Genomic DNA, 72089 nt, shown 5'->3' on the forward strand with positions numbered 1-72089 from the left:
TTTTTCTTTGTTTCTCCTCTTCCTCCTCTCCCCTCTCCTTAATTTTCTTTCTTTTTTTCCTTCTTGTCTGAAAGAGCCTTTGTTGCACCAAATTATTACTACATAACTGCTTCAAAAAAGGGTTTCTAAATTTCCAAAATCATATGTGTCATCTAGGGATGCTGAATAACAAGAAAAATTAGGATGTACCTGAGTATTAGAAAATAAAGAGTCAAGGCAGGTAACGGGGCTCACTGCCAAGATGGATATTTTACCCTCTTCTGTAATCACTGGGAAAAGTTGGGCATAATATTCTTTAAACATTTAAAATGTAGAGCTGAGCTTGAAAACTAGAAAGAAAAGTGTCCCAGAGTCATGTATCAAGAGGGAGCCCATACTTTTGATAGTGAATGATAGGTTTCATCACCCACATATCCTACATATCTGGAGGCTGGATTGTCAACACCAGATCAGGAGCAAACATCAAGGCCCCAGGCCTCATGCATTGTAACAACCTGGCATGAATCTTCCTGTATATCTAAGGCTCACAAAAGAATTATCTGTGAAAAGGGCACCATTAATCCCTACCTGTTGTTCAGGCAGAGTATGCCAGGAAGTTACTTGCTTGCATCAGGCCATGGTTGGAAACTAAGTCTTCAGCAATGGTAGAACCCTCAAGGTAAGCTGAGTTCAGGTATAGAACCCACATTTGAACACCTCATGTAGGGAAGAAGCTGTGCATGCAGAAACTATTATAAAAATTGGCCTACAAAATCTATGTAGTAATGGGATTATTGCACAACAAAGGTTATGAGAAACTCTAACAAATGATAACCAATGAGCTCACAGACTAAAGTCAAAATACATTTGAGGAAACCTACTGATGTGATAGACAGTGGCCACAACAAATGGGACAACACACGTAAGAAGAGCAATTCAAAAGGAATTTTCAAACAAGTGTGTTTCAAATATTCAAAGATACTAATGAAAGAACAGAATCCATAAAGCAGCAATAACATTTATCAGAAGCAGCTGTATTTGACTAAGAACAAAATGGACATAGCAAATGTAGAAAATACAGTCATTAAATTATAATGTTGTTTAGATGGGTAAACAAAGAAAACAGACTCGGCTGAAGAATTAGTGAATGATAAATCTGAGGGAAGTCATCCAGGACCCAGTAGAGAGAAATAAGGAGACAATATAGTCTGTCCTCTCTCCTCCCCTCTGTGGTCACTTCCTAATCCCTGGAACCTGTGAATATGTTAGGTTACATGGTTCAGGGGAATTAAGGATGCAAATGGAGTTAATGTTGCTAATCAGTTGACCCTGAAATAGGGAGATTGTTTTAGATGATCTGTGTGGGCCCAATGTAATCTTAAGAGTCCTAAAAAGAGGAAGTGGGAAGTTGAAAGGAGTCTTGTGAATCATATGGAACTAGAGAAATTGATTCTAAACATTCTAGCGTAAGAGTAAAAGTACAAGAATAGTCAAAGCATTTTTGAAAAAAAAGAACAGAGAGAATGTGCCATTCCTCATGGTAAATATTATCATAAAGCTTTAGTAATGGAAGCAGTTTAGTGTCTGTCAGCAAGACAGAAGATCATTGAAACAGAGGAGAAAATCCAAGGAAAAACTAATCATATCATGAAGGAAGTATTACAAATCAGTAGGGAAAGAATGCATGATTCAATAAGTTCAGTTGGAGCAATTGATTTTTCAGAGTTAGACTCTATAATGTTTATGAACAAACGAAAAACAACCCCCAAAGTATAAACAAATCAGTTTGGATTAAAGTTCTATATATGGAAAGAGAAACTGTATTATGAGAAAGTGTAGGATAACATCTTTGTAATAAGAAAGGCCAAAAAAAAAAAAAAAATCGAAAAACAAACCCCCCCCACAAACTCTAAAAGAAAACAAAGATTTACAAATATTTCAATAAATTATATGTAAGGACAGTGAGGGAGAATGGTGACTTTCTAAGTGTCCAGAAACATGATAAAAATTTAAAACTAAGAGACAGAATTGGAGGAGATATTTGCAAATATTGAACACAAAACATAAATAATTAGCCTTCATAATCATAAAAAGTTCCTACATATCAATAACCTAATAGATATATAAGTAAAGTAAATAATTTGTGTAAGGTGAAGCCTAACTAGTCAACAGACATATGAGAAGATACTCAATTTCAGAAGTGAGTAGGAAAATGCAAATTAAAAAATTTTACACTTATTCAAGTGGCAGTAATGTGAAAGTATGACAAAATCTAAGGTTGTTATTGATGCAGGGAAATGGGAAACTTTTACACATGTTGGTGGGCCTCCTATGTAACTACCATGCAACTTAAAAAATTTTTTAGAAAATTAAAATGTGCCTAGAGGGGAAGGTATAGCTCAAGTGGTAGAGTGCATGCTTAGAATGCACGAGGTTGTGGGTTCAATCCTCAGTCCCTCCTCTAAAATAAGCCTAAATAAATAAACCTAATTACCTTCCTCACTCCAAAAAAGAAAAAAAGAAATAAAATGTGCCTAACTTACATAAATGTAATTCATTAATTCCACTTCAGGGTCAGTACCTTGGATAAACTATTTTCCACTTCCTTAAGAACATTTTCCAGCATTACTTGTGATAGCAGAAATTGGAAACATTAAGAATTCATCAGTAGGAAAAAGAATAAATAATGTGTATTTGTAAACTTGACATTCAGCAATTAAAATGCATAAGCAGAGCTTCTATATATCTCAATATTACCATGATTTGGGGATAAAAGCAAGTTGCAATGATACTTTTAGAATGATGCTATTTAGTAAAATTAAAAAAAATACATACAAAACAATACTATTTATTTTTCAGTGTTACATAGAGATTATATAAATACATGAAAATAAACTTAAAAGATTTATAATACATTTATAACTCTTTGGGAAGAAAGGAGAGTAGAATGGATCTAGGAATGGAGACAAAAAATTTCTATATTATCTGTCAGTTGAGAATTATGACAAAATATCAGTTATCAAATCTGGGGTGTAGATTTACAAGTGTTAACTATTTTTGAATTTTATTTTAAAAACTTCTTTAGGAGAAAGAAAAAACAAATACAAGAACTACTGGACTTGCAAATCAGATGATAGTAGAAAGAAAACCACAAAGAACTTACCGAGGGAGTTGGCTGATGGTGCTAAAACACACACACACAGACACATGAGGCAAATCATCAGAATTTGAATTCTTAACCTTTGCATATTAGCTTCAATCATTGTGACTTTCTCTCAGGAGATGAAGCCCAGGCCCAGGGAGATCCACTGACCTGGTGGTGGGTACTGGAGACCATGCCTACAAGATCTCTCACCCTTTCAATCTCTACAGAGTTTCATCTTTTAGTAGATGGTTGTTATTCCTATGAAACTTTGTCACTTACATTTTTTCCTGTCCTTATCCCTCTCTCCCTCATTTCTGTCTCTTTTTTTCTTCTTGCCTTTTATCTCTAGCACTTCCCTTTTCTCACACTCACCATTTTCTCTATTTTTTTTCTTCCATCTCAGTCAATTACTGATAGACCATCCTAAATCAGCACTAGGAGACTTTATTTACTGCTTAGTATTTATATAAACTGATAGAATTTTTCTTTCCTCAAAGCATTTACAATCTAGGGAAATGTTACTAACAGGAAACAAACTTTTTTGAGAAACAAGAGGATACTTACTGTAATTTCCTTTGTATCCCTCTAAACATACAAAATGAAGAAAAGTTAGTTTGGATTTTCTGTTCTGTAGTTTTGACATTATTATAGAGGATTATCCAATCAACACCCTCAAACATCCAAGTAGGCAAGAAACTGGAGGCAAAATCTCCTTATGCCCTTAGTTTATGAGTCAAATGACATAAAAAAGCAGTCAACAGGCACATGAAAAAATGCTCAATATCACTAATTATCAGAGAAATGCAAATCAAAACTACAATGAAGTATCACCTCACACCAGTCAGAATCGCCATCATTCAGAAGTCCACAAATGACAAATGCTGAAGAGGCTGTGGAGAAAGGGGAACCCTCCTACACTGCTTGTGGGAATGCAGTTTGGTGCAGCCACTGTGGAAAACAGTATGGAGATTTCCTCAAAAGACTAGGAATAGACTTACCCTATGACCCAGGAATCCCGCTCCTGGGCATATATCCAGAAGGGACCCTATTTCAGAGTGACACCTGCACCCCAGTGTTCGTGGCAGCACTATTTCCAATAGCCAAGACATGGAAACAGCCTAAATGTCCATCAACAGAAGACTGGATAAAGAAGCGGTGGTATATTTATACAATGGAATACTATTCAGCCATAAAAACTGACAACATAATGCCATTTGCAGCAACATGGATGTTCCTGGAGAATGTCATTGTAAGTGAAGTAAGCCAGAAAGAGAAAGAAAAATACCATATGAGATTGCTCATATGTGAAATCTTAAAAATTAAACAAAACATAAATATAAAACAGAAACAGACTCATAGACATAGAATACAAACTTATGGTTGCCAAGGGGGAGGAAGGTAGGAAGGGGCAGACTGGGAGTTCGAAATTTGTAGATACTGACAGGCATATGTAGAATAGATAAAGAAGATTATACTGTATAGCACAGGGAAATATATACAAGATCTTGTGGTAGCTCCAGTGGAAAAAAATGTGACAACGAATATATGTATGTTCATGTATAACTGAAAAAATTGTGCTCTACACTGGAATTGACACAACATTGTAAAATGACTATAACTCAATGGAAAAATGTTAAAAAAAAAAAAAAGCAGTCAAAGGTTAACTCAGGTAAATGTGCAGTGAGAAGAAATAATAAACTATACATGGAAACACTAAAACAAAGCAATATATTAGTTATAAGATAAGATGAGGCCAGATAAGAAATGAAAAATTATGTTGAAATTGAAAATTTCAATTGATTGAAAATTCAAGTTCAATGAAGATATGGCAAATTATAATGAATACATATGCATATACTTATTGTGATTGGATGTATATCCTATGACCTAAAACTTGTTTCTTAGTGATGTCATGGAAATAGACTTTCTAAAAGCTCTGGAGACAAAGCAAGTTACACAAAAAGTTGTCATGTTATCACTATTATTTTCATGAAAGTGTAAAAATAAATAATACTGACTCTCTGGAAATGACTTAAATTATGTTGCACAGTACTATCATTTGATATTTTACTAAAGTATAGGTAGTGAAAGATCTACCCAGAACTGTAAAGATAACATGTATATTTTTTCTCAGTTCCTTTTCTGAAAATGAATGCTTTCCTTCTGTACTTGATTGTCATTATGATGGGAATTAAGCCCCAAACACACAAAATCTTCCCTGTTTTACACTAATGTTACTTGCTTCTCATGGTTCTGTGGCTATTTTAAAGATAGAAAATATTAAGAGATGCTGAACACATTCATGTGCTACACTTACATTTGCTATAAACAATAACATTAAAGATAAATTCAGTGAATTCAAAATTTTTGAATTATCACTGCAACTTTAATATATAGTATGAATGTATTTAAATCCAACTAAGATTTAAGTACTAAATTTCATGTACCTAGACTAATATAATAACCTTACTTAATATTTTCCTGTCAGAAGATTTCCATAGTCTCAAATTGACCAGCAAATTTAAATTTCTATGTCCAGTAATGACAGAGGGAAGACTAGTAGAACTTGGGAATTTAGAAACTTAGGATGATTGAGATTTATAGGGCTACCTTAGAGGAGATTTGAAAGTCAGAGAAATTGTCATTTGCCTTTATGAACTTTAAATTATGGCTTATTCAGACAATAGTAAAATGTTTACTGATGCAAGTTTCCCCTAAGAATGCACGGGTAGCCTGGAAACTAAGATTGCAGACTGTGCACTAAAGATCCATAACCAGAAAATTTATTATTAAGATAGAACTAAATATGAAATTTGGAGTCAGTCAACTCTAAGTTCATATCCAAGTTCAGTCGCTTGCAAGCCCTGTGGCCTTGGGCAAATCATTTAATATTTTTTATATAAATGTTTCTCTTCTATAAATTAGGGATATTCATGTATAGTAAATTAATTGATTTATTTTAGAACTACTTTTTTTTTTTTAATGGTGTGGGACCCAACAGAAAACACATACTTCCTTGGTGTCTTTTTTTTTTTTTTTTTTTTTTTTCCCAGAAAGAGCGTGTCTATGTGTTGGATTAATAATTTCATTTAAGGGTGTGTTTTATGGAACCTTTTGAGTAGGCTGTAGAGTTGAAAGTAAAATCATTTTGGTGGCCCGAGTTGCCACTCAAACCTCTTTACTTTAGAACTACTTATTAAAGATCACCCTGATTGGTGAGGGGGACAGACTTTAAGTGGGCAAAGGTAGAAGCAAGGAAACCAGTTAGAGGACAGCTGAAGTTGTTCAGGCAAGAGATGTTGGTTGCTTGGGTTAAGACTGTCATCATGGTGAAAAGTGGTCTGATTTGGAATATAATTTGAAAGTATCATATATGTGATTTTCTGGTGGATTAGTTGAGGATAGTGAGAGAAAGGAGTTAAAGATGACTTCAAGATATTTGGCCTGAGCATTGGGTGAATACAAGTGCCAGTACCTGTCTGTAGAAGGAATCAGGACTTGGGTTTTGGATATGTTAAGAGTGAGATGCCTCTTGTATATCTTCAGGACCACTGCATTATAGTTATATAGGTTGTTCACTGCACAAAGGGATATGGGGACTAAAATCCCTAACACTGTCCCTGCTGTGGGGCTGCCTCTTCCTGGAGGAAGGAGCACTCTCTAATTCTCAGCAAAGCAACCTAAAGGCTAGTAGAGGCCTTGGACAGCCAGGGGGTTGGGGGTGCTTTATGGGTGGTTTGTCCTTGTGCGGTTGACAAGGTCGTTTGTAGATATTAAATAAATCAAAATGAAAAATGCTCACCAGAGTGACTAGCATGTAGTAGGTGCTGAGTACGTGTTAATTCTCTTCCTTTCCTATTGTGTATGGTTTTGTTTTGCTTATCTATGTACCCTTAAATTCTTCAAATTATGTAGCTTCTTGCACTGGTTAAATGTGTTTCGCTGATTAACTGTTGCTGAGGAGGTTTGTTTCCTAAGAAACATGAGATGTAAATGACAACTGTAGACAAAACCTGTACAACATCAAGAGTGAACCCTAATGTAAAGTATGGACTTTGATTGATAATAATGTGTTCGTGTTGGTTCATAGATTTTACCAAATATGCCATACCGATGAAAGATGTTGAGGGTAGGGGAGTATATATATGTGAATGGGGAAGGTTATGTGTGTACCTCTGTATTTTCTGCTCAATTTTGCTGTGAACCTGAAACTGCTCTAAAAAATAAAGTCTATTAATTAAAAAAAAAAAAAGAAAAAGAAAAAACCCTCCAGAAAGCAGTAGACAATAGCAGCACTTTTTTGTGACCTTGGAATTTCAGTACACACAGGTCCTACCCTAATGTGATGAGTTGTCAGGGACTTTTTCTTCCATTTATATTAAGAAAGGCTCACTGAGTGGTTAGCATTTCTGAGCTCTGGGGTACCAAATTTCTCTTGAGTACTCAGATTACTTTTTTTAAATGATTAGGAGGCGAATAAGAAAGGAATTGAATAGCACTGGGAAAAATGTCCCTCACAGTGTGAAGGTGAGCATTTCTGAACATATCTCAGAATCTTCTATGTGCTACTTTGGTTACTTGACTTTTTAGCTGGTAGGTTTTATAGCCCCTTATGTTATAACAGGAAACAAACATGGATTTTCCTTTAATTTTACCATAATCTCTAAATACACTTACCTCGATCATCATATGAAGTACCTAGAGGATTAAGGAAAAAAGTATGAGAGTCTAAATTTCTCATAAACAATTTCTGCATTAATTTCTTAACAATTCAGGATCTAATTTATTTACCACTTTCTGTTGAATATGAATGCCGGAATCCTAAAAGATAAGATAAAAGCATGAGACTCTACCTTGACAACTATGTCTATATTATTTTTTTATTAGGTGAAAATCTATTTACCTCTTCCTCTTTTAGATCTTTGAGAGGAAAAATCTTTTGGGGAAAAAGCCAAGACATCTTAACTAACAGCTCATCAAGAAATGTTTTATTATTAGTCTAAATCCAACTACTAAGACATTTTTCTACTTTCACAGTGGTGTTCCCATTTTCTTTGGATTTCATTTCAGGAAAGAAAGAGGGATGCCATGGCCCTGCTAAGTAAAAATTTACACTTGCCACCTGTCGCTACACATGATTAAATCACGAGCTGCTGCAGCCACTGACCTTTTAACACACCCTGAGAGAATTTGAGGGTGGAGATCAGGAATGAGGCACTCTGTGCTCTGGGAAAAACTGGCAGAACAGGCCTTCAGATAGTTAGATATTTTCAGGAGATTTTATGAGCCCAAATTCTTGCATCTCCTCATATCTAGAAAAGCACTAAAATCATTAACAGTGGCATCTGCTCTTCGTGACTAGCAGCAAGCTTCTGCTAAAATGTGTGCTTGATTGCACATCTGCCCCCTACCCTCACTAAAATCGTATATGATGCTGACTGACATTCCCCCTACCTCTTTGGAGCAGTTCTTTAGAGCTATCTGAAATGCTATGTCCTGGGCTATAGTCCTCATTTTGCCCCAGATAAAACTTAACTCACAGCTCTCATGTTGTGCATTTTTTTCAGTTGACAGTGCTTTGCCTGTCAGTCATGACAGATAAATCACAAAGGTAAGAAGAGAGGAAACGGGCCAAGAGTTCAAGTGTGGGGCATGGACACCTAGCAGAGTGATCAAGCTACATCCTCTTTTCTTTCCTCTTGGAGATATGAATCTATGTGCTTGCAGTGTGCGTGTGTGTGTGTGTGTGTGTGTGTGTGTGTGCGTGTGTGTGGTGTGTCTCTATAAAAAAGCAGACAGTGTCTTGCAATCACCTTAAGACCATCAGATTTCTAGATGTTTTATTTTAAATGATCTTTATTATTATTCCTCACTCATGTCAGACCACATGTTCTGATTTGAGGGACAGAGTGTAACTCTATAATAATAACTACTGAAACTCAGTATAAAATGAGCCTTTGTCTTAAACTAAGTGGGGATAGTATGACATAAGAATATGAGTACTGAATTCAGGGCCACAAACCTGGGCTCACTAGCCAACTCCTCCCTTTGCTAGGTGAATTTGGGTAAGTCTCTTAACTTTTGAGCATCAATTTCATCTTCTAAAATGGAGATAATAATATAAGTTGTGCTCACCTATTATACTTTACAGCTTACAAAGTGTCTTTTCACATATAGCATTCAATCTTCATGACAGCCCATAAATTATGTATTTTATCCCCATTTTATGCATCAGAAAATTGTTTCATGGAGGTTCCTTAATCTTTCCAAGATCTTGGGATAAACAGGAGCTGGAAAGAATTCTTTTAGTGGTCTTAGGAAGGGAACATATTTGCCTTCTCTCAGAAAAAAAAATACTCAGTCTTTCTTGTGTTTATCTATGTAGAGAGATGATTGGCAGTTGGATATTATAACAACAAAAGATGTGCTGACCTGACAGATCATGCTTAAAGGAAGATAAGTCCATTTTGTTCTCTAAAGAGCACTTTTTCTCCATTAATTCTATAGTAGTTCCTAATCTATTTACCTCTACCATCCTCATAGTCCAGAAGACTGGCACCTGGAGAAAAAAGAAGAGAGAGCTCCATGATTTTGCTTCTTGAAAATTAGCGAGACTTTAAGACTCTGAGAGCTAATGTAGACATGATGTCCTGATAGTGAGTAATGATGGGAATTAATTTACTTTGTTAGGAACTAGGGACTGTGCATGAGTAGCAGGATGCTAAGTGACCATGCTATTCACCATTTCCTTAATATTATCCAGGCTAGATAATAATCAGAAGGGACCTCAAAGATGCTTTTCCCTCTTGGTACTCCAGCATCTAGCTCCTGTTTTTCTTTTCTTAGTAATCCTGGGCCATCATTCAGTAACTTTGGCATCTCACTGGATATTGCTGTGGAAAATCTGCTTCACCTCTTCACATCTTTAATGTGGTGCTCTCCTTCTCAATCATAATTATCTTATGTTCACTGTCATTATTCCTAGCTATGCTAGATTCTTCTCCATGGCTCCCTTGCTGAGGTCTTCTTCCCTACCAGGTTTAGACTTTCTGCTTCATTGACTGAGGAGCCTGCTATTTCCATGGTTTGGTATCTCTGTTGCTGTTCTTGGACCACGGGAGACATCAGAAGAGAGCTTCACAATCATGCAGATCTACCCATTACTATTTCATTCTGCCCAATTCCAGTTTGGCACTCATTGTTGCATAGAAATCTTTGGTAGATTTCTCCCAGGAACTTAGTAGTTCAGTTCAGGAAGTGATGCACTATGCAAGGTGCTGGAAATTGTAACAAGACTGATTTGGTCCCTGATTTATTCCATAAATGCTTATTTACTATCTTTCTGTTTCTCATGGGTATAAGTACTTACTTTGTTCAGAACTGTAACTTGAGACATCAATTTCTGTGGAAGAATTAAGCAAAAATATTTCTGTTAGCTACTTATGAGAGATGTTTTTCCTCCTGTTCAACTCTCCTCTCTCTAAACTTTTCTTCTTTACTCCCCAAATAGTCTTCTTGACATGATGCATTACTGGTTCCCACCTCTTCTCAGTGCTTCCAGCCAGCCCTGTTTTATCTATCCTGCCATACCACTTACTATTTTCTGAGAGCTCACAGGCACAGAGGATGAGAAATAAAGAGGGGATGCAGCTGATGCGAAAGGAGTGGGAAAGATGCTAAGAAAAATCCTGGAGACGTCTCTTGACATAGAAATAGGTCATTGTTTTTGTAAGCCCCATTTCTGTTTCTTACAAGTACTACTCTATGTTTGTTTCTTCTTATCACCTCCCCAAAATTAAGTAATTAAAATTATTGAATTCTTCCCATATTAAATTAGCTAGTGATATCTACCATAATGTCTTCACTCTTCTGTTTTCTTTTCCTCACTAATTTCCCTTGGAATTCAGATAGCTTTCTTTTAGAATATTCTTATTATTACTATTGTTAAACTCAGCATGGGTTTTTTTTGTTGTTGTTGTTGGCATTATAGGTAACATGAGCTTTGGGAGTTTAAAAGTGCAGGGGAATCACTAATAGGTCAGAGATTCTTTGATTCATGTGCTGAAATGGATTCCAGAATATTGGCAAGGTCTCTAGATATCTGATAAATAGAAATGAACTCAGACTGAATGTTGGCATCCCTTCCTCTGTGACTTTCATAGGGAATCTCCCTTTTGACTCATTGTTACTCACCCTTTTGCTTGCGTCGTGTCCATCTTGTTAACAAAATAGCCCGAATGGCAAATCCCAGTAGAGTCAAGATGACAGCCAAAGTTATTTCTGAAACAAAAACTCACCTGTAGGCCTATTTATTTAAAACTTGTTATTATCAGAGACAACTTCTGGTCACTTCTTACATACAGATACCCATTTTCCCTTCATCCACTTTTCTGCCACCTCAACCACTTTCTTTCTTTCTCTTCATCATCTTATTGTCCTCACATTTCTTTCCCTGTCCATTTCTTGGCTTTTCTGCTCCTCCTTTTGGTCAGATACTAAGACCCTCAGATGCTATGCCCCCATGGTTTAGAGTGGGGAATCTGATAGATTTCCTCCTCATTGAACCCTTATTCTGTGGGCAGGATAAGATTAGAGGGAATCAGTGGTATGCCAAGCAATCCATTGGGATATGAGAAAAATATTGTTCTATTTTTATGTTATATTTTTGTCTATTTATATATGTCTTTCTATCTTATAGCTTTAAAATTAATAGGTTTTCTGTTTTAAAACATATATATCAGTAGAATAGTATGTTCCGAAAAATTTAAAATAGACATATATAAGGAATGCATACTCAAAATTTTTGCATGGATAAGTGATAAAAAAATTTTGGAGGCCCCTGACTGAAGGTCATTTATTTCATATTAATGAAAGCCACAGTAGAGGACAGAAATTTCTTATCACTGGTAAAGACTTTTCAGTTATCACCTACTAAGCTCCTCATATAAGATAGATATTTATGAGGGTTGCTACTATGGTGAATAGGAGAAAGTACGGTGGGACTTCTTAACCTGTGTTTGTTTCTGTGTCATAGGAGAGAAAATCTTAGATATCTTGCTATGGTTATGAAAAACAGAGACTATGGAAGCTTCAGAAGAAAAAGAAAGAAAGAAAGGAAGAAAAAAAAGCAGAAAGGAAGGAAGCAAGAAGTAAGGAGGGAAGAAAAAAAGAAAGAAAGGAGGTAGGAAGAGAGGAAGGATGGGAGAAAGAATGAGAGGAAGGAGTGAATGAAAGAACCAACCATAAATCTGCCTATGACAATTTCAAAATGTAGAATAGATGAAAAAAAATAAGATTGTACTGTGTAGCACAGGGAAATATATACAGGATCTTGTGGTGGCTCAAAGCAAAAGAGAATGTGGCAATGAATATATGTATGTTCATGTATAACTGAAAAATTGTGCTCTACACTGGAATTTGACACAACATTGTAAAATGACTATAACTCAATAAAAAAAAGTTTAAAATAAAAAAAATAAAAATTTGGAAGAAAAATTAACTCTGAAGGGCTAAGAAAATTAACTACAACAACATTAAGGCTACTGCAAAAATCAGTACATGAATTCACCTCAAGATGTAATGATACACCTCCAACTGGAGCAAATTAGGCAAATGTCTACTGAGTCTTTTAGGTGTTAGATCATGTGAGAAAATTCTCTTATCAAATTAACCTTCAGAGAATTTGCTCCTAATGGACTCCTAAAATGAATAGTAAGTAGTTTGACCCCTATCATGAAAGTAAAAATTTCATATCTGATGTGAAATAATCCTTAGGGGAGGAAGGGATAAGCAGGTGGTGTACTTGGATCAAGCCTCAGGAAAATAGTACTCCCCTTGAATGGTGTCTGAAATATTCTTGCTTTAGGCCATTTAGAAAATGATCCTCTCCATTTATGAGGAAAATAAGAGGAAGAGTTGAGAAAGATTATAAAGTGAGCAATATTATAGGAAGTGAGATAACAGGCTAAGGAATTTTCCTATTGCTCTGGAAGGTACCTGGTTTCTTCGACCAGTTCAAAACTTATCAGACTGAAGGAGAAATAGGCACTCTCACTCTAGAGCTGAGTTGAATGTGTTGTTTTCCCCAGGTTTCTAGATAAGTCGATGAGAGTGAAAGAAAGGGTATTGAATTTGAAAGAAAGCAGGCAAGGAAGATAAAGTTCCCAAAGAGAAGACTCCTGAGCGAACAAAGTCAAGGAGGCCTTAGAGAAGGAGTCACCATACCCAGGACTGCCATTTTCCAGATACTATCTTCAGTGGGTTCTGCGTCATCTGGATTTCTTTGTCAGAGGGAGATCAAGATAAAATGAACACCCCAAGCTCTCTGTTTCTGAGCAGTATGAACTTGGATGTGGGGAATGCCCTTGTAGGTAAGGGTGCAGAAGGTCGCAGAGGAATTGTGTGGCTCAGGTTGATCAGACCTAAGCAGACTACAGGAGTATGGCCTATGAAAGTTCTGGAATCTGTGTCATAACAAAGAACTAGAACTTAGAAAGGCAAGAGGAGGATCAAGAAGCTGGGAAGATTTCAGAATACTTTGGAGGACATTAAATTTAAGATACTGAAAGGGAGCTTATTCTATCTGGGCTCTGGAATAATTTCTAACTTTCCAGAGATTTTGAGGCCAGAGATTGTATTTCATTCATCTTTGTAACTCTTGAGGCAAAGAACCTCCTATAGATTAGACACTAAATAAATGTTTGATGATTAAAAATGAAAAACATTTTGTTTAAATTTAGGGACCTTTAATTTATATTTATAAAATATATTTTTATAAATATTTAAAAAGAGGAACCTTGAAACAAATGAAGGGTGAACCATGAAGCTGAGGTGATGGAGTTAGATAGTAAGGGAAAGTTAAGAGGTCTGTGGTGCTAGGAAGAATGAGCCAGTGAATGGGATTCCATAAGCCATTGTGGAGAACAAGGAGAGCAGTAAGACTCCCTTTTATTTATCTAGGAACTATAAGGCTCTGTAGTAGATACTTTCCAAGGACAAAGTCATTTAATCCTCAATAACCTTCACCATGAAACCCCTTAAGATGGAAACATCTGAAGTTGCCCAGCCAACGAATGGCAGTTTCTGACTCCAAAGACCATACTCTATTTACAAAGCCATGTTTCATTTCAATCTTGGAGGCCTACTGTCCATGAAGATTTTTTTTTAGGCTAAGCAGCGAGCTGCAGGAGGAGGAGAGTAATGCTCTCCAGTTTTAGGGTTCTCTACCTGCCAACTTTTAAAATTAACTTTGATGGTGGAAATCCTTATTTGGCCTATTTTTATGGTCTAGGTTGATGAGGAAGGGATCATTAAAAATTTCTACATATATAAGTTTAAATTGCTAATATTTAAATAATCACTCCATATTTTAATTGACTATTGACACAGATTAATTCTAATTACACTGCAGTTATTAGAACCATTACAAATCCAATAGTCAGTCACAATGATAAACTACATAATTTTGACTATGTTAATAGCATACCATCAAAGAATTATATGTAATTTGATTGTATAACATTTTACAAAATAAATTAATATCTCGGCCTGTTTTCTGAATTGCAGCTATCTTACTGTAGACTAACTGTAAACTTGCAGAAAAATTCTAATGGAGGAAACATAATAATTCTATGGTATTACCATCATAACTACTACTACCATCATAAACCTGAACCCAAATTCAAACTAAACCAAAAAAACAAAACACCCCCTGTGATAGTTCATGTGTCAACTTCCCTAGGCTATTGTGCCCAGTTATTTGATCAAATACCAGTCTAGATGTTGCTATGAAGGTATCTTTTAGATGTAATAAGCATTTACAATCACAAGTCTAAGTAAAGCAAGTTACTGTCCGTAATATGGGTAGGACTCATCCAATCAGTAAAAGGCCTTCAGAGCAAAGGCTGAGATTTCCTAAGGAAGAAAAGAATCATGTCTCAAGACTGCATCAGGGAATTTTGCCTGGGTTTCCAACATGCTTGGCTTACCCTGAGGATTTCAAACTCACAACAGCAATATCAACTCTTACATAAATTTATAGCCTGCTCACCCACCCTACATATTTCAGACTTGCCAGCCCCTACATTTGTGTAAGCCAATTCCTTGCAATAAATCTCCTTTTCTATATACCCTGTTACTTCTCTTTCTCTGGAGAACCCTGATGAATACACCCCCTGGCTTAATGTCTCATTATTGCCAATGTGATATAGTGTACATGTTAAAAGAAAACAAAACAGAACAACTAACTTTGGGCTCTCTGTGCACTTCCAGTATGGGTGGGGGACATTTGATGTATTTTAGAAAACTGACCACACACAATAGGAATTCTAAAATACTAACAGGGAGAAAGAAATAATGTGGAAAGAGTTCAGATATGTAGCTTTCAGTGGATTTGATTTGATGGAGGTTACAGTTTAAGAAATGTACAGTAGTGAATAGGAAGTATCACCTTTGATCCATACGCTTTGTTTGCCTCAGACTGATAAGCAAAGCAGATATCTTAAAAGTATACTTATCCTTTAATTTAGGTATTTGGATGAGATGAGAAAAATTATGCATATATATATAATATAAGCATAATGCTTCAGTCATACATGAACATACATATATTCATTTTCATATTCTTTTTCACCATAGGTTACTACAAGATATTGAATATAGTTATATAGATATTGAATATAGACAGTATAGTATGAACTTTTTGTTTATCTGTTTTATATATATTAGTTAGTATCTGCAAATCTCAAACTCCCAATTTATCCCTTCCCACCTACTTCCCCAACTGGTAACCATAAGTTTGTTTTCTATGTCTCTGAGTCTGTTTCTGTTTTGTAAATAAATTCATTTATCTTTTTTTTTTAGATTCCACATATAAATGATATTATATGATATTTTTCTTTCTCTTTCTGGCTTATTTCATTTAGAATAACAATCTCCAGATCCATCCATATTGCTGCAAGTGGCATTATTTTATTATTTTTTATGGTTGAATAGTATTCCATTTTATAAATATACCACAACTTCTTTATCTAGTCATCTGTTGATGGACATTTAGGCTGTTTCCATGGCTACTGTAAATAGTGCTGCTGTGAATATTGGGGTGCATATATCTTTTTGAATTAAGGTTCACTCTGGATATATGCCCAGGAGTGGGATTGCTGGATCATATAGTAAGTCTGTTTGTAGTCTTTTGAGGAATCTCCATATTGTTCTCCCTAACGGCTGCACCAAACTACATTTCCACCAACAGTGTAGGAGGGTTCCCTTTTCTCCACAGCCTCTCCAGCATTTATGGTTTGTGGACTTTTGAATAATGGCCACTGTGACTGGTATGAGGTGATACCTCATTGTAGTTTTGATTTGCATTTCTCTGATAATTAGCAATACTGAGCATTTTTTCATGTGCCTATTGGCCATTTGTATGCCTTCACTGGAGAATTGCTTGTTTAAGTCTTCTGCCCATTTTTAGATTAGGTTTTTTTTTTTTTTCTTATTAAGTTGTATGAGCTGTTTATATATTCTGGAAATTAAGCCCTTGTCAGCCTCATCTTTTGTAAATATTTTCTCCCATTCCGTAGGTTGTCTTTTGTTTTGCTTATGGTTTCCTTTGCTGTGCAAAAGCGTGTAAGTTTAATTAGGTCCCATTTATTTATTTTTGCCTTTATTTCTTTTGCCTGGGTAGATTACTCTAGGAGAACATTGCTAAGATGTTTAAGTCAGATGATGTTTTGCCTAAGTTTTCTTCTAAGAGGTTTATTGTGTCTTATCTTATGTTTAAGTCTTTAAGCCATTTTGAGTTTATTTTTTGTATATGGTGTGAGGTAGTATTCTAACTTCATTGATTTACATGCAGCTAGCTGTCCAGTTATCCCAACATCATTTGCTGGAGAGACTGTCTTTACTCCATTACATGTTCTTGCCTCCTTTGTCAAAGATTAATTGACCAGAAGTCTGTGGTTTTATTTCTGGGATTTCTATTCTGTTCCATTGATCCGTATGTCTATTCTTGTACCAGTACCATGCTGTTTTTATTACCGTAGTTCGGTAGTATTGTCTAAAGTCTGAGAAGGTTATTCCTCCAGCTTCATTCTTTTTCTTCAGTATTGCTTTGGCAATTCTGGATCTTTTGCCATTCCATATACATTTTAGGATTATTTGTTCTAGTTCTGTGAAAAATGTCCTGGATAATTTGATAGAGATCACATTAAATCTGTAGATTGCTTTGGGTAGTATGGTCATTTTAACAATATTAATTCTTCCAATCCAAGAACATGAGATTTCTTTCCATTTCTTTAAATCATCTTTAATTTCCTTAGTCAATGTTTTGTAGTTCTTCAAGTATAAATCTTTCACTTCCTTGGTCAGATTTATTCCTAAGTACTTTATTTATTTATTTATTTGGATGCAATTTTAAAAGGGATTGTTTCTTTACTTTCCTTTTTGACTATCTCTTAGGCTGTATAAAATATATAGGAGATGAACCATAAAACAGGCAGATAAAGTTTGACTAGTATGTTGGGTTCAAATACTGCTTTTGAAAAGAAAAGTTGTGACTGAATTTCAGGAAACTATTTTAGAGGAATTGATGGTTCTTTGTGAGTGTGTAGCTTGTCTTCTTAATGTCTAGCGCTTATTACCTGAAGACTATACTCAGTTGGCCCCCCCAAATACTGGAGCGCTAAGGCTGTCCCTCCAGAGAAATGTGGGTATATACTGAAGACACATGTGTTTCACATAACTGCTGTTGTATCCACTGAGACCCACTGAGAGAATGGTGACTTCAGTGGGAAAAGTTCAGTAAAATTCTTGGGATAAAAATAGAATGTATTATTTTGTTAGGGCTGCTGTAACAAAGTACCACAAATGAGTGGCTTAAACTAGAGAAGTTTGTTGTCTCACAGTTGTGAAAAGTACAGGTCTGAGATCAAGGTATCAGCAGGACTATACTTCCTCCCAAAGTACAGGAAAAGGATCTGTTCCATGCCTCTCTTCTAACTTTTCATGCTTTGCCAGCAATCTTGAACATTTCTTGGCTTGTGGGACCAAACTCCATTCTTGATATGATGTGTGCATGTTTGTGTCCAGATTTAACCTTTTTATGAGGACACCAGTAATGCTGGATTAGGGACTCACCCTACTCCAGTATGACCTCATCTTAGCCAATTACATTCATAAGGACCCTAATTCCAGATAAAGTCACATTCTGAATACTGGGGATTATGACTTCAACATGTGACTTCTGAGGGTATGGGTTGGTGGTGGGGGACACAATTCTACCCATAATATAGAGTATGCATAGGAGGAAATGGGAAACAGGGAAATATAAATAGACTATTTAGATAACCATTCTGAGAAGTTTGATTATGAAAAGAGAATGAGTTAGGAGAGTATATTGGAGGACACAGAGTTGATGGAAAATTGTATTGTTTTAATTTTAACCAGGGAAAGATTTAAAAATTTTTTAGGTTTATGGGGAGAAGCTTGTACAAAAGCTAAGAGGAATAATTGGTGGATCCAAGTACCAGAGAGGCAATACAGGATGGATGTGGGGAAGAAGAATTGGTGCTTCCTGTAAAGGAAGAGGAATATTTCTTTTAATATAACAAGGAGGAAGGAATAATGGCGAGGTGCACAGTTAAATAGGTTTGTTATTTGCATACAGTACCCTTCTGATAGATCCTTCTTCTTCTTCCTCTTACAATTATATTTTTATTCAAAGAGGGAATATAGTCATAAACTGAGAATAAGGGCATAGTAGAGTTGGAAGTTTAAAGAAAGTGGAATTTTTTTTACTGAAATTGCCTGCAAAATAAGGGAATGCAAATGGCTGGAGATGCATAGGAGGATTATCAGATAGTGCTGGTGTCCAAGAATTGATATATAGGTACACATGTATGAAGGAAACAATCTACTCATTTGTGTGGAATGTTATGGCAGACTAAGCTGCCAGTATAAGAAATGGATAATTAGATTAATTTGGAATTTTGCCAAGTTGATGTGACAGAAGGGCAATGACACCAGTATTTTCATTTATTAGTAAGAGAATACTTCAAATTATTAGCCATGGCACCTAAATAAGAAAGGGCAGGAAGTTAAGTCAGGAGTGACTCATGATCAGGAGAAATTGAGGGGCCTAATGAAAGTGACACCCTGGAAGAGAAGCAGTAGCTAAGTAATCAAGGACTGGAGTTTACAACTCCAGTTTCACCTGTATATTCAGTTGTGGATGTCATTTGCAGCCAAACGTAAGGGGAGAGTGCAGCAGGAAGGGTGAGAATCAATCACAAGTGACAAATATCGAACATTTAAATTTAATTGAGATATAAAAGTTTATTTCTCACAGAAAAGAATTTGAGAATTGGGCATTGCAGTAGATCCATGGAGTTGTCAATAATGCAAGTTCATTTTAATTTCTCTGACATCCATGTCATATTACAGGGTCATATATGTTCTTTGAGTTCCATCCATCATGACATATTACAGCCAGAAGAAAAAGTAAAGAAGAAAAGACACAATTTCCTTTTAAGAACACATCTTTATAATTCAGCATTTAATACACCACCATCATTTAGTCATATACAACAGGGGAGGCTAGGAAATCTAATATTTATACGAGGCTATCATAGGAAAAGGTAATAATAAGAAGAAATCTATAACTAAAGAAGAAGGAGAAGTGATATGAAGGACAATTTTAAGTCTGTGTCCCAGAGCTTCATCTTGAGAATGATCCAGTAAGGAGTAGAAAAAATCAATTTATATCTCATTGTGGGAGAATTGTGATCTTCATGGGGCCCCAAAATAATCATTTTTCATGGAGAGGTAGGCATATGAATTACAACATCAGTAGCTTTCTCCTTCCCCTGGACAGATGGTTAGGGGGCCTGACTCAGAGGACCAAAGTCTGAAAAGTGGCCTTAGGACACCATAGAATGTATTCTGGGGAAAGGTGAAAATGTGGGATCCAGCTGTCATGTTATAGAAAGATACATCTCCAGCCTCATAATCTAGGAATACCCCTACTCTAAGGAGAGTTTCTTTTAGAATAAGAGACGTTACTGGGGAGGTGAGGGCCCAGTATTCTCCCTTGTAGAGCCTAATGGCCCAGAAACCATTCTGTGGGGACATTGTGACTCTCCCCTTCCTTGTTACAGTATCCCTACAAATTCCCAAGTCCCAGGATAGCATGTCCTCAACCTGTACTTCCCAGTAGCATCTCCCTGAACTGATGTGTGGCTGACCCAGCACACAGGGAAGGGAGTCAAATCTCTGTGGGGAGCTGGGTAGATCTTGACATGTTTCTTGCCAGGTAACTTGTCTCCCTTTTTCAGACAGGAGGAGGGCAGGATGGGCAGTGGCTGCATCCAGGGTCACGTTTACTGCAAAGACAAGTGGACCATCACGTTTCTGGGAAGGGTCTTAGTAGGCCTGGGCCAGAAGATTCCCATTCTGTGAGGACTCCTCTGGCCCTGGGTAGACCCAGCTCACTTCCACCCAACATTCTTCCAGACTATCCCACAAAGGTCAAGGTCCCTTGAAGATCATCATAGGCTCACCAGCTTCGAATTCTTCTTTCCTCCAATCTGCAAGGAAAAAATAAACATGAGAACCCATCATATGAAAGATGAAGCTGCCTGTCTGTCCAAAATACTATGAGTATAAATTCCCTAGGATTAACTCAAAGGTAATAGCAACCAAAGAATATACATTTTCAAACCTTGAACTTCTTTTTACAGTCTACTGAATTATGTCTGACTTGAGATACCAATGTTACTCCAGTATAAATATCTATAATTTATTTAGGATGTTTGAGAGGAAGTAGGGAACACAGTGTGTCTGACCAAATAACTTAATTTTCACTTAGTTTCCTTAGATTTTAGCAAGTGAACTGCTCTACACATGCTCAAAACACAATGTAAGATGCAATTAAAAAAACAAAAAAACTGCTAAAATGTAATGTTTTAAAGACATGATTATCTGTTAAAATATTGAGTAATCTATGACATTCATGTTGTATATGCTTTGGAGTTCCTTTGATTTTCAGTATATTGTTTCACACACTGTAAGTGTTCATTTAAGGTATCTTCAATAATAGGACATTCTTCATCAGATTCCACATCACTCACCAGCATATAATGGTGCGTTCCTCCAGACTGCAAAAGAACAAAATAGGAAACCCTTTACCTTCTTTTCTTCCCTATTTTCTCTCATTGTCTTTCCCATTTCTTCCTGTCTTTGTCCTATTTCTTCTTTTGAATCCCTTGGACTTCCTCTATCCATTCTGTATTGCTTTCATATTCCATTTTTTTCAAACATGATAATAAAAACGGTTAGGTGTAAGACAGGTAGAGATATAGAGGCAAGAAAAGGTGGGAGGGACAGAGGAAGAGCATGAAGGAGGAGCAGCAAATAAAGAAAAGAAAGAAGGAAGGAGGAGAGGAGGAAAAACATGCTGAATCACTTCTCATTTACACTTCAGAGAGAATACATTGAAATTACAGAAATTCAAGTAAAGAAAAACAAATGCTTCTTTGCTGAATATAGACATTTTTATTTTACTTTTGCATCCTATCCTCCTGTTATAGGGGAAATACCCAAGAGAGATGGAAGAATGGAGATTTCTGAGAGATAAGCATTACTCACCAGACTTAAATTGAGCCTTCCTCCTATCTGAGAGAAAATACATGAATACACATATATATGACAAGATTTCTTAATATTATAAAAAAGATGCAATTAAAGCCATTCATCTGCTAATGTCTGTGTCTGCATATTGGTCAAGTAATGCACATTTAAAAAATGATGAGAGAAATCTCTAAAGTCCATTCCAAATGAAAAATTTGCTTCAATTTGAAGAATACTATCTAATATGAAGGGTCATCAGAATTTAAACAATTCTTGTAGTGAGGTACTAAAAAATGTTGTAGGAATACCTTACAAAATAGCCTTAGCCTAAAGAGATACATTAGCACTGAAGTTTCTTTGAGTGAAAAATGCAATGCAATATAAAATATCCTGAAAACAATTTGTTGAATATTGTTTGAGTGAATTAAAATAAAAATGAAAGAAGAAGAATAACTAAGTTTGGGAAGAGAAAATAAGCATGGAAAATAAGGAAAAATGTTTATAGACATTGGACCACATGAAGGTATGGTCAAAAAAAGGGAACTACCAAATCTCAGATTTACATGTGACATCAGTAATAGACAAATATATAAAAGGCCAACAACAAGAGATACTTATAGTAGATGAAGTGTGTAAATCAAAAAGAAAACCTTCTGTCTCTCACCAGGGTTGGAGTCTACACCACTTACTTTAAACTGGGCCAATGTTATATACATAACAACGGACACACCATCTCAGAAGACATGCTTGAGGACCCAAGTTAAAGAAAGCTTTCCACTAAACAGGTAAAAATACATTCTTCTTAGTCTAATCCCCTTCATTTAACCAACCTTATAATGAAATTATCTGGAAGATAGTAACTTAAGGCTATATTAAAGGAAGGGAAGAAAACACAGGGAAAATATTTCTACAAAATACATCTTAAAAAAAAGTCAGAAAAAAAGTTACCAATTTCATACCAATTTCAGCCTGACGTTTTTCTGAAAAATAAATTAGAAAATACTCATATAAATGTCAAGGAAAACCAACACAGAAAATAAAAATAAGAATAAAATATCCAAGCATGGAATTCCTAATTCAAAATATTGACCAAAATACATAACTAGTAAAATGATGAAATAATTTTATGACAAATGTTATCGTGGTAGAAGTATATTGAAATTGATTTTTAGTTTTGCAAATGTTTCTAAGTCACATTAAGAGAGGTATTTTAGTGAAACATTATTTGTATAATTAGTGGTAAACACATGTGTAAGTCCTGAAAAAGTTCTTTTTAGAAGATGCCACAGCCATTGAGAAACTGAATGACTGTCTGGGTACAATGTTTTTGCAAGGAATTGAGAGACATGGCTCTACCAAAATTCGTTCCATTCTTAACAGTAGAGAATTTCTCATCAAACAGATCTTTTGACAACAAACAGAAAATGAAAGGAATAAAATTGATGCTGATGACTGGCTCATGTATATGGGGGAAATGCAATTCACAAAAATGAGTTAATGGAGGGAAACAAATGCTACACTCATATGAGCAGTGTTAGAAAGCTGTGCTTTGTATACGAATTTGATTTCTTTCCTGTAGTGTAACTCTAGGCTTTATTGATGTCCCTTAAAAATCGCTCATGCATAAATATTAGAGCAGAAATAAGTGAAACAGACACTAAAAAAAAAAAAAGAAAGAAAAAGAAAAAAGAAAAGAAAAAAATCAATGGAACTAAAAGCTGGTTCCTTGAAAAGATAAACAAAATTGCCAAACCTTTAGTCAGACCCATCAAGAAAAAAAGAGAGAGGGCCCAAGTTAATGATGTCAGAAATGAAAAAGAAGTTACAACTGACACTACAGAAATACAGAGGCTCGTATGAGGCTACTATAAGCAACTGTATGCCAAAGAAAGGACAATGTAGAAGAAACGGACAATTTCTTAGAAAAGTACAATTTTCCAAGAGTCAACCAGGAAGAAATAGAAAATATGAACAGACCAGTTACCGGTACTGAAATTGAATCAGTGATTTAGTAACTTGTAACACACAAAAATCCTGGATCAGTTGGCATCACAGGGGAATCCTCCCAGTTAGAAAAGAGTTAACACCTATCCTTCTGAAACTACTCAGAAAAATCGCAGAGGAAGGAATACTTCAAACTCATTCTATGAGGCTAGCATCACCCTGATACGAAAACCAGACAAAGATACCACACACACAAAAGGAAATTACAGGCCAACATCACTGATGAACACAGATGCAAAAATCCTCAATAAAATGCTAGCAAACCAAATCCAACAATACATTAAAAGGAGCAAACGCTATGATAAAGTGGGATTTACCCCAGGGATGCAAGGAATTTTCATCACTCCCAGGTCAGTCAATGTGTTGTACCACATTAAGCTATTAATAAATAAAAGCCATATGATTAGCTCAATAGATGCAGAAAAAGCTTTCCCTAAAATTCAGCATCCATTTATGACAAAAAAAAAAAGTCTTCAGAAAGTGAGCATAGAGGGAATCTCAACATAATAAAGGCCTGAACATAATACCTCAACATAATAAAGGGCATACATGAGTATAGCTCATCAATGAAGTCAGTAGTGTTGCAGGATGGAAAATTAATATAGAGAAATCTCTTGCATTTCTATATACTAATAATGAATTATCAGATAGAGGAATGAAAGAAACAATCTGATACCATCAAATCATAAAGAATAAAATACTTAGGAATAAACCTACCTAAGGAGGTAAAAGACCTGTACTCCAAAAACTGTAAGATGCTGATGAAAGTAATTGAAGAAGACACAAATAGATAAAAGATATACTGTGTTCTTGGACTGGAAGAATCAGTATTGTTAAAATGACCATACCACCCAAGGCAATCTACAGACTTAATGCAATCCCTGTCAAATTACCAATGGTGATCTTCACAGAATTACAATGAAAAATGTTAAAATTTGCATGGGAACACAAAAGATCCCAAAAGGCAGAACAATCCTGAGAAAGAGAAATGGAGCTGGTGTAATCACACTGCCTGACTTCAGACTAAACTACAAAAAGCTACAGTAATTGAAACAGTATGGTACCAGCACAAAAGCGCAGACATACAGATTAATGGAACAGAATAGAGAGCCCAGAAGTAAGCCCATACATTTAAGGTCAACTATTCTATGACAAAGGAGGCAAGATATACAAAGGAGAAAAGAGCCTCTTCTGTGGTGCTGGAAAACTAGACAGCTACATGTGAAAGAATGAAATCAGAACATTCTCTAACACCATATTAAAAAATAATCTCAAAAATGGATTAAAGACCTAAATGTAAGACCAGATACTATAAAACATCTAGAGGAAAACATAGGCAGAACACTCTGACAAGAATCCCAGCAATATTTTTTTGGATGTCTCTCCTAGAGAAATAGAAATAAAAATGCAAATAAATGAATGGGACCTAATCAAACTTAAAACGTTTTGCACAGCAAAAGAAATGATGAGCAAACTGAAAAGCAGTCTACGAACTGGGGGAATATATTTGTAAATGATGCGACTGACAAGGGATTAATTTCCAAAATATACAAACAGCTCATACAGCTAAATATATATATCTATGTATAAACTTATATATATATATATATATATATATACATACATACTATGTATAAAAATATGTATAACTATATGTATAAATCCAATCAAAAAATGGGCAGATGATCCAAATAGACATTTCTCCAAAGAAGACATACAGATGGCCAAGAGACACATGAAAAGGTACTCAATATCACTATCAGAGAAATGCAAATCAAAACTACAATAAGGTATCACCTCACACGAGTCAAAATGGCCATTATCAAAAAGTCTACGAATAATAAATGCTGGAGAGGGTGTAGAAAAAAGTACCTTCCTACAGTGTTGGTAGGAATGTAAATTAGTACAGTCACTGTGGAGAGCAGTATGGAGGTTCCTGAGAAAACTAAAATCAAGAGTTACCATATGATCCAGCAATTCCATTCTTGGGCATGTACCCAGAAAAAAACTCTAATTCAAAAAGACGCATGCACCCCCATGTTCATAGAAGCACTAGGTACAATATGCAAGATGTGGAAGCAACCTAAATGTCCACGGGCAGATGAATGGATAAAGATACACACACATACATACATACAAAGACTATTACTCAGCCATAAAAAAGAATGAAATAGTGCCATTTGCAGCAACATGGATGGACCTAGACATTATCATACCAAGTGAAGTAAGTCAGGCAGAGAAAGACAAACGTATGATATGACTTATGTGTGGAATCTAAAAAATGATACAAATTAACTTTTTTACAAAACAGTAAGAGACTCACATTCATGGAAAAGAAACTTACGGTTACCAAAGGGGATAGCAGTGGGGGATGGGAGGTCAGAGAAAGATAAATTAGAAAGGAAGAACTCATCTCTCTCACCAGGTTTTGAATCGGAACTCTTCCTTTAAGCGCTGGGATAAAATCATGTGCAAAACAATGGGCAGTCAATCTGAGAGGACAGCTTGAAGAACCCAAGTTAAAGAAAGCTTTGTATTAAACAGATAAAACTACATACTTCTTAGCCTAGTCCCCTTCATTTAACCAACCTTCTAATGTCACAGGCTATATATGGTAATTATGGTATTCATCTGGAAGGAAGTAACAATGCTATATCACAGGAGGAAAAGGAAGCTAAGAAAAAATATTTCTAGCAAATACATCCAGAAAATAATTTCAGAAAAAAGTTACCATTTTCATCCTGAAGGAGTTCTGAAAAGTAAATAAAAAAAAGACTCATGTAAATGGCAAGGAAAACCAACACAGAAAATAAAAATAAGAAGAAAATTTCCAAGCATGGAATTCCTAATTCAAAATACAGACCAAAATACATACTTAGTAAAATAATGAAATAATTTTATGACAGATGCTATCTTAGTCGTAGAATATTGAAATTGATTTTTAGTTTTGCAAATGTTTCTGAGTCACATTAAACAAGATGTCTTTAAGTGAAACGTAATACGTATAATTAGTGGTAAACATATGTGTAAGCCCTGTAAAGGTCTTTTTAGAAGATGCCGCAGCCATTGAGAAAGTGAATGACTATCTGTCTGGGTACAATGTTTTTGCAAGTCTGATGGTTTCTAATTCTTTGCATTTAACAAAACTGTGATAAAATTAATTATGTTGTCAATTGATAGGGTTTTCAAGATAAGCTCTGAAAGCCTGAACACTCATTCCTATTTTATCATCTACTGCAGGAAGTCAAGGAATTGAGAGACATGGCTCTAGCCAAATTCGTTCCGTTCTTCACAGTAGAGAATTTCTCAGCAAACAGATCTTTTGTAAACAAACAGAAAATGAAAGGAATAAAATTGATGCTGATGACTGGCTCATGTATTTGGGGGAAATGCAATTCACAAAAATGAGTTAATGGAGGAAAACAAATGCTCCACTCATATGAGCAAAGTGTTAGAAAGCTGTGCTTTGTATACGAACTTGATCTCTTTCCTGTAGTGTAACTCTAGGCTTTATTGATGTCCCTTATAAATCTCTCATGCAATTTCAAGACTAGCTCATTTATAGAATGGGCATTTTGTTGAAAGACAGCATTTGGCAGTCCTTACAACTTACAGAATTTAAGTTTTTATGTACTATGCACACATTTACTTGCCCTACACTCTTGGAGGAAACCTCTCAGGTGGTGTTATATCCACTGTGTGGTCTTTTGACTCATCTCTCTTGTATTTGCTAGACTAAAACATCAGTGAACACTGATCTCTGTCTCTCAAGTTACAACCTTCCCACATTTAGATGCCTTTTAGGATATAATTCCTCACTTGAAAAGAAGGTGGAAAAATATTATCTCATATACATTCCTATTAGGAAAAACTCATCATTGTGATTTAAATATCAGGAAGGGAACAGAAAAGAGGTGTTATGTAGCAGTAAAGAGGGATCTATATTAAATGAACCCATCTTGGAGAAAAGTGATAGGTCAGAAGTTTAAAATACCCAAATTTGACACATATCTTAGGGGTAAAATTCTGTTCACCAGAAGACCCTGTCTTCTTGATTGCAATGACTAGAAATATGAAAGAGGTTAACAATGGCATATATTGAATAGCAAATGAAGATGGATAACCTAAGTTGGAAGGATAAGATACGTGACATAAAGTCGCGTAAAAACACATCTCTGTTTCCAGTAAGGGAGTTGATCATTAAGAGTTGAAGGCAAGGGCACAAGAAATATATGAGAAAATCACAAGGTACACAGTGGAATACATTATTTGTACTTGCCCTTTCTCTGTTTACTCATCTCTAAAAAGTAAAAGGAAGAAGTAAACAATTCGTTCCAAATCAAAGCATAATGTCAGGAAGGAAGGAGAACAAAAATTGGGATCCCTTTCATAGTTTACTCTGTGGTGCAACTTGTGAAAACTGGAACCATAAGGTTCCAAAGGACATCTGACCAATCAGAGGCAATGTTGTTTTACATCCCTCCATCACTTCATGTAAAGGGAACTAAATTAAGAAATGAAACCGTAAGAGGAGATAGGGCAGGAATTCTTTGGGGATGTACAAAATCAGTCATTCCTCTTTCATTGGGCCGTCCTTCTTCACAACAAAATGCAGACATACACACAGGGATGAGACAGGCACTTAAAAAGTGATGAGGAAGCATACACCCATGTGTGCAAAACTGGATCTGTAGCAGTAGTCGTATGAGACGTACGACATACATTAAAGAGATATACTCTTAAATTCCACTCCCAGGAAAACAAGAATGTAATAGAAATAGTCACGAGAAAGGGAGAATATTAAAGTTTGAATAATGTCTCTTGCAAGAGAATAGTGCTTGTGTCCTTCACTCAATATTTTCAGTATTGGGAGAGATATTTGAACTTTCTTTAAGATATATAATTCTTCTAAAAATATTTAATGGGATTTGCAGTTTGCTGATTTGATAATTGTGTCAACGAATGCAAAAGAATAAAGAATAATGAGTAGGGTTGGAGTTTGTTTTAACAAGGCAGGAAAAGTTAAGTAACACATGTAGATATCCGGGAATATTGTTCATATGTTCAAAGACAGGGGAAGAGCCCAAGTTTACACTTCACTGAAGAATGATATCATATACTACGCAAGCTTGGAAAGGGCAGTGAACAGGGAAACTTAGCACTTTCGATGTCTTCTCTCATCACTTAAGGTTTTGAAGACATATCAAGTGCATGATGTAGTGGCCCCTCAAACTTGGAATGCCTGACAGAGGTACTATGTTTGGAAGTTTCCTACAAATATATATAGGATAGAAACCATCTCCCTATCAGCTTAATGCCTTTCATCTCACCACCTTCCTAAGAAAATCATGGCAAACCTGTGTGATGCAGAAGAATCCAGTCTTTATAGGGAAGGCATGGCATGAAATGCGAAGAGAAGGAATGGAAAAGTAGAGAAGGGAGGGAGACAGAAATGGACAGAACTGAAACGAGAGAAGTCCAACACCGAAAAATTTGGGTGGAACTAGTAGACATGCAGAAGAAAGGTTTTCCAAAGCAAGGCATATAGATAAAAAAGGTCAGGAAATGTTAAAGACATCAAGAAAGCAGTCATTTTAAAGGGAGTCAAGAGTAAAGGGATATCAGAAAATTTACCAAGCCTTCTCCGAAGTTCTTCTGAAAAATAAATGGAAAGATAAATGTAAATTTCATGGGAAATAACTACAGAAAGAATTCAAATTTACTGAAAAGTTTATATTTAAAATTAACCATATCCAGTTTCAAACGAACACACACACACACACACACACACACACACACACACACACACGTTGGCTCATAGGTCAGTATTGGCCAGAGATATGCTATAGTGCACGAAAAGGGGAGAAGTGGAGTTAATTTAATTTATCGAAAAACTTTAGGTATATTAGTTCTGATGTTCAATTTGTAAACTTATTCTTGATCCCTTTGATAATATTTAGGTTCCTGTTGTTCCATTTGTTACCTTTAGTATGGTCGTTGGATGCTTTTAAATATATTAGTCAATTCTCATCATTGTGGTGAGTAGCTCATACGAACTTGCCACAGACACAGTATGAGGCAATACTGAAACACTGTTCTTAAAGGTAATAATACAAGGTCCGGTTTCCTGGTACCTCTTTTCACAACGTTATTTCCACTGATTAATTTGCAACCTTGTATTTGAGTTTCTGTTTTAATTTATGCATGAATGAATCTTATCTCAACCAAATCACATGGGTGCTGAATCCAGGAGAGAGAAAGGAATGGTTTCTCTGAGAGAGATTCTATGTCCCACCACACTTTTATTGTGCTTCCTTCTATCTGAGAGAAAATATCTAAACACACATACATGAAATAGGTTTTCTGAGCATTATGAAGAAGCTACAACCCAAACTCCACATCTCTTAATTATTATTGTTTCAACATTTTCATGTCCCACCCATTTGGTCTTTAAATAGGTAGATCTCTGAAATCCAGTCCATTGAAAACATCAGTACAACATAAAGAACAGCGTGCGATATGTAGGGATATAAAGTTTTAAGCAATTCTTGTGTTATGGTATTAAAAAGAGGTGTAGAATATTTTAGAACATTGACTCAGTCTTTAGTGATATATCATCCATGAAGTTCACCTGAGTGAAACAAGTACGTATAAAGAACCCAAAGGAAGAGTAATTTGGTGAATTAGTAATCAAATGGGTAGGAGTGAAAATGAAAGAAGAGTAATAACTATGGTTGGAATTGAAACTGACCAGACATGATCAGGCAAAAATATTTGTATACATTGGATCACTTGGGAGTATGGTCAAGAGAAGTGGACAAGCAAGCCTCAAGTTTAAACTTACCATCAGTTATAGACTAATGTGTAAGTCAAAAGGAGAAACTTGAGAGCCTTGTGTTTAGGCAGCCACAAGCAGGCCTTCACAGTGGAGACCTGCTCCTAACATGCTCCATGGTTGAGTGGAGCTGGTGGTGAGGCTCCCCAGTTAGATAAAACTCTTGATGGGGCTCCACAGTTGGCATCGAGGGAGAGAGAGAGAGAGCACGAGAGAGCAAGTGAGAGCAGCCTGAGATGGCTCCGTATATCTTATGGTGCTTAAAATATTTTGTGATTTTAAGTGCACTGCTGGGACGCATAGGATGTCACCTACAGAGGACCACTTCTCCAAGGTCGAGAAATGTAGCTGACCTACTGCATACATGAAAATGCAAGTAGCAATTTAGAAAAAATGAGATGGCAGAGGAATATGTTCCAGGTGAAGGAACATTATAAAACCCTAGAAGATGAACTGTATGATGTGGAGATAGGCGATGTACTTGAAAAAGAGTTCAGAGTAATGATCAAAGAACTTGGGAGGAGACTGGATGCATAGAGGTAGAAATGAGAAGTTTTTAACAAAAAATTAGAAAATATAAAGAACAACCAAACAGAATTGAAGAATACAATAACTGAAATGAAAAATACGCTAGAAGGAATCAGTAATAGACTAAATGAGGCAGAAGAACAGATTAGTGAGCTGGAAGACAGAGCAGTGGATGTCACTGCCACTGAACAGAAAAAAGAAAGAAGAATGAAAAGAAATGAGGAGAGTTTCAGAGACTTCTGGGACAACATCAAGCTTGCTCATATTCATGTTATATGAGTCCCAGAAGGAGAAAAGAGAAAGAAGGGGCCTGAGAAAATATTTGAAGAGATAGTAGCGGAAAACTTTCCTAACTAAGTTAGAAAGAAAAGAGTCATCCAAGTCTAGGAAGTGAAGAGAGAATTAACCCACAGAGAAACACACCATGACACAATGTAATCAAATGACAAATTAAATATAAAGACAGAATATTAAAGGAACGAGGGAAAAGCAACAAATAACATAGAAGGGAGTTTCCATAAGGCTATCAGCTGATTTTTCAGCAGAAATTCTGCAGGCTGGAAAGAAATGGCAAAATATACTTACAATGATGAAACAGAACAACCTACAATCAACAAGACTCTACCTAACAAGGGTCTCGTTCAGATTTGACAGAGAAATCCAAAGCTTTACAGACAAGCAAAAACTAAAAGAGTTCAGCACCACTAAGCCAACCTTACAACAAATGTGAAAGGAACTTCTCTAGGCGGAAAAGGAAAGCCCGAAACTACAAGCAAGAAAATTATGACCGGGAAAAGCTCCCTGTAAAGGCAAACATACAGTAAAGGTGGAAACTATCCACACACAAACTAATAGGGAAGTTAAAAGACTAAAGTAGTAAATCATCTGTATCCACAATAAACAGTTAAAGAATACATAAAACAATTAGGTGTAAAATATAAAATCATAATAATTGTGAAAGGAGGAGAGTAAAAATGCAGGGTATCTAAAGTGCATTGGAAATTAAGAAATCATCAAACTAAAACAAGCAATTATCTATCTATCTATCTAAATAGACAGATAGATAGATAGATAGACACCACCACTGTCTATTTAGATAGATAGATAGATAGATAGATAGATAGATAGATAGATAGATAGGTATATATATAGACTGCTACACAAACACCTCATGGTAACCACAGAAACAAAATCTATAATATATATACACACAAAAAGGAAAGAAGAATCCAAACGTCATATTAAAGATAGTCATCAAATCACAAGAGAAGAAAACAAAAGGAGAAGGGGAAAACAAGACCTACAAAAACAAATCCAAAAAAATTAAGAAAATGGCAGTGGGAATATACACACGGATAGTTAACCTTAAACATAAATGGGCTAAATGCTCCAATCAAAATACATAAAGAGGCTGAATGGATACAAAAACAGGACCAGTATATATGCTGCCTATAAGAGACTCACATCAGATCTAGAGACAAATGTAGACTTAAAGAAAGGGGATGGAAAAAGGTATTCCATGCAAATGGAAATCCTAAGGAAGCTGGATACTTATTTCAGACAAAATGGACTTTAAAATGAAGAGTGTTACAAGAGACAAAGAAGGACACTACTTAATAATCAAGGGATCAATCCAAGAAGAAAATATAACAACTATAAATATATATGCACACAACATAGGGAGACCTAAATTATAAGGCAAAGGTTAACAGACATAGAAGGAGAAATTGACAGTAAAACAAGAATAGTAGGGACTTTAACACCCCACTTACATCAGTGGACAGATCATACAGATAGAAAATCAATGAGGAAACACTGGCCTTAATGACACATTACAGCAGATGGAGTTAATTGACGTCTAGAGAGCATTCCATCTTAAAGCAGCAGAATTATCGTTCTTTTCAAGGTACATGGAACATTCTCCAGGATAGATCCCATGCTGGGTCAGAAAGCTAGCCTCAGTAAGTTTAAGAAAACTGAAATCGTATCAAGCATCATTTCTGACCACAATGCTATGAGGCTAGAAATCAACTACAAGAAAAAAAACTGTAAAAATGCAAACACATGGAAGGTAAACAATATGCTATTGAACAACCAGTGGATCACTAAAGAAATCAAACAGGAAATTTAAAAATTACCTAGAGGCAAATGAAAGTGAAAACACAATGATCCAAAACCTGCGAAGCACAGCAAAAGCAGTTCTAAGAGGGAAGTTTAGAGCAATACAAGCTTACCTCAGGGAACAAGAAAAATCTTGGATAAACAACCTAACCTTACACCTAAAGCAACCAGAGAAAGAAGAAAAAACAAAACCCAGAGTTAGGAGAAGAAAATCATAAATATTAGAGCAGAAAGAAGTGAAATAGACACTTAAAAAAAAAAAAAAGAAAAGAAAAAATCAATGGAACTAAAAGCTGGTTCCTTGAAAAGATAAACAAAATTGCCAAACCTTTAGTCAGACCCATCAAGAAAAAAAGAGAGAGGGCCCAAGTTAATGATGTCAGAAATGAAAAAGAAGTTACAACTGACACTACAGAAATACAGAGGCTCGTATGAGGCTACTATAAGCAACTGTATGCCAAAGAAAGGACAATGTAGAAGAAACGGACAATTTCTTAGAAAAGTACAATTTTCCAAGAGTCAACCAGGAAGAAATAGAAAATATGAACAGACCAGTTACCGGTACTGAAATTGAATCAGTGATTTAGTAACTTGTAACACACAAAAATCCTGGATCAGTTGGCATCACAGGGGAATCCTCCCAGTTAGAAAAGAGTTAACACCTATCCTTCTGAAACTACTCAGAAAAATCGCAGAGGAAGGAATACTTCAAACTCATTCTATGAGGCTAGCATCACCCTGATACGAAAACCAGACAAAGATACCACACACACAAAAGGAAATTACAGGCCAACATCACTGATGAACACAGATGCAAAAATCCTCAATAAAATGCTAGCAAACCAAATCCAACAATACATTAAAAGGAGCAAACGCTATGATAAAGTGGGATTTACCCCAGGGATGCAAGGAATTTTCATCACTCCCAGGTCAGTCAATGTGTTGTACCACATTAAGCTATTAATAAATAAAAGCCATATGATTAGCTCAATAGATGCAGAAAAAGCTTTCCCTAAAATTCAGCATCCATTTATGACAAAAAAAAAAAGTCTTCAGAAAGTGAGCATAGAGGGAATCTCAACATAATAAAGGCCTGAACATAATACCTCAACATAATAAAGGGCATACATGAGTATAGCTCATCAATGAAGTCAGTAGTGTTGCAGGATGGAAAATTAATATAGAGAAATCTCTTGCATTTCTATATACTAATAATGAATTATCAGATAGAGGAATGAAAGAAACAATCTGATACCATCAAATCATAAAGAATAAAATACTTAGGAATAAACCTACCTAAGGAGGTAAAAGACCTGTACTCCAAAAACTGTAAGATGCTGATGAAAGTAATTGAAGAAGACACAAATAGATAAAAGATATACTGTGTTCTTGGACTGGAAGAATCAGTATTGTTAAAATGACCATACCACCCAAGGCAATCTACAGACTTAATGCAATCCCTGTCAAATTACCAATGGTGATCTTCACAGAATTACAATGAAAAATGTTAAAATTTGCATGGGAACACAAAAGATCCCAAAAGGCAGAACAATCCTGAGAAAGAGAAATGGAGCTGGTGTAATCACACTGCCTGACTTCAGACTAAACTACAAAAAGCTACAGTAATTGAAACAGTATGGTACCAGCACAAAAGCGCAGACATACAGATTAATGGAACAGAATAGAGAGCCCAGAAGTAAGCCCATACATTTAAGGTCAACTATTCTATGACAAAGGAGGCAAGATATACAAAGGAGAAAAGAGCCTCTTCTGTGGTGCTGGAAAACTAGACAGCTACATGTGAAAGAATGAAATCAGAACATTCTCTAACACCATATTAAAAAATAATCTCAAAAATGGATTAAAGACCTAAATGTAAGACCAGATACTATAAAACATCTAGAGGAAAACATAGGCAGAACACTCTGACAAGAATCCCAGCAATATTTTTTTGGATGTCTCTCCTAGAGAAATAGAAATAAAAATGCAAATAAATGAATGGGACCTAATCAAACTTAAAACGTTTTGCACAGCAAAAGAAATGATGAGCAAACTGAAAAGCAGTCTACGAACTGGGGGAATATATTTGTAAATGATGCGACTGACAAGGGATTAATTTCCAAAATATACAAACAGCTCATACAGCTAAATATATATATCTATGTATAAACTTATATATATATATATATATATATACATACATACTATGTATAAAAATATGTATAACTATATGTATAAATCCAATCAAAAAATGGGCAGATGATCCAAATAGACATTTCTCCAAAGAAGACATACAGATGGCCAAGAGACACATGAAAAGGTACTCAATATCACTATCAGAGAAATGCAAATCAAAACTACAATAAGGTATCACCTCACACGAGTCAAAATGGCCATTATCAAAAAGTCTACGAATAATAAATGCTGGAGAGGGTGTAGAAAAAAGTACCTTCCTACAGTGTTGGTAGGAATGTAAATTAGTACAGTCACTGTGGAGAGCAGTATGGAGGTTCCTGAGAAAACTAAAATCAAGAGTTACCATATGATCCAGCAATTCCATTCTTGGGCATGTACCCAGAAAAAAACTCTAATTCAAAAAGACGCATGCACCCCCATGTTCATAGAAGCACTAGGTACAATATGCAAGATGTGGAAGCAACCTAAATGTCCACGGGCAGATGAATGGATAAAGATACACACACATACATACATACAAAGACTATTACTCAGCCATAAAAAAGAATGAAATAGTGCCATTTGCAGCAACATGGATGGACCTAGACATTATCATACCAAGTGAAGTAAGTCAGGCAGAGAAAGACAAACGTATGATATGACTTATGTGTGGAATCTAAAAAATGATACAAATTAACTTTTTTACAAAACAGTAAGAGACTCACATTCATGGAAAAGAAACTTACGGTTACCAAAGGGGATAGCAGTGGGGGATGGGAGGTCAGAGAAAGATAAATTAGAAAGGAAGAACTCATCTCTCTCACCAGGTTTTGAATCGGAACTCTTCCTTTAAGCGCTGGGATAAAATCATGTGCAAAACAATGGGCAGTCAATCTGAGAGGACAGCTTGAAGAACCCAAGTTAAAGAAAGCTTTGTATTAAACAGATAAAACTACATACTTCTTAGCCTAGTCCCCTTCATTTAACCAACCTTCTAATGTCACAGGCTATATATGGTAATTATGGTATTCATCTGGAAGGAAGTAACAATGCTATATCACAGGAGGAAAAGGAAGCTAAGAAAAAATATTTCTAGCAAATACATCCAGAAAATAATTTCAGAAAAAAGTTACCATTTTCATCCTGAAGGAGTTCTGAAAAGTAAATAAAAAAAAGACTCATGTAAATGGCAAGGAAAACCAACACAGAAAATAAAAATAAGAAGAAAATTTCCAAGCATGGAATTCCTAATTCAAAATACAGACCAAAATACATACTTAGTAAAATAATGAAATAATTTTATGACAGATGCTATCTTAGTCGTAGAATATTGAAATTGATTTTTAGTTTTGCAAATGTTTCTGAGTCACATTAAACAAGATGTCTTTAAGTGAAACGTAATACGTATAATTAGTGGTAAACATATGTGTAAGCCCTGTAAAGGTCTTTTTAGAAGATGCCGCAGCCATTGAGAAAGTGAATGACTATCTGTCTGGGTACAATGTTTTTGCAAGTCTGATGGTTTCTAATTCTTTGCATTTAACAAAACTGTGATAAAATTAATTATGTTGTCAATTGATAGGGTTTTCAAGATAAGCTCTGAAAGCCTGAACACTCATTCCTATTTTATCATCTACTGCAGGAAGTCAAGGAATTGAGAGACATGGCTCTAGCCAAATTCGTTCCGTTCTTCACAGTAGAGAATTTCTCAGCAAACAGATCTTTTGTAAACAAACAGAAAATGAAAGGAATAAAATTGATGCTGATGACTGGCTCATGTATTTGGGGGAAATGCAATTCACAAAAATGAGTTAATGGAGGAAAACAAATGCTCCACTCATATGAGCAAAGTGTTAGAAAGCTGTGCTTTGTATACGAACTTGATCTCTTTCCTGTAGTGTAACTCTAGGCTTTATTGATGTCCCTTATAAATCTCTCATGCAATTTCAAGACTAGCTCATTTATAGAATGGGCATTTTGTTGAAAGACAGCATTTGGCAGTCCTTACAACTTACAGAATTTAAGTTTTTATGTACTATGCACACATTTACTTGCCCTACACTCTTGGAGGAAACCTCTCAGGTGGTGTTATATCCACTGTGTGGTCTTTTGACTCATCTCTCTTGTATTTGCTAGACTAAAACATCAGTGAACACTGATCTCTGTCTCTCAAGTTACAACCTTCCCACATTTAGATGCCTTTTAGGATATAATTCCTCACTTGAAAAGAAGGTGGAAAAATATTATCTCATATACATTCCTATTAGGAAAAACTCATCATTGTGATTTAAATATCAGGAAGGGAACAGAAAAGAGGTGTTATGTAGCAGTAAAGAGGGATCTATATTAAATGAACCCATCTTGGAGAAAAGTGATAGGTCAGAAGTTTAAAATACCCAAATTTGACACATATCTTAGGGGTAAAATTCTGTTCACCAGAAGACCCTGTCTTCTTGATTGCAATGACTAGAAATATGAAAGAGGTTAACAATGGCATATATTGAATAGCAAATGAAGATGGATAACCTAAGTTGGAAGGATAAGATACGTGACATAAAGTCGCGTAAAAACACATCTCTGTTTCCAGTAAGGGAGTTGATCATTAAGAGTTGAAGGCAAGGGCACAAGAAATATATGAGAAAATCACAAGGTACACAGTGGAATACATTATTTGTACTTGCCCTTTCTCTGTTTACTCATCTCTAAAAAGTAAAAGGAAGAAGTAAACAATTCGTTCCAAATCAAAGCATAATGTCAGGAAGGAAGGAGAACAAAAATTGGGATCCCTTTCATAGTTTACTCTGTGGTGCAACTTGTGAAAACTGGAACCATAAGGTTCCAAAGGACATCTGACCAATCAGAGGCAATGTTGTTTTACATCCCTCCATCACTTCATGTAAAGGGAACTAAATTAAGAAATGAAACCGTAAGAGGAGATAGGGCAGGAATTCTTTGGGGATGTACAAAATCAGTCATTCCTCTTTCATTGGGCCGTCCTTCTTCACAACAAAATGCAGACATACACACAGGGATGAGACAGGCACTTAAAAAGTGATGAGGAAGCATACACCCATGTGTGCAAAACTGGATCTGTAGCAGTAGTCGTATGAGACGTACGACATACATTAAAGAGATATACTCTTAAATTCCACTCCCAGGAAAACAAGAATGTAATAGAAATAGTCACGAGAAAGGGAGAATATTAAAGTTTGAATAATGTCTCTTGCAAGAGAATAGTGCTTGTGTCCTTCACTCAATATTTTCAGTATTGGGAGAGATATTTGAACTTTCTTTAAGATATATAATTCTTCTAAAAATATTTAATGGGATTTGCAGTTTGCTGATTTGATAATTGTGTCAACGAATGCAAAAGAATAAAGAATAATGAGTAGGGTTGGAGTTTGTTTTAACAAGGCAGGAAAAGTTAAGTAACACATGTAGATATCCGGGAATATTGTTCATATGTTCAAAGACAGGGGAAGAGCCCAAGTTTACACTTCACTGAAGAATGATATCATATACTACGCAAGCTTGGAAAGGGCAGTGAACAGGGAAACTTAGCACTTTCGATGTCTTCTCTCATCACTTAAGGTTTTGAAGACATATCAAGTGCATGATGTAGTGGCCCCTCAAACTTGGAATGCCTGACAGAGGTACTATGTTTGGAAGTTTCCTACAAATATATATAGGATAGAAACCATCTCCCTATCAGCTTAATGCCTTTCATCTCACCACCTTCCTAAGAAAATCATGGCAAACCTGTGTGATGCAGAAGAATCCAGTCTTTATAGGGAAGGCATGGCATGAAATGCGAAGAGAAGGAATGGAAAAGTAGAGAAGGGAGGGAGACAGAAATGGACAGAACTGAAACGAGAGAAGTCCAACACCGAAAAATTTGGGTGGAACTAGTAGACATGCAGAAGAAAGGTTTTCCAAAGCAAGGCATATAGATAAAAAAGGTCAGGAAATGTTAAAGACATCAAGAAAGCAGTCATTTTAAAGGGAGTCAAGAGTAAAGGGATATCAGAAAATTTACCAAGCCTTCTCCGAAGTTCTTCTGAAAAATAAATGGAAAGATAAATGTAAATTTCATGGGAAATAACTACAGAAAGAATTCAAATTTACTGAAAAGTTTATATTTAAAATTAACCATATCCAGTTTCAAACGAACACACACACACACACACACACACACACACACACACACACACACGTTGGCTCATAGGTCAGTATTGGCCAGAGATATGCTATAGTGCACGAAAAGGGGAGAAGTGGAGTTAATTTAATTTATCGAAAAACTTTAGGTATATTAGTTCTGATGTTCAATTTGTAAACTTATTCTTGATCCCTTTGATAATATTTAGGTTCCTGTTGTTCCATTTGTTACCTTTAGTATGGTCGTTGGATGCTTTTAAATATATTAGTCAATTCTCATCATTGTGGTGAGTAGCTCATACGAACTTGCCACAGACACAGTATGAGGCAATACTGAAACACTGTTCTTAAAGGTAATAATACAAGGTCCGGTTTCCTGGTACCTCTTTTCACAACGTTATTTCCACTGATTAATTTGCAACCTTGTATTTGAGTTTCTGTTTTAATTTATGCATGAATGAATCTTATCTCAACCAAATCACATGGGTGCTGAATCCAGGAGAGAGAAAGGAATGGTTTCTCTGAGAGAGATTCTATGTCCCACCACACTTTTATTGTGCTTCCTTCTATCTGAGAGAAAATATCTAAACACACATACATGAAATAGGTTTTCTGAGCATTATGAAGAAGCTACAACCCAAACTCCACATCTCTTAATTATTATTGTTTCAACATTTTCATGTCCCACCCATTTGGTCTTTAAATAGGTAGATCTCTGAAATCCAGTCCATTGAAAACATCAGTACAATATAAAGAACAGCGTGCGATATGTAGGGATATAAAGTTTTAAGCAATAAACAAATAGAGAGGGAAATTTAATACATTTTCTGTATTGTTTCTGCTACGTACCTGATAAATCTTTTCATGATTTCTTTTGAAATTACTTAGTCTTACTACTCAGTTTTTTATCTTTATTAAGTTATCTGACTGCTGCTAAATATATACACTCATTGCTCCTATAGTGTTACCTTTACTATATATAATCACCAAACACTGAATTACAGAATCCTGAACTACTCTCTCAGAAGATATTTGGGTGAGGTTAGGTCAGGTTCATGGGTGCCTCTATTCACATAATTTTGTTTACTGATTCATACATAACTGTATTTTATGGGAGTTTGCTTTTAACTTTGCCTCAGTGAATTTTACTTTCACAAAGTTGGATGAAAAGACAAGAAAGGAAGTATTAAATGGCAGTAAAAGGGCTTCAACATCAAATGACTGAAACTATCTTGGACAAAACTTTCAGATCAGAAACTTTAAAAATGGAAAAAATTTACATATTAATTATTAGTAGTATATATTTGACAAAAAGGATATTTTTTGCACAAAATAGCAAGGACGGGATAAATCAAAGGAAAATGAGCATTGAATAACAAACGAGGACAAAAAAAACCCCATACAAAACAGAAACAGACTTTTAGACATAGAATAGAAACTTGTGGTTGCCAGGCGGACTGGGGGTGGGTCGGGACTGGGATTTCAAATTGTAGAATATATAAACAAGATTGTGCTGTTAGCACAGGGAAATATATACAGGATCTTGTGGTGGCTCACAGCTAAAGAGAATGTGACAATGAATGTATGTATGTTCACGTGTAACTGAAAAATTGTGCTCTGCACTGGAATTTGACACAACATTGTAAAATGACTAGAACTCAATAAAAAAAGTTTAAAAACATGAAAAAAAGACATATGAAGATAAACTTCAGTTGAAATAACAATAAAATGATAAAAATATGATATAAATTTATAAATGTAGTTTGGAGTTGAAAAAGATAATCATTGTGTTACTGAGCAGGACCCTGGTGTCATCAGTTACCATCTGGTATCTGTAATGGTGTTTGTAACGGCCTAACTGTATCGTGGTTTAAAGGGTTTTTCTCATGCTCTTGCTGACCAGGGGTAGGCTGGAGAGGAGGGAGGCTTCGGTGATCCACCCAACCCCCTTGTGTTGCTGTGTGCAGGGATCATGCTCAGTGTCCTGCTTTTGCCCCCAGTGCTCTGCTTTTGACCTTGGTACCCTGCGTTTGACCTCAGTGTTCTCTTCTTGACCCCAACACCTCAGAAACGGCATTTGGGTGTTTTGTGCATCTTGCTGTTAATAACTCTCCCCAAGTGCAGGTGTCTGCAGTTGTTTTTGGCCCTTTGTGGTTTACTTGTATCCTGTTGTTCAAGCTGCAGCATTCAACTTGCAGCAGGAGGTCCCAAGTCTCAGCCTGCTTAAAAGGATAAAAGCACTTATCAACCTGACTTTAAATGGCACAAGTTTTTCTCTAGAGCTCTTTTCCATAGACCTCACCTTCCTACGCATCCTTTATTCTAGGTAACATGAATATTAAAAGAATCCCATACCCAGCTGAGGGAAAGGAGCTGCTGCATCTGCAAAATCAAGAATAACTTTGCAACAATTTGTTACCCTATATACAATCTCTGTGGAAACTAGCTTGGACCCTTGAACTTTTACTCTAAAACCACCTGCCTTCTTTACCCAACAGGCTCACAGTGTTAGAGGCATCAGCCCACTGTGATCTCCTTTGCCTGGCAAAGGAATAAAGCTGCCTTTTCTACTTCATCCAAAACTCTGCCCTTGAGTCTTGATTCAGTAAGCAGGATAAATGGCCATGTTTTAGCAACAATTGAGCATTGAAGACAAATGGTAAATAAACAGATGAAATATAACAAAATACAAAGTGTAAAATATCAATGGGACTTGCCTTTCTTCTGTTCACTCTTAGCTGAAAGATAAAAGGAAGAAATAACCATTCAAACAAATGAAGGCACAACATCAGGGAGAGAACAATTTGACACTCTTTCATTGTTTATTCTTCCCTTAAAACTGGCCCACCTTCCTAGGAATTAGAATCAAAGTTTCCAAACACTGTGTAACTCATGAGAGGCAATGTTGTTTCATATTCTCTCACAGCTTTGTGAAAAAGGAATTAAGATAGGAAGGGAAATAATGACAACATAGAGAGAACTTCCCCTGTTATAAGCCATGACAATCATTGATCTTGCTTTTGACTTTCTGCTCCTTCACAGTAAAAGACAAAGCTGCTCACATATATGAGACAAATGTCTAAAGTGTTGTGGGAAAGCATACAGAAAATACCCCCATATTAAAAACTATACATGTAATGGTAGTCATATTAAGACCACTTCAGACATTAATGAGATATGCTCCCAAATTTCATTGAATCTGTAAGCCACAACATGATTGAAAATATCATTATAGAAAAGGGATGTGAAACTCTGAAAAAGTTTATCAGTGCTTTATGAAAAATATTTTGATTTATCCTAGGACAACAGCATCCACTGACATTCATATAAAAAATTCTGTATTGATATATGTATTGTACATCAACTTTCCTTAAAATGTAACATCCTTCTGCAAACATTGAAAAGATATTGCAGTTTGCAGAATTAATAACTGTGTGAATAAAAATGCAAAAGAAAGAACATTTACTATAGGTGAAAAAAAGACAGGAAAATATTGTAAAATATTTATAAAATTTGGAAACTTGTGTAATATGTTCAAGAACAGTAAAAGAGTGAGACTCAGTCTAACACAACCAGTGGAGGACATCAGAATTCCCACAATCTTTGACAGGGCAATGGAGGGAAACTTCATTCAGTAAATTTGGAATCCTCTCTTCTGTTAAGTTTTGGGGAAATATCAATAGCACAGTAATGGCCCCTTCACTTGGATACTTGAAAGCGTCCTACATTATGGATGTTTTCCAGAATATATATAGAGTGTGGAAACCCATTAGTCCAAACCACTCTGTCCCACAAATTCACAATGCTAGTATGGCATATCTCTGGACGACAGAGAAAGCAAATGTTATAGGGAAGGAAAGGTATGGAATAAAAAAGGTGCAAAGGGAATTGATGGAACATTCGGGAAGAAGGTGGAGAGAAGGGAATAAGAAAGAAGTCCATATCCAAAAATTGGATAGAGAAGAATAGACATCCAGGAAGGGGAGCCAATGAATAGCATAGTGATAAAAAACAAACAAACAAACAAAAACATAATGTTAAAGGTATCATGGAAGCAGACACTGGAAGTTATTGGAATGGAAGCTTGTCAGAAATTTACCAGTTTTTTCCTGAAGATCATCTGAAAAATAAAATGGAAAGATTAATTTAAAGACCATTGAAAACAAACATGAACAGAAATCAAATAAAAAAAAATCCCTAAACAATGTATAATGTATTGAAAGCAGATAAACACATACACATATACACATGTGCACACAATATGAACCCACCAATAGTGGCTGAAAGCTGCTCTCTTTTATTCAGAGAATATTCTACAGGAAAAGAAAAAAAAAAAAAAAGGACAACGAGGAGAGAAATATGGGTGAACTCTGTAATCAAAAATTTGAGTAACAACAGTAGGTATCTCAAAGAAGTGGGGGACAAAGAACAACAAATTGATAAAAAGCTGGAAATATTAAATATAACAGAATAGCCATTATAAATATTTTGAGAGTGAAGAAATGTCAGAGATAATTCATGAATTTTTTTTCTGAAATTCTTCTGAAAATTGAAGAGAAATACAGCAAAAATTCATTGCAATGCAAAATTCATCTATAAATTAGAACTATAAGGATGCAGATAACTGTAAATGCAACCACATGCAGTTCAAACACACAGCATAGAGTCACCAAAAAGTACTCACACACATACACAAATACGATGCTTGAGAGCTCAGTTTTATCCAAAGAGTGTTCTCCAAAAACTGAAAATAGTCATAAAATAAGTGATTTCACTGAGTTGAGCAAAAAAATTAGGATTAGTAGTTTTCTTAGCTTCATTTTAAAAATGTTCTGAATCCCTTTGACTATAGGCATTTTTTTGTAAGACTTAATAAATTGGTAGCATTTAATCAATGTGTATCATCATTAAATCAAGATTTTGCAGTAGCTAAGTGGCATAAAAAAGCAAGAATAACTAAACTAGAGGATCCTGAACACTGCTTCTAGAGGTACCACAGGGTCATTTTTTGTGGGAACTTCTGTTTGCAACATTTTATCCATCAATAATATAAACTAGTGTTTTGTGAATTTCTATTTTAACTAATGCCTAAATTAAGGACTTCACAGTTAAACCCCATAAAAGGAAAAGAAATGAAGGCTTAAATGGCAGGGAAGGGGGTCTAAGTCAAATGACTTTTATCTTGGACAAAACCATCACATTGGCTACACTGAAAATGCCAATACTAGAGAGGAGAACAATCAATAAAATTTACTTGTGTCTAATGAAATATCTGCATAGATTGTAAAAATAGGACAAATCAAGGATGAATATTTGGAAGAGAAATAAATGAAAAATAAAGATGGCACCTTCAGTTAGAAAAGTAAGATTCCATAGAAAATCTTGTAAAATATGCATATTTTGGAGTTAAAAAGGTTATTGTAGGGATTTAAGAGGAAAGCTCAATAAGAGAAGGAATTGATTTTAAACAGGGAAATACATTAGTATGACTTATCTTTTTCTTCACATTTATTGTTAAAATAAAAGGAGGAAAGAAACAATTCAAAATGAGGGTACAATGTGAGGAAGGGATGAGGACAAAAATGTGAAAAACTTCTTTAGTTTTCTCTTGGGTTCAAATGGACCCACGCTTATGAGAAATTAAACTACGGTGTTCAAAGCTCATCTCACTAATGAGAAGTAATGTAGTTTTATTTCCATTCACTTCATTTCATTAAAGGGTCTAAGATTGGAAACGGCCTCATCAGAGGAGGTAGAATAGGAGTTTTGCAGGGTTAAACAATATTCATCATTGACCCAGAATGTTGACCCAGAAACCTTTTTCAGAATAAAAAACTAACATGAGAGACATAGGAGACATGTATTTTAAAAATGATGAAGAAACACAGTAAAGGGACCTTTCTGTACACATGGGGTTAATGAAGCAGTAGACACTTTTAGCCTCCTACAAACTGTAAAGAGATGTTACTAAATTCCATTTCCCTTCAAACTAAGGTGTAAATGAAAAATATCAAGAAGATAGAGGAGTTAAAATTTAGTGCTTGGATTGGTGTTTTTTTTGAAGAAATCTTAAAATTTTCCACAAACATCATTTCTCATATCATTAACACAACATTTCATTAATGATACATGTTATCAGATGACCTTCTGTTAACAGGTGAAATCCTTCTAAAGATATTAAGAAAATCTGTGGTTTCAGAACCAGTAATTTTGAAAAAAAAAGAGGATGTACAATTATACATAACACATGTGTATACCCGGGAAAAATTGGGCAACAGGGTCATGGTGAATGGGAGAGTTAGGATAGAGGTTACGCTTGGGTGAGGAATGACATCTGAAAGTTTAGTCATTTCAAGGGCACAAGGTGGATAATATATATTCAACAAATTAGGAGTTTTCCTTCCACTGAAGTTTATAGTAGGTATCAGTTGCATAATTATTGTCCCTTGAAATTGATATGTCATAGATATTCTATATCTGGGGGTCATTTGCATGAAAGTACATGCAGGATGGAAGGAATGTCTTGATAAACTTAATAAACTGCATCCCTACAAATACCATAATCAAATCAAAGCATTTTTCTGGTGATATAAAAAAACAAGAAAAAAAAAAAAACCCTAGTGGTTACAGAGAACAAAAGCTTTGTAATGCAAAAAAAAAAAAAAAAAAAAAAAAAAGAAAGAAAGAGGAAGTGATGAAATAAGAGAAAAACAGATGGAAGAAATTAATATGGGAGAAGTTGACATCCAAAAACTTGGAGAGGGAATAGAAGAAGGATAAACAAATTGATGGCATATAGAGATAAGGCCAGGGAATGTTAGAAAAAATTTCAAGTATTATGAGGCAAAGAATGTGACAAAATTTACCAAAAGTTTTTCCATGAGCATCTGAAAAATAAAATATCCATATAAATTGAAAAAAAGATTCAATCTTATGAAGAAATTTGGATTTTCAATTAAATTTGTCAGTATTCAGAAAGACACAAACAACAAAGGAAAAAATACATGGAGCAGGCTTATAAACACTGGAGGACATACACACAGAAACACACACACACACACACATATCGACACTCATCAAACCCTCACCTTGCACAAGGATATCCTCCAGAAATGGACAGAGGCTTACACTGAGTGATTACACTACATTGAGGGAGAATTTTAGTCCTGGGGGTTACCTTTGTAAAAAGTTTTTAAATATTTTGACATTACTTAGGCTTTCATTATTTAGTCAGATATTATAAGCTATTTGGCTGCTACTACATGTATTCAGAGATCAGGGTATTTACGTTCAATAAACTGGACACAAATGCTGAATGAGAGGGCTAACCCCCTTCTAGAGATTCCATGCGGTCATGTACTGGACCTCTCTATTCACATTTATGTTAGTCAATGAACATACCACCCAATTTTTGTGGGTTTCTATTTCAACCCAAGGCAAAAGGAAGCTCATCTGAATTAAACCTCATGTAAGGAAGGGACATGAAATATTCAACACCAGTGATACAAGTTCTAAATCACAGAACATGAACACGTCTTGGACAAACACGTTACGCATCAGCCACACTGAAAATGATAGTGCTCCAGAGGTATCTGGTTACTAGCATTAACTGGACGAGAAGAGAATGTCTGCAGAGACTGCAACCACAGGACAAAGCACAGAAGTACCAATGGGAAAAATTGAATAACTAATGAATGTGGCAAACATCCGTTGAAAAGCAAATAGACGAGACAATTCCTGCAAGACTATGTGTATACCGAATTTGAAGACAGTGATTGGGCACTGAACAAGGTGACAATGACAAATGAAAGCATGACCAGATACACAGGGGCAAACATTAACAAGATTTGTCTTTTTGTCCTCTCACTTACTGACCAAGTGAAAAAATAAAGAATTCCCTTAAATGTGGATAAACTGTTGGAAAGGGAGGAGGTTAAATTTTTCAAACACTGACATTCTTTTCTGTGGGGTCCTAATGACACACATTTTTGAGCAATGGAGCCATGAGAGTCAAAGCTCATTTCACCAAGTAGAAAAAATATTTTAGCACTTCTGTGTATGCCTGTGTGTCCCCAAAAATGTGACTGAAAATGACATCATGCAAAGAGGTAGTATAGGCCTCCCTCAGGTGTAAGAGTCACATCAATTATTGGCCTGGCATTGCACCTTACTTCTTTCTCAGGGTACACAGAAAACAAACCCGCACTTGTTCATAAGAGAGGTACTTGAAAAGAGATGAGGAAGAACACAGTAAAGGGAACAGATCTGTCCAAATATCTACCTATAACGGTAGTCATATCAAGTGTGTACTTGAATTAATTTGATCTATTCCTGAATGGAATTATCTTTGGAATAAAAATTATCACTGAAAACTGCCATTGGAAGATATTAAAGATGGAAGGACTACATCCTGTTGTACAAGGAAAAAGAAAATCTCTTTGGCAACTTCCCAGGCAATGGATTCTTGGTCTTTCACATCTAAAGTTGAGAACAGAGAGAGGGAGATAAACAATTTTTATACATATATACACATATTTTGGGGGAGGGTGGATGAAAGGGAGGAGAAGTAATTAGGTTTATTGATTTATTTTCAGAGGAGGTACTAGGCATTAAAGCCAGGGCCTTGTGCATGCTAAGCATGCAATTTACTGCTTGACCTGTACCCTCCCCCCTGACAATAAACAATTTAATATTTCAGTCGTGTGAAAGAAGGTACTGAGTTACAACTTTTAGAATACGTACCATTTTGTTTCTGAATTTCTATAGAAAAATACAATGGAAATATTAAGGTCAATACTATGGAAATGGAAAAGCAAGAAACAACATTGTTTGACAAACTTCACAATAAATTGATAACTAGCTGAATGCAGATAAACACAGACACACACAAACACACACGTGCAGTGGGTGAGGGCTCATTTTGTCAGGAAACTATACTCCCAGAGAAGAGTACGGGTAATATTTAAAAGTATTCTCTTAACGGAGGAAGGTTATTAAAATAGTAGTTTTGAAAGTTACTTTTGAAAAATATTCTTTACCTATATTGAATGTAGTAGCGCTCTTAGTATTTGCATTGAGCTCTAATACTTTCTTAAACTGTGACTAAATAGACGGAGCCTACCTCATTACTGTAATACCTAAGATTTAGTAGAAGCCAGGAACACTGACTTAGCGTTTTGTATCAGTGTTGTAGAGAAATGCAGGTTTGTTTCCCAGGTGATTCTAGTCACATTTTTGTCAACTGATGGATACATACACGTCTGTAACGGGAATTTCTATTTTCACTAAAGACAAAGTGGAGTAGTTCTTCATGAACTGACATGAAGAGACAGGGTTTAAGTACTGAACGACAGTGCAAGTGGTGGTGCATCAAAGGGCTGAGCATATAAGGGAGAAAAGTCACACTTCAGAAGCCCGGACGTGGCAAGATGTAGAAATGTATCATGACTAACATTTTGTAGACTCAAAAGTAATGTCTTCTTAGATTGTCTCAATAAGAGAAATCACAGAATTAATACGGGGGAAATTGGGTAACAAATACAGAAGCCATGCTTCACTTGGGAAAACTAAATAATAAGATAAATCATGTACGTTCTATGTCGGATGGTGTTGAGGAAAACGGAAGTTGCGTGCTGAAGAAAAATGATAAGAAACAGGTGAAAGCATGCTTGGGTACACAGTGAAATATTGATGAGACATGCTTCTTTCCTCTACACACTAACTGATCAATAAAGGAAGAAAAAACCGTTCAAATTCATTCGAAATAATAAGTCAAGCCAGGTAGGGAGGAGGTTAAACATCTGAAGCCCTTTCTTGGTTTTTCTCTTGGGTTCAAATGGAATCACATTCATCAGAGTTGGAACCATAAGGTTTCAAAATCCATCTCACTAGTGAGAAGTAATGCAGTTTTAATTCCACACAGTCCTTGTGCAAGAGGATGTCTGATTTGAAACGGCCCCAGAAGAGGAGGGAGAATTGAATTGATAGAATTGGGGAAGAAGGTATGGAAGAAATTAATATTGTAGGTGAGATCCAAAAATTGGAGAGGGAAGAAAGGAAGGATGAGCCAATTGGTGGCATACAGATACAAAGGCAGGAAAGTCAGAACTCATTTAAAGGGTTATGGGGCAAAGAATGCAAGAATTGTTACCAACTGGTTTTCCAGAAACATCTGAAAAACAAAATGAAAAGTCCAAGGAAATATCAAAAGAAAAAAAAACAAATAGGACTGACAATTAAATGTATTAGTACTCAGGTACACACACAAAACCAGAAAACATACATGGAACAGGCCTATAGTCACAGGAGCAAATATTCACACAAACACACACACACACACACTCACACATCCACAGTGACCAAACCCTTATTTTGCACAGGAATATTTTCCAGAAATGGAGAGGGACTTTTCAACTAAATGATTTCACTACATTGAGAGACAATTTGAGGACCGTTAGTCCTAGAGGTTACCTTTTAAAAAAGTTCTTAAATATGTCTGATATTAGTTACGCCTTCATTATATATTTTGCAAAATATAAAAAACTAATTGGCTGCTGCCACGTTTATTCAGGGTTCAGGGTAGTTATGTTCAATAAACTGGATAAAAATACTGAATTAGAAGACTAGAAACCCCTACTAGAGATTACACATTGTCATGAACTGAGTCTCTCTCTTCACTTTTGTGTCAGTCAATGAACACATCACCCTGTATTTGTGGGCTTCTATTTCAACACATGCCTGTACTTGTGGGCTTCTATTTCAACACATGCCTAAATGACGGGCACGTTAATTGAATCTCATGAGGCAAAGGGAAATGAAATAGTCAATGCCAGTGACACAAATTCTAAGTTACAGAGCTTGTATGTCTCTCAGACAAACATTACACATCTGAAAATGACGGTGCTTCAGAGGTATGTGAATCTTGACATTAACTAGAGAGGAAGAAAATGTCTACAGAGATTGACGCAATAGGACCAGTCACAGAAGTACCAATGGGGAACACTGCATAACTAATTAATGTGCCAAATATCCACTGAAAAGCGAATAGATGAGCCAAAATCATACAAGAATATGTGTAAATTGCATTTGGAGAAGAAGGCAATTGAGCATTGCAGACAAGATTCCAATAACCGGTGAAAGCATGACCAGATACACAGGGGTAAACAATAACTAGATTTGCTTTCTTCTCCTTACAATTATGGTCTTTTTTTTAAAATTTTATTGGGTTATAGTCAGTTTTCAATGTTGAGTCAATTTCTGGTGTACAGCACAATTTTTCAGTCATACATGAGTATACATGTATTCATTTTCATATTCTTTTTCACTGTGAGCTACTACCAGGACAGTTACTGTTTAAGTAAAAAAATAAATAAACAATTCCCTCAAAATGAGGATTGAATGTTGGAAGAGAGGAGTTTTAAATTTTCAAACACTGCAATACATTTCTGAGGGGTGCTACGTGACAATATTTCTGAGCACTGGAACCAGGAGATTCAAAGGTTATTTCAGAAGGAAGAGGAAATATTGTTGCTCTTCTATATGTGCTTGTGTGTCAAAATGAGTAAGAGTGAAAATGGTATCACGTAATACCTATAAATACTGTAATACCTAAGAGCTATCGGCGCCCTCTCTCAGGGATAAAGGTCCTGCACATCACTGGTCTTGCATTGGAAATTTGTCGATTTTCAGGACTCATAGAAAACAAACACAAACCCTTTCACAAGAGCAGTACTTGGAAAGAAATGAGGAAGAACAGAGTAATGGCACCCATCTTCCTCAAAGCTACCTGTAATGACAGTCTTATAAATCCTGCTATATACATTAATTTGATATATTCCTGAATTCTATTATTTTTAAAAGGATACGTATCACTGAAAACTGTCATGAAAAGATGTTAAAATTTAAAAATATTATCCAGTTGTTTAAAAAAAGTCTTTGGAAACTTTCCAGGGCAATGATTTCCTTATCGGTCACATCAAGAGCCGAGAATTGAGACAGAGACAGAGACAGAGAGAGAGAGAGAGAGAGAGAAATAATTGAACATTTCCTGCTATTTAAACTTCTTTTGTAAACATTGAACAGGTTTCTGGTTGTTGAGGTGTTCATTGTGTCATTCAAAGTGCAAAACAAAAAATTAAGAAGAAGAAGATGAAAGAAAAACTTCCAAAAACACCATTGGAAATATTGTTAAACCTAAGAGTGCAGGGGTATGTATTCAAGCACAGTGGAGGAATGTGCCTCAAAAAGGAGAGACAGGAGAATTTACACAGGCTTTGAAAGGAAAATTAATAGGTAAACTTCACCGAGCCTCTTAGGCATCGTCTCTGATCTCTGCTGGTTTGTAGAAGTATTATCAAAACAAATGTGGGCCATTGAAATTGGAAAGTAATGGAGGTCCTAACTAGGGATGTTTCCTGGAAGCTAAACAGAGTGGAACCCAGTGCCTTTCATACTAATGTCCATAATCTCATCAACGTTTTAGAGAGTTTATAAAAACACACAAAGGTAATGTTAACAGGAAAGAAATGATATAGGATGGAAAAATAAGGATTTGAAATGGATTGTACCAGTGGAGACTAGATGGAGAGAACATTTTATGTGGAGGTCCATACGTAAAATTGCGAAAGGTAAAGGTCGACATCCAGGAGAAGGGAAAGACAAAGAAAAGCATAGGGGTTAAGTACTGGGAATGTTAAGGGCTCAAGAAATCAGCCGTGAAAAAGGGATTCTATAGTTTTTAGAATACTTACCGTTTTTTAGAATCCTGTCATCAGAGTTTTTAGAATACTTATCGTGTCTTCCCTGAGGTTCTTTAAAAAAAAAAAAACCAAATGGAAGATTAATGTCAATAATATGGAAATGGAAAACCAGGAAACCAAAGTTGTTACAAAATATAAACATATAAGGTTAAATTATGTAAATGCAGGTACAAACACACAGAGGGGCACACACACACACATACACACAGTGAATTAGAGCTGATTTTGTCAAGATAACATTCTCCCAAAAGAGAATAGGAATAAAAATAAATATCATCTAAATTAAGGAAAAGTATCATAATAACAGTTCTGAAGTGCACATTTTTAAAATGTTCTTTATTTTGACATTACTAGAGCTATTATTATTGGGTTCGTTAGCTATAATACCTTTTTGCCTGTTAATACATAGATGCAATCAACTTCATTATTGTAATAAGTAAGTTGTGTGAAGACGACATATATGTTGAATTAACATCATGAACCAGTGTTGTAGAGGAAATTCAGGAATGTTTTCCTAGATGATTCTATTCATATTTCTTTCAACTGATTAATAAGTAACTTCGTGTAATATGAAATTCTGTTGTAGCTAAAGCCTACTTCAAGCATGTCTTAATAAAATCCCATGAAAAGATGGAGTTTAAGTACCAAATGTTAGTTTGAAAGCATTTGTACATCAAGGACTGAGAATATATTGGAGAAAACTCACACTTCACAAGCTTGGAAAAGGCAAATCATTGAAATGTATTATTACTAATATTTACTGACCAAAAAAAATCTGCCTAGATAGTATCAAGAAGAGGAATCACAGAAGTACTAATGGGAGAAATTAAAAAACAATGGAGAAGGCAAACTTCCTTTGGAAAGACTAAATAGCAAGACAAACACGTAAGCTCTATGTGCAGTGTTGTTTGGGCATAGGGAAATTGAGTATTGAAGACAAAGCTACAAGAAACAAATGAAAGCACGCTCTAGTACACAGTGAGATACCTTATGAGACATGACTTTTCCCTCTTCACACTGATCCATCAATAAAAATAAGAAAACAGCAACTCATTCCATGTAAGATGATGATGTCAGGAAGGGAGGAAGCGAGGGCTTCAAAAATATATGGTATTTACTTAGTTTTCTCTTAGGTTCAAATGAGCGTACATTTATGAGATTTCATTCCTTAAAGTATGAAGTCCATATAGCCAATGAGAAGTGTTGTAGTTTTAATTTCATAACCTCTGTTTTGCAAAGGATCTAAGATTGGAAACTTTTCCATAAGAGGAGGTAGAATAGGAGTTCCTATTGGGCTTGTGTTGGCTCTTCTACATTTGTTCAAAATAAAATACTAACGTTAAGGAATATAGGGAAGACATACTTAAAAAGTGATGAGAAAATATACAGTAAAGGGCCCTTCTGCGCACAGGGGCTAAAGGAATAGTCACCAGGTTGAGCCAAGTATAAACTGTGAAGAGATACATGGCTGAACTCCTGAAACAAAATTTCTCCTGAAACAAAACTGTAGATGGAAAATCTCAAGAGGATAGAGGATGTAAAAAATTAATGTTTAAATTATGTTTTCTGAAAATCTTTTTAAAAATTTCCCCAAACTTCACTTCTCACATTAACGAAATAACATTTTATTAATGATAGATATGTAATTAAATGCCCTTCCCTTAGCAGGTAAAGTCCTTCTAAACTCATTAAGAAAAATTACAATTTGCAGAGCTAATAATTTTGAAAGAAAAGAGGTCACAAAATATTAGCTAATACATTTGTATACTTGGGAACAATTGGGTAATATGATCAAGGTGAACTGTAGAGTTAGCTTAGAGCTCACACTTGACCAAGAATGACGTCAATTTATTGTTCTTGAAAGATCAGAAGGTTGAGAAATTTCACTTGGCAAATTGGAGCCTTCTTTTCACTTAAGTTGGATCAGCTTCAGTTGCATAGTTATTCTCCCCAGAACTTGAAAGGTGACAGAAATTCTACCTCAGTGGTCATTTGCCAGAAAATGTATATACAATGGAAGTGATGTAGTGACCAGCCTAATGCCAGTTATCTCTACAAAAATAATAATCAGGGCAAGTCTCTGAAGAATTAAAAAGGAAAAAAAAAAAGGCATGCAGTGAAAAACAAGGAGAATTAGGGAGTGAAACAGGAAAAACAGAAAGAAGACATTAATATGAGAGTGGTCCTTATCCCAAATATTGGAGAGGGAAGAGGAGAAGGTTGAGCCAGAAACTGGTAAATAGAAAGGTAGGAAAAGTTAGCAATAGTTTAAAAAGTTATGGAACAATGTGCGTTAGAAAAATTTACCATATAGTCTTTGTAGTTCATCTGAAAAACAAAACAAAAAGATCCATGAAAAGATCCGAGAAACAAAGAGAAAGAGAATTGAAAATTATTTTAAAATTATGTTCAAAATCAAATTGAATCTTATTTAAAACCAGAAATACACAAAACACTAACACACATACAGAGAACGTACATAGAAACAGGAGCAGACACACACACACACACACAGTCACACATACCGAGTGACCAAACCCACACTTCTGCTCAAGGATATTCTCCAGAAATGGAGAGGGGCATAAACTGAATCATTTTAGTACACTGAGAGAGAATTGTAAGAACATTAGTTCCAGAGGTAACCTTTCGAAAAAGTTTTTAATCACTTTTGTTCTTAGTTTCTCATTATTCATTTTGTAAGATATAATAAGCTAATTGTACTTTCAAGTGGGAAACGAAATGTAGAGAACTTTCTATGGTGAAGTCTATAACTCACCATAGGACTAAGAAGATCAAAGTGAACTCTAGAGTTAGCTTAGAGCTCACACTTGACCAGAATGACATCAATTTACTGCGTTTGAAAGATTGGGGTTGAGAAATTTCACTCAGCAAATTGGAGCCTTCTTTTCACTTAAGTTGGATCAGCTTCAGTTGCATAGTTATTCTCCCCAGAACTTGGAAGCTGACAGAAATTCTACCTCAGTGGTCATTTGCCAGAAACACATATAGAATGGAAGTGATGTAGTGACCAGCCTAATGCCAGTCATCTCTACAAAAATAATAATCAATCAGGGCAAGTCTCTAAGATTTAAAAATAAAAAAAGAAAAAACATGTTTAAAGAACAGAAAAGGCATGCAGTGAAAAACAAGGAGAATTAGGGAGTGAAACAGGAAAAACAGAAGGAAGACATTAATATGAGAGTGGTCCTTATCCCAAATATTGGAGAGGGAAGAGGAGAAGGTTGAGCCAGGAACTGGTAAATAGATAGAAGGGTAGGAAAAGTTAGCAATAGTTTAAAAAGTTATGGAACAATGTGCGTTAAAAAAATTTACCATTTAGTCTTCGTAGTTCATCTAAAAAAGAAAATGAAAAGATCCATGAAAAGATCCAAGAAAGAAAGAACAAGAGAATTGAAAATTATTTTAAAATTTATATTTAAAATCAAATTCAATCTTACTCAAAACCAGAAATACACAAAACACTAACACACATACAGAGAACATACATACACTCAGAAGCAGACACACAGACACACACAGTCACACATACCGAGTGACCAAACCCACGCTTCTGCTCAAGGATATTCTCCAGAAATGGAGAGGGGCATAAACTGAATCATTTTAGTACACTGAGAGAGAATTGTAAGAACATTAGTTCCAGAGGTAAACTTTCAAAAACTTTTTTTAAAAACATGTTTCATTGATTTATAATCATTCTACAATGTTGTGTCAAATTCCAGTGTTCAGCACAATTTTTCAGTTATACTTGAACGTATATATATTCATTGTCACATTTTTTTCTCTGTGAGCTACCATAATATCTTGTGTATATTTCCCTGTGCTTTACGTATAATCTTGTTTATCTATTCTACAATTTTAAAATGACGTCTATCCCTTCCCACCCTCCACCCCCTTGAGAACCACAAGTTTGTATTCTATGTCTATGAATCTATTTCTGTTTTGTATTTATATGTTTTTCTTTTGTTTTGTTTTTTAGATTCCACATATCAGCGATCTCATATGGTATTTTTCTTTCTCTTTCTGGCTTACTTCACTTAGAATGACATTTTCCAGGAGCATCCATGTTGCTGCAAATGGCATTATGTTGTCAGTTTTTATGGCTGAATAGTATTCCATTGTATAAATATACCACCACTTCTTTATCCACTCATCTGTTGATGGACATTTAGGCTGTTTCTATGTCTTGGCTATTGTAAATAGTGCTGCTATGAACATTGGGGTGTAGATGTCATTTTGAAGTAGGGTTCCTTCTGGATATAAGCCCAGGAGTGGGATTCCTGGGTCATATGGTAAGTCTATTCCTAGTGTTTTGAGGGATCTCCATATTGTTTTCCATAGTGGCTGCACCAAACTGCATTCCCACCAGCAGTGTAGGAGGGTTCCCCTTTCTCCACAGCCTCTCCAGCATTTGTCATTTGTGGACTTTTGAATGATGGCGATTCTGACTGGTGTGAGGTGATACCTCATTGTAGTTTTGATTTGTATTTCTCTGATAATTAGTGATATTGAGCATTTTTTCATGTGCTTATTGATCATTTTTTTTTCTTCCTTGGAGAATTGCTTGTTAAGGTCTTTTGCCCATCTTTGGATTGGGTTGTTTGATTGTTTCTTATTAAGTTGTATGAGCTGCTTATATATTCTGGAGATCAAGCCTTTGTCAGTTTTATTAGCAAAGATTTTTCTCCCATTCCGTAGGTTGTCTTTTTGTTTTACTTATGGTTTACTTTGCTGTGCAGAAGCTTGTAAATTTCATTAGGTCCCATTTGTTTATTCTTGCTTTTATTTCTTCTAGGAGAAATTTTTTGAAATGTCAGTCAGATAATGTTTTGCCTATGTTTTCCTCTAGGAGGTTCATTGTATCTTGTCTTATGTTTAAGTATTTTATCCATTTTTAGTTTATTTTTGTGTATGGTGTAAGGGAGGGTTCTAGCTTCATTGTTTTACATGCTGCTGTCCAGTTTTCCCAACACCATTTGCTGAAGAGACTGTCTTTCTTCCATTGTATATTCTTGCCTCCTTTGTCGAAGATTAGTTGACCAAAAGTTTGTGGGTTCATTTCTGGGCTCTCTATTTTGTTTCATTGGTCCATATGGCTGTTTTTGTACCAATACCATGCTGTCTTGATGACTGTAGCTCTATAGTATTGTCTGAAGTCTGGGAGAGTTATTCCTCCAGCCTCTTTCTTTCTCTTCAGTAATGCTCTGGTAATTCTAGGTCTTTGATGGTTCTCTATAAATTTTATTATGATTTGTTCTACTTCTGTGAAATATGTCCTGGGTAATTTGATAGGGATTGCATTAAATCTGTAGATTGCCTTGGGCAGTGTGACCATTTTAACAATATTGATTCTTCCAATCCAAGAGCATGGGACATCTTTCCATTTTTTAAAGTCTTCTTTAATTTCCTTCATCAATGGTTTATAGTTTTCTGGGTGTAATTCTTTCACCTCCTTGGTTAGATTGATTCCCAGATATTTTATTACTTTGGGTGCTACTTTAAAGGGGATTGTTTCTTTACTTTCTTTTTCTGTTGATTCATCGTTAGTGTAAAGAAATGCAACTGATTTTTGAGCATTAATCTTGTAACCTGCTACCTTGCTGAATTCTTTGATCAGCTCCAGTAGTTTTTGTGTGGACCTTTTAGGGTTTTCTATATATAGTAACATGTCGTCAGCATATATTGACACTTTCACCTCTTCTTTTCCAATTTGGATCCCTTTATCCTCTCTTGCCTGATTGCTGTGTCTAGGACTTCGAGGACTATGTTGAATAGGAGTGGTGATAGTGGGCATCCTTGTCTTGTCCCAGATTTTAGTGGGAAGTTTTTGAGTTTTTCACCATTGAGTACTATGCTGGCTGTAGCTTTGTCATATATAGCTTTTATTATGTTGAGATATGTTCCCTATATACCCACTTTGGCGAGAGTTTTTATCATAGATGGGTGTTGAATTTTATCAAATGCTTTTTCTGCATCTATTGAGATGATCATGTGGTTTTTGTCCTTTCTCTTGTTGATGGGATGCATTACATTGATTGATTTGCGTATGTTGAACCACCCTTGTGTCCCTGGGATGAACTCGAAAAGTTTTTAATCACTTTTGTTCTTAGTTTCTCATTATTCATTTTGTAAGATATAATAAGCTAATTGTACTTTCAAGTGGGAAATGAAATGTAGAGAACTAGAGTCCTAACTCACCATAGGACTAAGAAGATCAAAGTGAACTCTAGAGTTAGCTTAGAGCTCACACTTGACCAGAATGACATCAATTTACTATGTTTGAAAGATTGGGGTTGAGAAATTTCACTCAGCAAATTGGAGTCTTCTTTTCACTTAAGTTGGATCCACTTCTTTTCCATAGTTATTCTCTCCAGAAGTTGAAAGGAGACAGAAATTCTACCTCAGTGGTCATTTGCCAGAAACACATATAGAATGGAAGTGATATAGTGACCAGCCTAATGCCAGTCATCTCTACAAAAATAATAATCAATCAGGGCAAGTCTCTGAAGAATTAAAAATAAAAAAAAGAAAAGGCATGCAGTGAAAAACAAGGAGAATTAGGGAGTGAAACAGGAAAAACAGAAGGAAGACATTAATATGAGAGTGTTCCTTATCCCAAATACTGGAGAGGGAAGAGGAGAAGTTTCAGCCAGGAACTGGTAAATTGATAGAAAGGTAGGAAAAGTTAGCAATAGTTTAAAAGTTATGGAACAATGTGCGTTAAAAAAATTTACCATATAGTCTTCGTTGTTCATCTGAAAAACAAAAAGAAAATATCCATGAAAAGATCCAAGAAAGAAAGAACAAGAGAATTGAAAATTATTTTAAAATTTATATTTAAAATCAAATTCAATCTTATTCAAACCAGAAATATTCAAAACAGTATCACACATACAGAGAACATACACACACACAGGAGCAGACACACACACACACACACACACACACACACACACACTCACAGAGAGTGTGCATATGCACACTTTTGCTCAAGGATATTCTCCATAAATGGAAAGGGGCATAAACTGAATCATCTTAGTACAGTAGGGAGAACTGTAAGAACATTAGTTCCAGAGGTAAACTTTCGAAAAAGCTTTTAATCACTTTTATTCTTAGTTTTCATTATTTATTTTGTAAGATATAATAAGCTAATTGTAGTTTCAATTGGGAAACGAAATGAAGAGAACTTTCTATGGTGAAGTCTATAACTCACCACGGTTATAGTCTTAACTCACCATAGGATTGGATTGCAAGATCATATACTAACTCTATTTTTAGTTTTTAAAGGAACTTTCATAGTGTCTTCCATAGTGTCTACACTAATACACATTCTGACCAATGATTATATATGTATATATCACTGAAACATTTTGCTGTATTCCTGAAAAAAATACAGTATTGTAAATCAACTATAGTCCATGAAAAACTATTTCATATTACGAAAATCTTTGACATCATATTAGGTAATTGCATCTCATGCAAAATGAAAGCTGATATGTTAGAGTAATCTTTAATAGAGCTTTTCCTGAACTAGAAGTCTTTCTACCATTATTTATCAGGAAATTCAATTTGACAAAATTAAAATTGTATTATTGAAAATGCAAAAATACAAAGAGCGGTATGATTGTACATTAAGAATTTTTCAGAAGAATCATGTAACATTATTTGCAAACCTGGAAATGCTTGGATAACATATTAAAGAGCAGTGGATAAAAGAGCCTCAAATTCACATTAACTGATGACTGCTATTAACTCTTATTTGAGAGGACAATGGAGGAACAAACATCATTCACATGACAGGCACCTTTGCCACCTGTAAATGGGGAACTGACACTGGCATAGCAATGGTCTCTTCAACTTGGTATATGTTACAGAGTTTCTGTGTTGGGATGTGTTTCATAAAGACAAACACAACGTGCTTTTCAACCTAATGCCCTTCATCTCACCAACTTCTCAGAGAACCTATTGCAAGTCTAGAAAACAGAAAAAGCCAATGTCATAGGGAAAGAACGGTATGGAATGAAAAAAGAAGGAGTGGAAAATTATGGAAGGTTGGGAAATTGAAAGGAAGTTAAGGTAACTTGACAAAGAATTGCAAGAACATTTAATTGTAAGGGAAAGGTAGGCATCCAGGAGAAGAGTGAGACAATGGATAGAAACAGATTAAAGGGCAGGAAATGTTAATTCAATGAGAAACCATCATTCTCATAGGGTTAGGAGAAATACATCTTTTGAAAACTTACCTACTGTTCTCTGAGGTCTTTCTGAAAAATAAAATGGAGAGGTCAATGTAAATATAATGTAAAATGGGAACGTACTTCAGATTAAACACAAAATTTATATTTCAATTTGAACCACATGGATGTGCACACAGATACACAAAGATATCATTGCATGAAGTCACACACACACACACACACACACCCAATGGTTCAGAGCTCAATTTTATCTGAAAAATATTTCCCTCAAAATGAAAACAAAGATAAAATGAGTGAATATTCTTGTTAGAGACTTTTTTACAAATAGCAGTTCTCGTGCTAAGCTTTCAGATGTTCATCATCACTTTAGATACACTTAGGCTTTTCTGATTGAGTTTGTAAGATGTAGTAAGTACTTTTCCTTTACTTAATCTGTATATTCAGTTGGATTTTTTAACATCTAACTAATATAAAGCAGCCACAAACAATGAATTGGAGGATCTCACACCACTGCTTCTAGAGCTACCATAGGGTTTATCCCCTTGGTCTCACTATTAAGAATACTTCATCAATTGATGAATACATAACAGTGTGCATGTGAATTTCTCTTTCAACTATGCCTAAATGAAAATTTTCTTAACTAATTTCCATGAAAAAGAAAAAAAAAGTATTAAATAGCAGTGAGATGAGCCTAAATCAAGTGACCTGAGCATGTCTTGGAAAAGGTTTCACTTCAGCCACTTTGAAAAGGCATTATTCCAAAGGTATATAATTAGCAAAATGTACTTAACTCCAACAGAATACCTGCAAACATTGCAATTACAGGACAAATCAAAGAGCAGTTCTGGGGGATAACTGAATAGCCAATGAGGAGGGAAATTTTGGTTGCAAAAATATGACTGGAGAGGACATCGTGTAAAAGAAGCACATATTGGAGTTGAGAAAGATGATCTTTGGAAGCTGAAGTGAAATGCATAAGTAACAGTTGAAACCATGCTTAGGTACACAAGGAGGTACATTCATGAGACTTACCATTTTCTTCTTCACATTTGTCATTAACTAAAGGAAAGAAAGAAATCATTCATTCAAAACGAGACACAGTGTCAGAAAGGAGGAGGGCAAATTTTCAAATATTTCCATAGCTATTTCTGATACTTATCTTCTGAGAATTGAAACTGCAAATTTCAGAGACCATCTGCCCAGCCAAAGGAAGTGTTATTTCACTCCCATACATGACAAAGGGACAAAGAGGGACATCCAGAATGCAAGGCAGTAGAGCAGCACTCGCTCTGGGTTAAAGGATATGGGATATGTCAATTGTTGGTTTGTTTTGGGCCGTCTACCTTTTTTAGAATAAAATGAAGACACACTCATACACACACACAAACACACAAGTGGTCCTTGAAAACAAAGAAAAACAATAGATTACAAGCACCAATTTTTAAATACTCTTGGCATAGCAGTACTCATAGACAGCTTCATACAAAATTTAAATTGATATATACTTGAATTCCTTTTGAAATAGAAATTATCATTTAACATATTAATTATGTAGAGCATGTTAAAGTTCTAATTGAGTTATATTTGTATTGTAATCAAACATCTCAGGAAAAACACCGGGATAATGGTTTCCATGTACTTCATGTAGAAAATTGAGAATTGATAGGTATATAAACAGTGGAAAATTCCATGTGAACAAAATTCCCTCTACTAATATGTAATATAATTGAAATTTAATAAATTAAATAGTTTCATTGAAAAGGTAAAAGAGAAAGAACAGATAGTATGGTTGTATTTATAAAAATCTGGGCATTACCTTGACACATTGAAAAAAAAACAAACACGAAAAGGGAGAAAGAAACAAACACCCCTAATGGTTACAGAGGAGAAAACGTTTGTAATACAAAAGGATAAAAGGGAATTGATGCAATCGGGGAGGAAGACATGGAAGAAATTAATATTGGTGTAGTTAAGATCCAAAACTTGGAGAGGGAAGAAAGGAAGGATGAGCCAATTGGGGCATATAGATACAAAGGCAGGAAAGCTAGAACACATTTAAAGGGTTTTGGGGCAAAGAATGTGCGAATAGTTACCAACTGGTTTTCTGGAAACATCTGAAAAATAAAATGAAAAGGCCAAGAAAATATCAAAAGAAAGAAAAACAAATAGAATTCAATTTTATTGAAAATTTTGCACTGACAATTAAATGTATTAGTAGTCAGATACACACACAAAACCGAAAAACATACATGGAACAGGCCTATAGTCACAGGAGCAAATATTCATAGAAACACACACACACTCACACATACAAAGTGACCAAATCCTCACATTGCACAGGGATATTCTCAAGAAATGGAGAGGGGCTTCAACTAAATGATTTCACTACATTGAGAGACAATTTTAGGAATGTTAGTCCTGGAGGTAAACTTTTTAAAAAGTTCTTAAATATGTCTGATATTAGTTACGCCTTCATTATATACTTTGCAAAATATAAAAAACTATTTGGCTGCTTCCACGTTTATTCAGGGATCAGGGTAGTTATGTTCAATAAACTGCACACAAATGCTGAATTAGAAGACTAGAAACCCCTACTAGAGATTACACATAGTCATGTACTGAGTCTCTCTGTTCACTTTTATGTCACTCAATGAACAATCACCCTGTACTTCTGGGTTTCTATTTCAACTCATGCCTAAATGAAGGGCACGTGAATTAAATCTCATGAGGCAAAGGGAAATGAAATAGTCAATGCCAGTGATACAAATTCAAAGTTACAGGGCTTGCATGTCTCTCAGACAAACATTACACATCTGAAAATGATGGTGCTTCAGAGGTATGTGATTACTGGCGTTAACTAGAGAGGAATAAAATGTCTACTAAATTGACGCAACAGGACCAGTCACAGAAGAACCAATGGGGAACACTATACAACTAATTAATGTGCCGAGCTGAAAAGCGAATAGATGAGTCAAAATCATACAAGAATACGTGTATATTGCACTTGATGAAGATGGCAATTGAGCACTGCAGACAAGATTCCAATAACCGGTGAAAGCATGACCAGATACACAGGGGTAAACAATAACTAGATTTGCTTTCTTCTCCTCACTGTTACTGTCTTTTTTTTTTTTAATTTTATTGAGTTATACTCAGTTTTCAATGTTGAGTCAATTTCTGGTGTACAGCACAATTTTTCAGTCATACATGAATATACATATATTCATTTTTGTATTCTTTTTCACTGTGAGCTACTACCAGGACAGTTACTGTTTAAGTAAAAAAATAAATAAACAATTCCCTCAAAATGAGGAGAGAAAGTCAGAAAGAGGGGAGTTTTAAATTTTCAAACACTGCAATACATTTCTGAGGGGTCCTGACTGACACATATTTCTGAGCACTGGAGCCAGGAGATTCAAAGGTTATTTCACCAGGAAGAGGAAATATTGTTGCTCTTCTATATATGCTGTGTGTCAAAATGAGTAAGAGTGAAAATGGTATCACGTAATACCTATAAATACTGTAATACCTAAGAGCTATCGGCGCCCTCTCTCAGGGATAAAGGTCCTGCACATCACTGGTCTTGCATTGGAAATTTGTCGATTTTCAGGACTCATAGAAAACAAACACAAACCCTTTCACAAGAGCAGTACTTGGAAAGAAATGAGGAAGAACAGAGTAATGGCACCCATCTTCCTCAAAGCTACCTGTAATGACAGTCTTATAAATCCTGCTATATACATTAATTTGATATATTCCTGAATTCTATTATTTTTAAAAGGATACGTATCACTGAAAACTGTCATGAAAAGATGTTAAAATTTAAAAATATTATCCAGTTGTTTAAAAAAAGTCTTTGGAAACTTTCCAGGGCAATGATTTCCTTATCGGTCACATCAAGAGCCGAGAATTGAGACAGAGACAGAGACAGAGAGAGAGAGAGAGAGAAATAATTGAACATTTCCTGCTATTTAAACTTCTTTTGTAAACATTGAACAGGTTTCTGGTTGTTGAGGTGTTCATTGTGTCATTCAAAGTGCAAAACAAAAAATTAAGAAGAAGAAGATGAAAGAAAAACTTCCAAAAACACCATTGGAAATATTGTTAAACCTAAGAGTGCAGGGGTATGTATTCAAGCACAGTGGAGGAATGTGCCTCAAAAAGGAGAGACAGGAGAATTTACACAGGCTTTGAAAGGAAAATTAATAGGTAAACTTCACCGAGCCTCTTAGGCATCGTCTCTGATCTCTGCTGGTTTGTAGAAGTATTATCAAAACAAATGTGGGCCATTGAAATTGGAAAGTAATGGAGGTCCTAACTAGGGATGTTTCCTGGAAGCTAAACAGAGTGGAACCCAGTGCCTTTCATACTAATGTCCATAATCTCATCAACGTTTTAGAGAGTTTATAAAAACACACAAAGGTAATGTTAACAGGAAAGAAATGATATAGGATGGAAAAATAAGGATTTGAAATGGATTGTACCAGTGGAGACTAGATGGAGAGAACATTTTATGTGGAGGTCCATACGTAAAATTGCGAGAGGTAAAGGTCGACATCCAGGAGAAGGGAAAGACAAAGAAAAGCATAGGGGTTAAGTACTGGGAATGTTAAGGGCTCAAGAAATCAGCCGTGAAAAAGGGATTCTACAGTTTTTAGAATACTTACCGTTTTTTAGAATCCTGTCATCAGAGTTTTTAGAATACTTATCGTGTCTTCCCTGAGGTTCTTTAAAAAAAAAAAAAAACCAAATGGAAGATTAATGTCAATAACATGGAAATGGAAAACCAGGAAACCAAAGTTGTTACAAAATATAAACATATAAAGTTAAATTATGTGAATGCAGGTACACACACACACATACGCACGGTGAATTAGAGCTGATTTTGTCAAGAAAATATTCTCCCAAAGGAGAATAGGAATAAATAAATATCATCTAAATTAAGGAAAAGTATCATAATAACAGTTCTGAAGTGCACGTTTTTAAAATGTTCTTTATTTTGACATTACTAGAGCTATTATTATTGGGCTCATTAGCTATAATACTTCTTTGCCTGTTAACACATAGATGCAATCAACTTCATTATTGTAATACCTAAATTGTGTGAAGACGACATGTATGTTGAATTAACATCATGAACCAGTGTTGTAGAGGAAATTCAGGGATCTTTTCCTGGATAATTCTATTCATATTTCTCTCAACTGATCAATAAATAACTTCGTGTAATATGAAATTCTATTGTAGCTAAAGCCTACTGAGGCATGTCTTAATAAAATCCCATGAAAAGATGGAGTTTAAGTACCAAGTGTTAGTCTGAAAGCATTTGTACATCAAGGACTGAGAATATAGTGGAGAAAACTCACACTTCACAAGCTTGGAAAAGGCAAATCATTGAAATGTATTATTACTAACATTTACTGACCAAAAAAGCTCTGCCTAGACAGTATCAAGAAGAGAAATCACAGAAGTACTAATGGGAGAAATTAAAAAACAATGGAGAAGGCAAACTTCATTTCGAAAGACTAAATTCCCCAAAACTTCACTTCTCACATTAATGAAATAACATTTTATTAATGATAGATATGTAATTAAATGCCCTTCCCTTAGCAGGTAAAGTCCTTCTAAACTCATTAAGAAAAATTACAATTTGCAGAGCTAATAATTTTGAAAGAAAAGAGGTCACAAAATATTAGCTAATACATTTGCATACTCGGGAACAACTGGGTAATATGATCAAGGTGAACTGTAGAGTTAGTTTAGAGCTCACACTTGACCAAGATGACGTCAATTTATTGTCCTTGAAAGATCAGAAGGTTGAGAAATTTCACTCGGCAAATTGGAGCCTTCTTTTCACTTTAGTTGGATCAGCTTCAGTTGCACAGTTATTCTCCCCAGAACTTGAAAGGTGACAGAAATTCTACCTCAGTGGTCATTTGCCAGAAAACATATATACAATGGAAGTGATGTAGTGACCAGCCTAATGCCAGTCATCTCTACAAAAATAATAATCAATCAGGGCAAGTCTCTGAAGAATTAAAAATAAAAAAAAGAAAAGGCATGCAGTGAAAAACAAGGAGAATTAGGGAGTGAAACAGGAAAACAGAAGGAAGACATTAATATGAGAGTGGTCCTTATCCAAAATATTGGAGAGGGAAGAGGAGAAGGATGTGCCAGGAACTGGAGTATAGATAGAAAGGCAGGAAAAGTTAGCAATAGTTAGAAAGGTATGGAACAATGTGCGTTAAAAAAATTTACCATATCGTCTTTGTAGTTCAGCTGAAAAACAAAAAGAAAAGATCCATGAAAAGATCCAAGAAAGAAAGAAAAAGAGAATTGAAAATTATTTTAAAATGTATATTTAAAATCAAATTGAATCTTATTCAAAACCAGAAATACTCAAAACAGTAACACACATACAGAAAACGTACATACAAACAGGAGCGCGTGCGTCCACACACACACACACACACACACACACACACACACACACACACACACACACTCTCTGAGAACCAAGTGACCAAACCCACACTTTTGCTGAAGGATATTCTCCAGAAATAGAGAGAGGCATAAACTGAATCATTTTACTACACTGAGAGAGAATTGTAGGAACATTCGTTCCGAAGGTAATCTTTGAAAAAGTTTTTAATCACTTTCTTCTTAGTTAGTTTCTCATTATTCATTTTGTAAGATATAATCAGCTAATTGTACTTTCAATGGGAAACGAAATGAAGAGAACTTCTATGGTGAAGTCTATGATCACCACAATTATAGTCTATACTCACCATAGGATTGGATTGCAAGATCATATGCTATCTCTATTTTCAGTTTTTAAAGGAAACTTCATAGTGTCTTCCATAGTGTCTACACCAATACACATTCCCACCACTGATGATACATGTATATATCACTGAATCATTTTGCTATACTCGTGAAAAAAATACAGTATTGTAAATCAACTATAGTTCAATAAAAAAACTATTTTGTATTATGAAAATCTTTAACATCATATTAGGTAATTGCATCTCATGCAAAATGAAAACTGATATTTTAGAAATACATTTTAATAGAGCTTTTCTTGAACTAGAAGTCCTTCTATCATTATTTATCAGGAAATTCAATTTGACACAATTAAAATTGTATTATTGAAAATGCAAAAATAGAAAGAGCAGTATGACTGTACATTAAAAATTTCCCAGGAGAATCATGTAAAATTATTGCTAAACCTGGAAATACTTCGATAACATATTAAAGAGCAGTGGATAAAAAAGCCTCAAATTCACAATAGCTGATGACTGATATTAAATCTTATCTGAGAGGACAATGGATGATAAACATCACTCACATGACAGACAACTTCTGTCACCTCTAAATGTTTGGGGAAATATCATTGGCATAGAAATGGTCTCTTCAACTTGGTATATGTTACAGAGTTCTTATCTTTGGACATGTTTCATAAAGACAAACACAATGCGCTTGTCAATCCCTAATGCCCTTCATCTCACTAACTTCTCAGGGAACCTATTGCAAGTCTCTAGAAAACAGAAAAAGCCAATGTCATAGGGAAAGAATGGTATGGAATGAAAAAAGAAGGAGTGGAAAATTATGGAAGGTTGGGAAATTGAAAGGAAGTTAACTTACGGTAACTTGAGAAAGAATTGCAAGAACATTTAATTGTAAGGGAAAGGTAGGCATCCAGGAGAAGAGTGAGATGATGGATAGAAACAGATTAAAAGGCAGGAAATGTTAATTCAGTGAGAAACCATCATTCTCATGGGTTTAGGAGAAACAGATCTTTTGAAAACTTACCTACTGTTAGTTGAGGTCCTTCTGAAAAATGGAGAGATCAATGTAAATATAATGTAAAAATGGAAAAGTAATTCACATTTAACACAAAATTTATATTTCAATTTGAACCCACGTGGATGTGCACACAGATACACACAATCAGATACCATTGCATGAAGTCACACACACACACACACACATATACATATGCAGTAGTTGAGAGCTCAGTTTTATCCGAAAAATGTTTCCCTCAAAATGAAAACAAAGATAAAATGAGTGGATATTCTTGTTTGAGAACTTTTACAAATAGCAGTTCTCATGCTAAACTTCCAAATGTTCCTCATCCCTTTACATACAATTAGGCTTTTCTGATTGAGTTTGTAAGATGTAGTAAGTACTTTTCCTTTACTTCATCTGTATATTCAGTTGGGTTTTTATGACATCAAAGTGATACAAAGCAGCCACAAACAATGAATTGGAGGATCTCACACCACTGCTTCTAGTGGTACCATAGGGTGTATCCCCGTGGTCTTACTATTAAGAATACTTTCATCAATCAATGAATACATAACAGTGTGCATGTGAATTTCTCTTAACTATGCCTAAATGAAAATTTTCTTAACTAATTTCCATGAAAAGGAAAAAAAAAGGTATTAAATGGCAGTGAGGTGAGCCTAAATCAAGTGACCTGAGCATGTCTCAGAAATAGTTTCACTTCAGCCACTCAGAAAAGCCATTACTCCAAAGGTATATAATAGTAAAAGTTATTGACTCCAAAGGAATATCTGCAAACATTGCAATTACAGGACAAATCAAAGAGCAATTCTGGGGGACAATTAAATAGCCAATGAGGAGCAAAACTTCAGTAGCAAAGTAAGACTGCAGAGGAAGTCGTGTAAAAGAAGCACATATTGGAGTTGAGAAAGATGATCCTTGGAAGCTGAAGTGAAAGGCATAAGTACAGTTGAAACCATGCTTAGGTACACAGGGAGGTACATTCATGAGACTTACCATTTTCTTCTTCACATTTGTCATTAACTAAAGGAAAGAAAGAAATCATTCATTCAAAATGAGACACACTGTCAGAAAGGAGAAGGACAAATTTTCAAGCATTTCCATAGTTGTTTCTGAGACTTGTCTTCAGAGAGAAACAAACAAACACCCCTAATGGTTGCACAAGAGAAAACGCTTGTAATACAAAAGGATAAAAGGGAATTGATGCAATTGGGGAAGAAGACATGGAAGAAATTAATATTGGTGTAGTTGAGTTCCAAAACTTGGAGAGGGAAGAAAGGAAGGATGAGCCAATGTAGATACAAAGGCAGGACAGTTAGCACTCATTGAAAGGGTTATGGGGCAAAGAATGCAAGAATAGTTACCAACTGGTTTTCTGGAAACATCTGAAAAATAAAATGAAAGTCCAAGGAAATATCGAAAGAAAGAAAAATAAATTGAATTCAATCTTATTGAAAATTTTGGGCTGACAATTAAATGTATTAGTAGTCAAGTACACACACAAAACAGGAAAACATACACGGAACAGGTCTATAAACACCGAGTACATATTCACAGAAACACACACACACACACACACACACACACACACACACAGACACTCACACACTCACACAACCACAGTCGCCAGACCCTCACTTCATATAAGGATATTCTCTAGAAACGGACAGGGGCTTAAACTGAGTGATTTTTCCACACTGAGAGAGAATTTTAGGACTGTTAGTCCTGGGACTAACCTTTTTAAAGTTCTTAAATATTTTGACATTACTTAGGCTTTCATTCTTTACTTTGTCACATATTATAAACTATTTGGCTGCTGCTACATGTGTTCAGAGATCAAGGTAGTTATGTTCAATAAACTGGACACAAACGCTGAATGAGAGGGCTAACCCCCTTCTAGAGATTCCATGTGGTCATGTACTGGACCTCTCTATTCACATTTACATCAGTCAGTGAACACATTACCCAATTTTTGTGGGTTTCTATTTCAACCCAGGGCAAAAGGAAGCTCATCTGAATTAAATCTCATGTAAGGAAGGGACGTGAAATATTCAACACCAGTGATACAAGTTCTAGATCACAGAACATGAACACGTCTTGGACAAACACGTTACGCATCAGCCACACTGAAAATGATAGTGCTCCAGAGGTATCTGGTTACTAGCATTAACTGGACGAGAAGAGAATGTCTGCAGAGACTGCAACCACAGGACAAAGCACAGAAGTACCACTGGGAAAAATTGAATAGCTAATGAATGTGGCAAACATCCGCTGAAAAGCAAATAGACGAGACAATTCCTGCAAGACTATGTGTATGCCGAATTTGAAGACAGTGATTGGGCACTGAACAAGGTGACAATGACAAATGAAAGCATGACCAGATACACAGGGGCAAACATTAACAGGATTTGCTTTTTTGTCCTCTCACTTACTGACCAAGTGAAAAAATAAAGAATTCCCTTAAATGTGGATAAACTGTTGGAAAGGGAGGAGGTTAAATTTTCAAACACTAATATTCTTTGCAGTGGGGTCCTAACTGACAAACATTTCTGAGCAATGGAGCCATGAGATTCAAAGCTCATTTCACCAAGTAGAAAAAATATTTTTGCACTTCTGTGTATGCCTGTGTGTCCCAAAAAAGTGATTGAAAATGACATCATGTAAAGAGGTAGTATAGGCCTCCCTCAGGCATAAAAGTCAATCAATTATTGGTCTGGCATTGGACCTTACTTCTTTATCAGGGTACACAGAAAACAAACCCACACTCGTTCACAAGAGAGGTACTTGAAAAGAGATGAGGAAGAACATAGTAAAGAGACAGATCTGTCCAACCATCTACCTGTAATGGTAGTCATATCAAGTGTGTACTTGCATTAATTTGATCTATTCCTGAATGGAATTATCTTTGGAATAAAAATTATCACTGAAAACTGCCATTAGAAGATATTAAAGATTTAAGGACTATATCCTGTTGTAGGAAAAACAAAATCTCTTTGGCAACTTCCCAGGCAATGGATTCTTGGTCTTTCACATCTAAAGTTGAGAACAGAGAGAGGGAGATAAACAATTTATATATATATGTTTTTGGGGAGGGTGGGTGAAAGGGAGGAGAAATAGTTAGGTTTATTGATTTATTTTCAGAGGAGGTACTAGGAATTGAAGCCAGGGCCTTGTGCATGCTAAGCATGCAATTTACCACTTGACCTGTACCCTCCCCCCAACAATAAACAATTCAATATTTCAGTCGTGTGAAAGAAGGTAGTGAGTTACAACTTTTAGAATACGTACCGTTTCGTTCCTGAATTTCTATAGAAAAATACAATGGAAATATTAAGGTCAATACTATGGAAATGGAAAACCAAGAAACAACATTTTTTGACAAACTTCACAGTAAGTTGATAACTAGCTGAATGCAGATAAACACAGACACACACAAACACACACGTGCAGTGGGTGAGGGCTCATTTTGTCAGGAAACTATACTCCCAGAGAAGAGTACGGGTAATATTTAAAAGTATTCTCTTAACGGAGGAAGGTTATTAAAATAGTAGTTTTGAAAGTTACTTTTTAAAAACATTCTTTATCTATATTGAATGTAGTAGCGCTCTTAGTATTTGCATTGAGCTCTAACAGTCTCTTAAACTGTGACTAAATAGACGGAGCCTACTTCATTACTGTAATACCTAAGATTTAGTAGAAGCCAGGAACACTGACTTAGCGTTTTGTATCAGTGTTGTAGAGAAATGCAG

The 72089-nt window shown here is 35.4% G+C and overlaps 1 protein-coding gene across 1 annotated transcript; it reads right to left on the reverse strand.

Moving 5' to 3' along the window:
• Positions 1-19631: 19631 nt before the first annotated feature.
• Positions 19632-41750, reverse strand: LOC102509489 (butyrophilin subfamily 2 member A1-like). The gene is made up of 10 exons (XM_032463518.1): positions 41723-41750; positions 39445-39465; positions 36542-36562; positions 29384-29404; positions 26481-26501; positions 22705-22725; positions 21764-21790; positions 21247-21273; positions 20677-20703; positions 19632-20499 (listed from the first exon to the last, which is right to left on the reverse strand). Exons 1-10 carry the CDS (start codon positions 41748-41750, stop codon positions 19964-19966), a joined length of 750 nt encoding a protein of 249 aa, XP_032319409.1. The 3' UTR covers positions 19632-19963.
• Between the last annotated feature and the right edge of the window lie 30339 nt (positions 41751-72089).

This window comes from Camelus ferus, chromosome 20, assembly GCF_009834535.1.
Source record: "Camelus ferus isolate YT-003-E chromosome 20, BCGSAC_Cfer_1.0, whole genome shotgun sequence".
Taxonomy (NCBI): domain Eukaryota; kingdom Metazoa; phylum Chordata; class Mammalia; order Artiodactyla; family Camelidae; genus Camelus; species Camelus ferus.

Coding starts and splice junctions, on each gene's coding strand:
- LOC102509489 (XM_032463518.1), bottom strand. CDS start 41,750: ATGCTGCAGCTTGAACAACAGGATACAA. Junction 29,405..36,541: donor ACTCCTTCAGGATGAAAATG/GTAACTTTTTTC, acceptor TTTATTTTTCAG/AAGAACTTCGGAGAAGGCTT. Junction 26,502..29,383: donor AGAACTTCGGAGAAGGCTTG/GTAAATTTTCTG, acceptor TTTACTTTTCAG/AACTCCTTCAGGATGAAAAT.